The sequence below is a fragment of the Urocampus carinirostris genome, chromosome 8 (genome assembly GCF_059441175.1).
Source record: "Urocampus carinirostris isolate Australia breed hairy pipefish chromosome 8, RoL_Ucar_1.0, whole genome shotgun sequence".
NCBI lineage: Eukaryota > Metazoa > Chordata > Actinopteri > Syngnathiformes > Syngnathidae > Urocampus > Urocampus carinirostris.
In genome coordinates, this window is record NC_142356.1 from 45,610,200 (window position 1) to 45,682,288 (window position 72,089).

Sequence of the window (72,089 nt, forward strand, 5' to 3'; positions counted from 1 at the left end):
CGGAGGGAGCTCATTAAATCGGCGGCCGTTCATTTCCAACGGCTCAATATATTTCCAATGGTAGCTGCATTGCCCCATCAACGCCAACAGAGGGCACTCTTTAAGTCAGCTGCCATTCATTTCGAAACGGCTGGATGTATTTGCAATGGTAGCTGCATTGCCCCATCAACGCCAACAGAGGGCACTCATTAAATAAGCAGCCGTTCATTTCCAACGGATGGATGTATTTCCAATGGTAGCTGCATTGCCCCAAAATACCACTGGAGGGAACACATTAAATGGGCAGGCGTTCATTTCGAAAGGCTGGATGTATTTCCAATGGTAGCTGCATTGCCGCAAAAACGCCACCGAAAGGCACTCTTTTAGTCGGCAGCCATTCATTTCGAACGGCTGGATGTATTTCCAATGGTAGCTGCATTGCCACAAAAATGCCAACTGAGGGGACTCATTAAATCGGTGGCCGTTCATTTTGAATGGCTGGATGATTTCCAATGGTAGCTGCATTGCTGCGAAAACGCCACCGAAGGGAGTTCATTAAATCGGCGGCCGTTCATTTCCACCGGCTCAATGTATTTTTAATGGTAGCTGCATTGCCCCAACAACGCCACCAGAGGGCACTCTTTAAGTAGCTGCCATTCATTTCGAACGGCTGGATGTATTTGCAATGGTTGCTGCATTGCCGCAAAAACGCCACCGGAGGGCACTCATTAAATTGGCAGCCATTCAATTCTAACGGCTGGATGTATTTAAAATGGTTTCTGCATTTCCGCGAAAACGCCACCGGTGGGTCCTCATTAAATCGGCGGCCGTTAATTTCGAACGGCTGGATGTATTACCAATGGTAGCTGCATTGCCGCAAAAACGCCTCCGGAGGACACACATTAAATGGGCGGGCGTGTATTTCCAATGGCTGGATGCATTTCCAATTGTAGCTGCATTGCCGCAAAATGCCACCGGAGGGCACTCATTAAATTGGGGGTTGTTCATTTCGAACGGCGGGATGTACTTCCAATGTTAGCTGCATTGCCGCAAAAACGCCACCTGAGGGCACTCATTAAATTGGCGCGCAATAATTTCCAACGGCTGGATGTATTTCCAATGGTAGCTGCATTGCTAAAAACGCCACCGGAGGGCAGTCATTAAATCGGCGGCCGTTAAATTCCAACGGCTGGATATATTTCCAATGGTAGCTACATTACCAGAAAATACGCCACCGGAGGGCACTCATTAAATCGGCGGCTGTTCATTTCCGACGGCTGGATGTATTTCCAATGAAGCTGTATTGGGGCAAAAATGCTAACGGAGGGCACTCATTAAATCGGTGGCTTATAATTTCCAACGGCTCAATGTATTTCCAATGGTAGCTGCATTGCCACAAAAACGCCAACTGAGGGCACTGATTAAATCGGTGGCCGTTCATTTCGAACGGCTGGATGTATGCTAATGGTAGCTGCATTGCCGCAAAAACGCCACCGGAGGGCACTCATTAAATCGGCGGCCGTTCATTTTGAATGGCTGGATGTCTTTCCAATGGTAGCTGCATTGCCGCAAAAACGCCACCGGAGGGAACTCATTGGTGGCCGTTGTTTGCCCAATTCCGACTCCCGTACAGAATCCCACCTCTCGCGTGAACGCACATTCTGCTCCGCTTCCAACAAAAGCGATCGTATTCTATATAAAACGCTTATTAAAACAATAAAGCGAGCTATTCATAACAATGGGGGTTGTCTAGATAACGCGTTTATTTAAACATTAAAGCGTGATCGTATTCTACAAAATGCGTTTGTTCATGCGGATGAAAAAGTCACCAACGTCAATGGACGCTTCCGACAAATGCAATCGTATTCTATATAATACGCTTTTTAAAAAAATAAAGCGAGCTAATTGTAATAATTGGGAGATCCTAGTCTATATAACGCGTGTATTCAAATAATAAAGTGCGATCGTATTCTACAAAATGCGATTGTTATCGTGGATGAAAAATTCACCAACGTCAATGTACGCTATGATTTCCGCAATCACAACTAATTGTACACAAATAGCATTTATTTGATGTACTATAATAGCCTTATGTAATGTCTTTTTTATTGTGAATGAAACCGTGGTTGCATTGGATCCCGCGGTGTAAACAAATGGTTGTTGTTTTTTTCATTTAAAATTGGACTTCCCTGCCTATACTGTTTGCAAAATAAGACACGCTTTAAACCTTATGTTTTGGGGTTTTGGGATCCAACTACAGAGGAATACCTCCACTTTGCGATGTGTTACTGAATAGGTGTTCGACAGATCTAGTTCGTTTTTATTACTACTATTAATAATAATAATAGTAGTATTATGAGAAACGTCTGAAAGTTTTCAAATTCACTGTGCTGACATATTGATGCCACAGAAGGTTACTCTACAAGTTACAAGTCTGTATCTCCAACAGAGTCTATTTTAGCAAGGTAGTCAGATTTTTGCCTGCCCAAATTCCCCCCGCTAACTCCTGAATAAAAACTCCAAATGACCACAAATTCACTGTGATGACTTATTGATGCCACAGGAGGTTGCTCTTGAAAGTACAAGTCTGTATCTCCAACAGAGTCTATTTTAGCAGGGGAGTCAGATTTTGGTGGGTATGATGCCTGCCCATCCCCCCCCCCCCTGCTAACTCCTGAATTAAAACTCCAAATGACCCCAAATTCACTGTGCTGACTTATTGATGCCACAGAAGGTTACTCTAGAAATTACAAGTCTGTATCTCCAACAGAGTCTATTTTAGCAGGGGAGTCAGATTTTGGTAGGTAAGATGCCTGCCCATCCCCCCCCCCTGCTAACTCCTGAATTAAAACTCAAAATGACCCCAAATTCACTGTGCTGACTTATTGATGCCACAGAAGGTTACTCTAGAACAGGGGTCGGGAACCTATGGCTGGCGAGCCATATATGGCTCTTTCTATGAGTATCTGTGGCTCAGAGACCAATTTGATTGCATGCAAAATTTCTCCATCTTGTTCAAAACCGGAGTTGTCTATCCTATTCAGGTACACGTAGACCAAATCAAAACTAAATCCGAAGGTAACACTTCACAGTATATATAGGGCACGTTTTTCACTACAATTTACAGTCAAAGTGTCACACAAAAAAAAGGGGAAAAAAAACTCGTTTTGGCTGTACAACGCTAAAGAATCCTTTATTTAAAAGTTCACTATACAATCTGTGTTCAGTGTTCAGATACTTTATGATGAATCCACAGAACTGTAAATACGCCAAAACACCGGAAGAGAACTTAGTCATTTGATTGGGTGAGTGGGAGGGATGGGTGGAGCTATGCAAAAAGTACAAGCATTCCCTCCCATCTCTCGCCAAAGGTAAGCACATAAGGCTCCCTATTCTCAGAATGTTGTGACGTTTTTACAAAATAAATGCTTGCATCTGGTTTTGAAACCAATATGTATGAAAAAAAAAGGTCAAAAGGAGTTGAACCGATCTTGAGTAATTGCAAGAAAGAGACAAGTTTAAAGTGGTCTGTTTGTTGAATTTGGGACAGGGGCTCTGGCATTATTCTCTTTTCATAATTTTTATCAAATCATCAAAAATAAATGTGCTGAAGACTAAGCTTTTGTCTGGGGCGCCGGTTTAGCAATTTAGTAAATTTGTCTTATAATATATGGTGTGGCTCTTTCCCAAAATAAAATTAATATTTTTTGCTTTTATGGCTCTTTGAGTCAAAAAGGTTCCCGACCCCTGCTCTAGAAGTTACAAGTTTGTATCTCCAACAGAGTCTATTTTAGCAGGGGAGTCAGATTTTTTTGCCTGCCCAAATCCTACCACCAATGCTAACTCCTGACTAAAAACTCCAAATGACCCCAAATTCACTGTGCTTACTTATTTATGCCACAGAAGGTTACTCTTCAAGTCACAAGTCTGTATCTCAAACAGGATCTATTTTAGCAGGGGAGTCAGATTTTGGCAGGTAAAATGCCTGCCCAATTTCTCCCCCCCCATGCTAACTCCTGAATTAAACCTCGGAATGACCCCAAGTGTGGTGTCGTGTAATACACTTCCTTTCCTGCGGTGTCGCTGTATACTAATGTGCAGCCTTGTACTTGTGCTTGAGAACTACCGAGGAAGAAGTTAAGTAGACACTCTATGAATGTACCGTCCGTGCCTGTCCTGAATCTATTACTACAATCCTACTACATAAACAACATATCGGCGACGAAGATGACTTGGATCAGAATCTCACAACCACTTGCTTTGCTTGAAACCCCAGGTGAGCGTACAATGTTGTACATCACGTGGATTTAGATGTTCGAAAATTAGCTGCTAGCATTGACTGCAAACAACATACCGGACAAACGAAAACGTGCACTACTGCTGCACTGTTCAGGCACAGAAGGTCAGAGAATTTTTCTTTCCCTTCCCGACACTGGCACTTCTTACAAATCCGCCTGTGATGCGCCAGAAAACTTTCTTTGTACCGAAGATGAATGTCGTGGCTGAGAGTAGCAAGTTCCGTCAGCGTGCTCAGAGACCGGGCGAGACGACTGGTCAGTTCATTGCTGCATTGAGGGAATTAATTACAAACTGTGACTTGGCACGTTTGCTGATGATATGATTAGGGATCAATTCATTGATCGAGGATCAGAGAACGCTTGCATTGCAGCAAAAACGCCACCGGAGGGCACTCATTAAATCGGCAGCCATTCATTTCCAACGGCTGGATCTATTTCCAATGGTAGCTGCATAGCAGCATAAACGACCAGTTGGTAGGTGACAGTCCTCTGTCCGCAATATCTGCTAGTTCCTAGTTTAAGTTCAGTAGAGATGCACTTTCCGTTTGAGTAACAAAGCTTAAGTAAGAAACAAGAATTGTGCCTATGTGAGCACTTACAACTACAGGAACAATGTTTGATATTTCAGAGATGTAACAGGCATCTTTGAGTCTGTGCTTAGTTAGGAGTTTGATCGCCTCCTTTCTTTTCACACTCCTTTTTGGGAGAGTTTTAGAACTGACATGCACTTCAGTTTGTTCCTTGTAATACTGTACCAGTTTTCGTGTCCTCTTTTTAATCAGTATTTGCCTTTTTGGCATGTGATTTTTTTTCTGTGTAGTGTAGCACTCCCATATTTAACAGAATTTCAGGGGGGTGTATGTAACGGGTGTAATAATAACTTTTATTTTATTGAAATTCCTGCTAAAATATGTGTATAGTTTTTGGTAAATGTCCTGCAATGCTGAGTCCAACAGTGCCATCTGCTGGTATGGGGTGGGGTTTGGTTTTGGCTTCTAACATGTGACCAGGAGGCGGGGTTCGTTGTTAGTTTAACCAGAGTACTACAAAGGTAAGACATATCTTTTGGTGCTCCACAAAATAAGTTAATTTTAAACATTATAACCCAAAAAGATTGATTGCTTTCATTTATTGTATTTGTCGATACAGAGTCTCGAATCCAATACATTGGCAATACATGCAAACACAAAGGGACACTGAGGACAAGGATGGCGGCAAAACAATAACAATAAATGAGTCAATAGTACTTTATTGACCATTATACTTAGTACACAGCATATCGTTTAGCTCCTCAGTGGCTTTGCTTTGCCATTGGATTTTTGCTTGCATTAGTTTGGTCTAGATCAGGGGATGGTGTCATAAGAGACGGCTCAGCTAAAAAGTCTCTGTAGTGCGAAGTGGAAGGAGAAGAGGACGACGAGGTGAGCGGAGAAGATGAGGTAAAATTTTGGACTATTTGATAAAGTTTCAGGAGCGAGCAGAGAGAGTGGGAAAGGTGAGATGGCACAACATTCATTTGGACAGGTAACTTAAAATTAGTTTTACCTGGTTATATCAGTATCAGAAATTATTTTCCCCCCATTTTATTAACACTCCACTTATTGAAACATAAAGTTTGTTTGTTTGTACATGATTCAGATTGAATCGTTTCTTGTACATGATTCAATTGTTTGTTTGTTTGTACATGATTCAAATTGAATCGTTTCTCCGGCGCCGTCACGAATGGCAGCCACTCCAGCAGCTCCCGTGTTATTTTCGATTGTTCTCAGTTATTTTCGATTGTTCTCAGCTTAGGGATGCTGCTGGAAAAGTGAATTTCCCTTCGGGGATGAATAAAGTATCTATCTATCTATCTATCTATCTATCTATCTAAACGCCACCGGAGGGATCTCATTAAATCGGTGGCCATTCATTTCAAACGGCTGGATGTATTTCCAATGGTAGCTGGCATGCCGCAAAAACGCCACCAGAAGGCACTCATCAAATTGGGCGCCGTTGATTTCCAGAGGCTCGATGTATTTCGAATGGTAGCTGCATTGCCGCAAAACGCCACCGAAGGGCACTCATTAAATCCGCGGTTGTTCATTTCGAACGGCGGGATGTACTTTCAATGGTAGCTGCATTGTAGCAAAAACGCCACCTGAGGGCACTCATTAAATCAGCGGTTGTTCATTTCCAGCGGCTGGATGTAATTCCAATGGTAGCTGCATTGCCGCAAAAACGCCACCGGAGGGCACTCATTAAATCGGCGGTTGTTCATTTCGAACGGCGGGATGTACTTCCAATGGTAGCTGCATTGCCGCAAAAACGCCACCTGAGGGCACTCATTAAATTGGCGGGCATTTATTTCCAACGGCTGGATGTATTTCCAATGGTAGCTGCATTGCCGCAAAAACGCCACCGGAGGGCAGTCATTAAATCGGAGGCCGTTAATTTCCAACGGCTGGTTGAATTTCCAATTGTAGCTGCATTGCCGCAAAAACACCACCGGAGGGTACTCATTAAATTGGTGGCCGTTCATTTCGAATGGCTGGATGTATTTCCAATGTTAGCTGCATTGCCGCGAAAACGCAACCGGAGGGAGCTCATTAAATAGCGGCCGTTCATTTCCAACGGCTCAATGTATTTTCAATGCTACCTGCATTTCCCCAACAACACCACCGGAGGGCACTCTTTAAGTCAGCTGCCATTCATTTCGAATGGCTGGATCTATTTCCAATGGCAGCTGCATTGCCGCAAAAACGTTACCGGAGGGCACTCATTAAATCGGCGGCCGTTCATTTCGAACGGCTGGATCTATTTCCAATGGTAGTTGCATTGCCGCAAAGACGCCACCGGAGGGCATACATTACATGGGCGGGCGTTCATTTCGAAAGATTGGATGTATTTCCAATGGTAGCTGCATTGCCCCAAAAATGCCACCGGAGGTACCTCATTATAGAGGCGGCCGTTCATTTCGAATCGCTGGATGTATTTCCAATGGTAGCTGCATTGCTGCAAAAATGCCACCGGAGGGCACTCATTAAATCGGCTGCCGTTCATTTCCAACGGATGGATGTATTTCCAATGGTAGCTGCATTGCCGCAAAAATGCCACCGGAGGAAACTGATTAAATTGACGGCCGTTCATTTCGAACGGCTGGATGTATTTCCAATGGTATCTGCATTGCTTCAAAAACGCCAACAGAGGGCACTCATAAAATCGACGGCTGTTTATTTCCAACGGCTGGATGTATTTCCAATGGTCGCTGTATTGCCACAAAACGCCACCGGAGGGCACTCATTAAATCGGCGGTTGTTCATTTCGAACGGCGGGATGTACTTCCAATGGTAGCTGCATTGCCGCAAAAACGCCACCTGAGGGCACTCATTAAATTGGCGGTTGTTCATTTCCAACGGCTGGATGTATTTCCAATGGTAGCTGCATTGCCGCAAAAACACCACCGGGGGCACTAATTAAATCGGCGGCAGTTCATTTTGAATGGCTGGATGTATTTCCAATGGTGGCTGAATTGACGCAAAAACGCCACCTGAGGGCACTCATTAAATCGACGGTTGTTCATTTCCAACGGCTCAATGTGTTTCCAATGGTAGCTGCATTGCCGCAAAAACGCCACCGGAGGGTTATCATTAAATCGGTGGGCATTCATTTCCAAATACTGAATGTATTTCCAATGTTAACTGCATTGCCGCAAAAACGCCACTGAGGGCATTCATTAAATTGGCGGCCGTTCATTTCCAACGGCTCAATGTATTTCCAATGGTAGCTGCATTGGCGCAAAAATGCCACCGGAGGGGACTCATTAAATCGGCAGCCTTTCATTTCCAAAGGTTAGATATATTTTCAATGGTAGCCTCATTGCAACAAAAACGCCACCGGAGGCACTATTAAATCGGCAGCCGTTCATTTCGAACGGCTGGATGTATTTCCAATGGTAGCTGCATTGCCGCAACAACGCCACCGGGGGCACTCATTAAATCGGCGGCAGTTCATTTTGAATAGCTGGATGTATTTCCAATGGTGGCTAAATTGCCACGAAAACGTCACCGGAGGGCACTCGTTAAATCGGCAGCCGTTCATTTCGAACGGCTGAATGTATTTCCAATGGTAGCTGCATTGCCGCAAAAACACCACCAGAGAGCACTCATTAAATCGGTGGGCGTTCATTTCCAACGGCTCAATGAATTTCCAATGGTAACTGCATTGCCACAAAAATGCCACCAGGGGGCACTCATTCAATTGGCTGCCGTTCATTCCGAACGGCTGGAGGTATTTCAGTTGGTAGCTGCATTGCCGCATAATGCCACCGGAGGGCACTCATTAAATCGGCGGTTGTTCATTTCGAACGGCGGGATGTACTTCCAATAATAATAATAATAATAATAATTTCCTTGTATTGTCATTCTGTGTAACAATGTACACAGAACGAAATGTCGATTGCACCTGACCCGTTGTAGCGAGCCGATGCAGCCGCAGCCAACAGAGGGCGCCGCCGACCACTTTTTAAGTCTTAGGAATGACTCGGCCGGGGCGCGAACCACCGACCTCCCAGTCTCAAAGCGGGCGCCTTACCATCTAGGCTACTGAGCTGGTATAGCTGCATTGCCGCAAAAACGCCACGGGAGGGCACTCATTAAATCGGCGGGCGTTCATTTCAAGCGGCGGGATGTACTTCCAATGGTAGCTGCATTGCCGCAAAAACGCCACCGGAGGGCACTCATTAAATCGGTGGCCGTTAATTTCCAACGGCTCAATGTATTTCCAATGGTAGCTGCATTGCCGCAAAAACGCAAATTGAGGGCACTCATTAAATTGGTGGCCGTTCATTTCGAATGGCTGGATGTATTTCCATGGTAGCTGCATTGCCGCAAAGACACCACCGAGGGCACTCATTAAATAGGCAGGCGTTCATTTCCAACAATTCAATGTATTTCCGATGGTATCTGCATTGCCGCAAAAACGCCACCGGAGGGAACTCATTAAATCGGCGGCCGGTCATTTCCAACGACTCAATGTATTTCCAACGGTAGCTGCATTGCCGCAAAGACGCCACCTGAGGGCACTCATTAAATCGGTCGCCGTTCTTTTCGAACGGCTCAATGTGTTTCCAAACGTAGCTGCATTGCCGCAAAAACGCCACCTAAGGGCACTCATTAAATCGGCGGTTGTTCATTTCCAACGGCAGGATGTATTTCCAATGGTAGCTGCATTGCCGCAAAAACGCCAATGGAGGGCAGTCATTAAATCGGCAGCCGTTCTTTTCCAACGGCTCAATGTATTTCCAATGGTTGCTGCATTGCCCCAAAAACGCCAACTGAGGGAACTCATTAAATCGGCAGACGTTCATTTCGAATGGCTGGATGTATTTCAGATGGTAGCTACATTGCCGCAAAAACGCCACCTGAGGGAGCTCATAAGTCGGCAGACGTTCATTTCCTACGGCTCAATGTATTTTCAATGGTAGCTGCATTGCCTCAAAAACGCCATCGGAGGGCACTCATTAAATAGGCGGCTGTTCGGTTTCAAACGGCTGGATGTATTTCCAATGGTAGCTGCATTGCTGCAAAAATGCCACCGGAGAGCACTCATTAAATCAGTGGGCGTTCATTTCCAACAGTTCAATGTATTTCCAATGGTAGCTGCATTGCCACAAAAACTTCACCGGGGGGCACTCATTCAATTGGCTGCCGTTCATTTCGAACGGCTGGAGGTATATCAGTTGGTAGCTTCATTGCCGCAAAATGCCACCGGAGGGCACTCATTAAATCGGCGGTTGTTCATTTCGAACGGCGGGATGTACTTCCAATGGTAGCTGCATTGCCGCAAAAACGCCACCTGAGGGCACTCATTAAATTGTCGGTTGTTCATTTCCAGCGGCTGGATGTATTTCCAATGGTAGCTGCATTGCCGCAAAAACGCAACGGAGGGCATTTATTTAATTGGCTGTCATTGATTTCCAACGGCTCAATGTGTTTCCAATGATAGCTGCATTGCCGCAACAAGGCCACCGGGGGGCACTCATTAAATCGGCGGCCGTTCATTTCCAACGGCTCAATGTATTTCCAATGGTAGCTGCATTGCCACAAAAACGCCACCGGAGGGCACTTATTAAATCGGCCGCCCTTCATTTCCAAAGGCTCGATATATTTCCAATGGTAGCTGCATTGCAACAAAAACACCACCGGAGGCACTATTAAATCGGCAGCCGTTCATTTCAAACGGCTGGATGTATTTCCAATGGTAGCTGCATTGCCGCAAAAACGCCAATGGAGGGCAGTCATTAAATCGGCAGCCGTTCATTTCCAACGGCTCAATGTATTTCCAATGGTAGCTGCATTGCCCCAAAAACGCCAACTGAGGGAACTCATTAAATCGGCAGACGTTCATTTCGAATGGCTGGATGTATTTCAGATGGTAGCTACATTGCCGCAAAAACGCCACCTGAGGGAGCTCATAAGTCGGCAGACGTTCATTTCCTACGGGTCAATGTATTTTCAATGGTAGCTGCATTGCCTCAAAAACGCCATCGGAGGGCACTCATTAAATAGGCGGCTGTTCGGTTTCAAACGGCTAGATGTATTTCCAATGGTAGCTGCATTGCTGCAAAAATGCCACCGAGAGCACTCATTAAATCAGTGGGCGTTCATTTCCAACGGTTCAATGTATTTCCAACGGTAGCTGCATTGCCACAAAAACTTCACCGGGGGGCACTCATTCAATTGGCTGCCGTTCATTTCGAACGGCTGGAGGTATATCAGTTGGTAGCTGCATTGCCGCAAAATGCCACCGGAGGGCATTTATTTAATTGGCTGTCATTGATTTCCAACGGCTCAATGTGTTTCCAATGATAGCTGCATTGCCGCAACAAGGCCACCGGGGGGCACTCATTAAATCGGCGGCCGTTCATTTCCAACGGCTCAATGTATTTCCAATGGTAGCTGCATTGCCACAAAAACGCCACCGGAGGGCACTTATTAAATCGGCCGCCTTTCATTTCCAAAGGCTCGATATATATCCAATGGTAGCTGCATTGCAACAAAAACACCACCGGAGGCACTATTAAATCGGCAGCCGTTCATTTCAAACGGCTGGATGTATTTCCAATGGTAGCTGCATTGCCGCAAAAACGCCACCGGGGGCTCTCATTAAATCGGCGGCAGTTCATTTTCAATGGCTGGATGTGTTTCCAATGGTAGCTGCATTGCCTCAAAAACGCCACCGGAGGGTTCTCATTAAATCGGTGGGCATTCATTTCCAAAAGCTGAATGTATTTCCGATGTTAGCTGCATTGCCGCAAAAACGCCACCGAGGGCATCTATTAAATTGGCGGCCGTTCATTTCCAACTACTCAATGTATTTCCAATGGTAGCTGCATTGCCGCAAAAATGCCACCGGAGGGCACTGATTAAATCGGCCGCCTTTCATTTCCAAAGGTTAGATATATTTCCAATGGTAGCAGCATTGCCCCAACAACGCCACCGGAGGGCACTCTTTAGGTCAGCGGCTATTCATTTCGAGCGGCTGGATGTATTTCCAATGGTAGCTGCATTGCCGCAAAAACACCACCGGAGATTAATCATTAAATCGGCAGCCGTTCATTTCGAACGGCTGAATGTATTTCAAATGGTAGATGCATTGCCGCAAAGACGCCACCTGAGGGCACTCATTAAATCGGTCGCCGTTCTTTTCGAACGGCTCAATGTGTTTCCAAACGTAGCTGCATTGCCGCAAAAACGCCACCTAAGGGCACTCATTAAATCGGCGGTTGTTCATTTCCAACGGCAGGATGTATTTCCAATGGTAGCTGCATTGCCGCAAAAACGCCAATGGAGGGCAGTCATTAAATCGGCAGCCGTTCTTTTCCAACGGCTCAATGTATTTCCAATGGTTGCTGCATTGCCCCAAAAACGCCAACTGAGGGAACTCATTAAATCGGCAGACGTTCATTTCGAATGGCTGGATGTATTTCAGATGGTAGCTACATTGCCGCAAAAACGCCACCTGAGGGAGCTCATAAGTCGGCAGACGTTCATTTCCTACGGCTCAATGTATTTTCAATGGTAGCTGCATTGCCTCAAAAACGCCATCGGAGGGCACTCATTAAATAGGCGGCTGTTCGGTTTCAAACGGCTGGATGTATTTCCAATGGTAGCTGCATTGCTGCAAAAATGCCACCGGAGAGCACTCATTAAATCAGTGGGCGTTCATTTCCAACAGTTCAATGTATTTCCAATGGTAGCTGCATTGCCACAAAAACTTCACCGGGGGGCACTCATTCAATTGGCTGCCGTTCATTTCGAACGGCTGGAGGTATATCAGTTGGTAGCTTCATTGCCGCAAAATGCCACCGGAGGGCACTCATTAAATCGGCGGTTGTTCATTTCGAACGGCGGGATGTACTTCCAATGGTAGCTGCATTGCCGCAAAAACGCCACCTGAGGGCACTCATTAAATTGTCGGTTGTTCATTTCCAGCGGCTGGATGTATTTCCAATGGTAGCTGCATTGCCGCAAAAACGCAACGGAGGGCATTTATTTAATTGGCTGTCATTGATTTCCAACGGCTCAATGTGTTTCCAATGATAGCTGCATTGCCGCAACAAGGCCACCGGGGGGCACTCATTAAATCGGCGGCCGTTCATTTCCAACGGCTCAATGTATTTCCAATGGTAGCTGCATTGCCACAAAAACGCCACCGGAGGGCACTTATTAAATCGGCCGCCTTTCATTTCCAAAGGCTCGATATATATCCAATGGTAGCTGCATTGCAACAAAAACACCACCGGAGGCACTATTAAATCGGCAGCCGTTCATTTCAAACGGCTGGATGTATTTCCAATGGTAGCTGCATTGCCGCAAAAACGCCACCGGGGGCTCTCATTAAATCGGCGGCAGTTCATTTTCAATGGCTGGATGTGTTTCCAATGGTAGCTGCATTGCCTCAAAAACGCCACCGGAGGGTTCTCATTAAATCGGTGGGCATTCATTTCCAAAAGCTGAATGTATTTCCGATGTTAGCTGCATTGCCGCAAAAACGCCACCGAGGGCATCTATTAAATTGGCGGCCGTTCATTTCCAACTACTCAATGTATTTCCAATGGTAGCTGCATTGCCGCAAAAATGCCACCGGAGGGCACTGATTAAATCGGCCGCCTTTCATTTCCAAAGGTTAGATATATTTCCAATGGTAGCAGCATTGCCCCAACAACGCCACCGGAGGGCACTCTTTAGGTCAGCGGCTATTCATTTCGAGCGGCTGGATGTATTTCCAATGGTAGCTGCATTGCCGCAAAAACACCACCGGAGATTAATCATTAAATCGGCAGCCGTTCATTTCGAACGGCTGAATGTATTTCAAATGGTAGATGCATTGCCGCAAAGACGCCACCTGAGGGCACTCATTAAATCGGTCGCCGTTCTTTTCGAACGGCTCAATGTGTTTCCAAACGTAGCTGCATTGCCGCAAAAACGCCACCTAAGGGCACTCATTAAATCGGCGGTTGTTCATTTCCAACGGCAGGATGTATTTCCAATGGTAGCTGCATTGCCGCAAAAACGCCAATGGAGGGCAGTCATTAAATCGGCAGCCGTTCATTTCCAACGGCTCAATGTATTTCCAATGGTTGCTGCATTGCCCCAAAAACGCCAACTGAGGGAACTCATTAAATCGGCAGACGTTCATTTCGAATGGCTGGATGTATTTCAGATGGTAGCTACATTGCCGCAAAAACGCCACCTGAGGGAGCTCATAAGTCGGCAGACGTTCATTTTCTACGGCTCAATGTATTTTCAATGGTAGCTGCATTGCCTCAAAAACGCCATCGGAGGGCACTCATTAAATAGGCGGCTGTTCGGTTTCAAACGGCTGGATGTATTTCCAATGGTAGCTGCATTGCTGCAAAAATGCCACCGGAGAGCACTCATTAAATCAGTGGGCGTTCATTTCCAACAGTTCAATGTATTTCCAATGGTAGCTGCATTGCCACAAAAACTTCACCGGGGGGCACTCATTCAATTGGCTGCCGTTCATTTCGAACGGCTGGAGGTATATCAGTTGGTAGCTTCATTGCCGCAAAATGCCACCGGAGGGCACTCATTAAATCGGCGGTTGTTCATTTCGAACGGCGGGATGTACTTCCAATGGTAGCTGCATTGCCGCAAAAACGCCACCTGAGGGCACTCATTAAATTGTCGGTTGTTCATTTCCAGCGGCTGGATGTATTTCCAATGGTAGCTGCATTGCCGCAAAAACGCAACGGAGGGCATTTATTTAATTGGCTGTCATTGATTTCCAACGGCTCAATGTGTTTCCAATGATAGCTGCATTGCCGCAACAAGGCCACCGGGGGGCACTCATTAAATCGGCGGCCGTTCATTTCCAACGGCTCAATGTATTTCCAATGGTAGCTGCATTGCCACAAAAACGCCACCGGAGGGCACTTATTAAATCGGCCGCCCTTCATTTCCAAAGGCTCGATATATTTCCAATGGTAGCTGCATTGCAACAAAAACACCACCGGAGGCACTATTAAATCGGCAGCCGTTCATTTCAAACGGCTGGATGTATTTCCAATGGTAGCTGCATTGCCGCAAAAACGCCAATGGAGGGCAGTCATTAAATCGGCAGCCGTTCATTTCCAACGGCTCAATGTATTTCCAATGGTAGCTGCATTGCCCCAAAAACGCCAACTGAGGGAACTCATTAAATCGGCAGACGTTCATTTCGAATGGCTGGATGTATTTCAGATGGTAGCTACATTGCCGCAAAAACGCCACCTGAGGGAGCTCATAAGTCGGCAGACGTTCATTTCCTACGGGTCAATGTATTTTCAATGGTAGCTGCATTGCCTCAAAAACGCAATCGGAGGGCACTCATTAAATAGGCGGCTGTTCGGTTTCAAACGGCTAGATGTATTTCCAATGGTAGCTGCATTGCTGCAAAAATGCCACCGAGAGCACTCATTAAATCAGTGGGCGTTCATTTCCAACGGTTCAATGTATTTCCAATGGTAGCTGCATTGCCACAAAAACTTCACCGGGGGGCACTCATTCAATTGGCTGCCGTTCATTTCGAACGGCTGGAGGTATATCAGTTGGTAGCTGCATTGCCGCAAAATGCCACCGGAGGGCATTTATTTAATTGGCTGTCATTGATTTCCAACGGCTCAATGTGTTTCCAATGATAGCTGCATTGCCGCAACAAGGCCACCGGGGGACACTCATTAAATCGGCGGCCGTTCATTTCCAACGGCTCAATGTATTTCCAATGGTAGCTGCATTGCCACAAAAACGCCACCGGAGGGCACTTATTAAATCGGCCGCCTTTCATTTCCAAAGGCTCGATATATATCCAATGGTAGCTGCATTGCAACAAAAACACCACCGGAGGCACTATTAAATCGGCAGCCGTTCATTTCAAACGGCTGGATGTATTTCCAATGGTAGCTGCATTGCCGCAAAAACGCCACCGGGGGCTCTCATTAAATCGGCGGCAGTTCATTTTCAATGGCTGGATGTGTTTCCAATGGTAGCTGCATTGCCTCAAAAACGCCACCGGAGGGTTCTCATTAAATCGGTGGGCATTCATTTCCAAAAGCTGAATGTATTTCCGATGTTAGCTCCATTGCCGCAAAAACGCCACCGAGGGCATCTATTAAATTGGCGGCCGTTCATTTCCAACAGCTCAATGTATTTCCAATGGTAGCTGCATTGCCGCAAAAATGCCACCGGAGGGCACTGATTAAATCGGCCGCCTTTCATTTCCAAAGGTTAGATGTATTTCCAATGGTAGCAGCATTGCCCCAACAACGCCACCGGAGGGCACTCTTTAGGTCAGCGGCTATTCATTTCGAGCGGCTGGATGTATTTCCAATGGTAGCTGCATTGCCGCAAAAACACCACCGGAGATTAATCATTAAATCGGCAGCCGTTCATTTCGAACGGCTGAATGTATTTCAAATGGTAGCTGCATTAGCGCAAAAACGCCACCAGAGAGCACTCATTAAATCGGTGGGTGTTCATTTCCAACGGCTCAATGTATTTCCAATGGTAGCTGCATTGCCACAAAAATGCCACCAGGGGGCTCTCATTCAATTGGCTGCCGTTCATTTCGAACGGCTGGAGGTATTTCAGTTGGTAGCTGCATTGCCGCTTAATGCCACCGGAGGGCACTCATTAAATCGGCGGTTGTTCATTTCGAACGGCGGGATGTACTTCCAATGGTAGCTGCATTGCCGCAAAAACGCCACCGGAGGGCACTCATTAAATCGGCGGGCGTTCATTTCAAGCGGCGGGATGTACTTCCAATGGTAGCTGCATTGCCGCAAAAACTTCACCGGAGGGCACTCATTAAATCGGTGGCCGTTAATTTCCAACGGCTCATTGTATTTCCAATGGTAGCTGCATTGCCGCAAAAACGCAAACTGAGGGCACTCATTAAATTGGCGGCCGTTCATTTCGAATGGCTGGATGTATTTCCAATGGTAGCTGCATTGCCGCAAAGACGCCACCTGAGGGCACTCATTAAATCGGTCGCCATTCTTTTCGAACGGCTCAATGTGTTTCCAATGGTAGCTGCATTGCCGCAACAACGCCACCGGGGGCACTCATTAAATCGGCGGCCGTTTATTTTGAATGGCTGGATGTATTTCCAATGGTGGCTGAATTGCCGCAAAAACGCCACCAGGGGCACTCATTAAATAGGCAGGCGTTCATTTCCAACAATTCAATGTATTTCCAAACGTATCTGCATTGCCGCAAAAACGCCACCGGAGGGAACTCATTAAATCGGCGGCCGGTCATTTTGAATGGCTGGATGTATTTCAGATGGTAGCTACATTGCCGCAAAAACGCCACCTGAGGGAGCTAATAAGTCGGCAGACGTTCATTTCCTACGGCTCAATGTATTTTCAATGGTAGCTGCATCGCCGCAAAAACGCCATCGGAGGGCACTCATTAAATAGGCGGCTGTTCGGTTTCAAACGGCTGGATGTATTTCCAATGGTAGCTGCATTGCTGCAAAAATGCCACCGGAGAGCACTCATTAAATCAGTGGGCGTTCATTTCCAACGGTTCAATGTATTTCCAATGGTAGCTGCATTGCCACAAAAACTTCACCGGGGGGCACTCATTCAATTGGCTGCCGTTCATTTCGAACGGCTGGAGGTATATCAGTTGTTAGCTGCATTGCCGCAAAATGCCACCGGAGGGCACTCTTAAATCGGCGGTTGTTCATTTCGAACGGCGGGATGTACTTACAATGGTAGCTGCATTGCCGCAAAAACGCCACCTGAGGGCACTCATTAAATTGGCGGTTGTTCATTTCCAACGGCTGGATGTATTTCCAATGGTAGCTGCATTGCCGCAAAAACGCCACCTGAGGGTACTCATTAAATCGACGGTTGTTCATTTCCGACGGCTGGATGTATTTCCAATGGTAGATGAATTGCCGCAAAAACGCAACCGGAGGGCACTCATTAAATTGGCGGCCGTTCATTTCGAAAGGCTGGATGTATTTCCAATGGTAGCTGCATTGCAGCAAAAACGCAACGGAGGGCATTTATTTAATTGGCTGTCATTGATTTCCAACGGCTCAATGTGTTTCCAATGATAGCTGCATTGCCGCAACAAGGCCACCGGGGGGCACTCATTAAATCGGCGGCCGTTCATTTCCAACGGCTCAATGTATTTCCAATGGTAGCTGCATTGCCGCAAAAACGCCACCGGAGGGCACTCATTAAATCGGCCGCCTTTCATTTCCAAAGGCTCGATATATTTTCAATGGTAGCTGCATTGCAACAAAAACACCACCGGAGGCACTATTAAATCGGCAGTCGTTCATTTCAAACGGCTGGATGTATTTCCAATGGTAGCTGCATGGCCGCAAAAACGCCACCGGGGGCACTCATTAAATCGGCGGCAGTTCATTTTGAATGGCTGGATGTGTTTCCAATGGTAGCTGCATTGCCTCAAAAACGCCACCGGAGGGTTCTCATTAAATCGGTGGGCATTCATTTCCAAAAGCTGAATGTATTTCCAATGTTAGCTGCATTGCCGCAAAAACGCCAACGAGGGCATCTATTAAATTGGCGGCCGTTCATTTCCAACGGCTCACTGTATTTCCAATGGTAGCTGCATTGCCGCAAAAATGCCACCGGAGGGCACTGATTAAATCGGCCGCCTTTCATTTCCAAAGGTTAGATATATTTCCAATGGTAGCAGCATTGCCCCAACAACGCCACCGGAGGGCACTCTTTAGGTCAGCGGCTATTCATTTCGAGCGGCTGGATGTATTTCCAATGGTAGCTGCATTGCCGCAAAAACACCACCGGAGATTAATCATTAAATCGGCAGCCGTTCCTTTCGAACGGCTGAATGTATTTCCAATAGTAGCTGCATTAGCGCAAAAACGCCACCAGAGAGCACTCATTAAATCGGTGGGCGTTCATTTCCAACGGCTCAATGTATTTCCAATGGTAGCTGCATTGCCACAAAAATGCCACCAGGGGGCTCTCATTCAATTGGCTGCCGTTCATTTCGAACGGCTGGAGGTATTTCAGTTGTTAGCTGCATTGCCGCTTAATGCCACCGGAGGGCACTCATTAAATCGGCGGTTGTTCATTTCGAACGGCGGGATTTACTTCCAATGGTAGCCGCATTGCCGCAAAAACGCCACCAGAGAGCACTCATTAAATCGGTGGGCGTTCATTTCCAACGGCTCAATGTATTTCCAATGGTAGCTGCATTGCCCCAAAAACGCCAACTAAGGGGACCCATTAAATCGGTAGACGTTCATTTCGAATGGCTGGATGTATTTCAGATGGTAGCTACATTGCCGCAAAAACGCTACCTGAGGGAGCTCATAAGTCGGCAGACGTTCATTTCCTACGGCTCAATGTATTTTCAATGGCAGCTGCATTGCCGCAAAAACGCCATCGGAGGGCACTCATTAAATAGGCGGCTGTTCGGTTTCAAACGGCTGGATGTATTTCCAATGGTAGCTGCATTGCTGCAAAAATGCCACCGGAGAGCACTCATTAAATGAGTGGGCGTTCATTTCCAACGGTTCAATGTATTTCCAATGGTAGCTGCATTGCCACAAAAACTTCACTGGGGGCACTCATTCAATTGGCTGCCGTTCATTTCGAACGGCTGGAGGTATATCAGTTGGTAGCTGCATTGCCGCAAAATGCCACCGGAGGGCACTCATTAAATCGGCGGTTGTTCATTTCGAACGGCGGGATGTACTTCCAATGGTAGCTGCATTGCCGCAAAAACGCCACCTGAGGGCACTCATTAAATTGGCGGTTGTTCATTTCCAACGGCTGGATGTATTTCCAATGGTAGCTGCATTGCCGCAAAAACGCCACCTGAGGGTACTCATTAAATCGACGGTTGTTCATTTCCGACGGCTGGATGTATTTCCAATGGTAGCTGAATTGCCGCAAAAACGCAACGGAGGGCATTTATTTAATTGGCTGTCATTGATTTCCAACGGCTCAATGTGCTTCCAATGATAGCTGCATTGCCGCAACAAGGCCACCGGGGGGCACTCATTAAATCGGCGGCCGTTCATTTCCAACGGCTCAATGTATTTCCAATGGTAGCTGCATTGCCGCAAAAACGCCACCTGAGGGCACTCATTAAATCGGTCGCCATTCTTTTCGAACGGCTCAATGTGTTTCCAATGGTAGCTGCATTGCCGCAACAACGCCACCGGGGGCACTCATTAAATCGGCGGCCGTTTATTTTGAATGGCTGGATGTATTTCCAATGGTGGCTGAATTGCCGCAAAAACGCCACCAGGGGCACTCATTAAATAGGCAGGCGTTCATTTCCAACAATTCAATGTATTTCCAAACGTATCTGCATTGCCGCAAAAACGCCACCGGAGGGAACTCATTAAATCGGCGGCCGGTCATTTTGAATGGCTGGATGTATTTCAGATGGTAGCTACATTGCCGCAAAAACGCCACCTGAGGGAGCTAATAAGTCGGCAGACGTTCATTTCCTACGGCTCAATGTATTTTCAATGGTAGCTGCATCGCCGCAAAAACGCCATCGGAGGGCACTCATTAAATAGGCGGCTGTTCGGTTTCAAACGGCTGGATGTATTTCCAATGGTAGCTGCATTGCTGCAAAAATGCCACCGGAGAGCACTCATTAAATCAGTGGGCGTTCATTTCCAACGGTTCAATGTATTTCCAATGGTAGCTGCATTGCCACAAAAACTTCACCGGGGGGCACTCATTCAATTGGCTGCCGTTCATTTCGAACGGCTGGAGGTATATCAGTTGTTAGCTGCATTGCCGCAAAATGCCACCGGAGGGCACTCTTAAATCGGCGGTTGTTCATTTCGAACGGCGGGATGTACTTACAATGGTAGCTGCATTGCCGCAAAAACGCCACCTGAGGGCACTCATTAAATTGGCGGTTGTTCATTTCCAACGGCTGGATGTATTTCCAATGGTAGCTGCATTGCCGCAAAAACGCCACCTGAGGGTACTCATTAAATCGACGGTTGTTCATTTCCGACGGCTGGATGTATTTCCAATGGTAGATGAATTGCCGCAAAAACGCAACCGGAGGGCACTCATTAAATTGGCGGCCGTTCATTTCGAAAGGCTGGATGTATTTCCAATGGTAGCTGCATTGCAGCAAAAACGCAACGGAGGGCATTTATTTAATTGGCTGTCATTGATTTCCAACGGCTCAATGTGTTTCCAATGATAGCTGCATTGCCGCAACAAGGCCACCGGGGGGCACTCATTAAATCGGCGGCCGTTCATTTCCAACGGCTCAATGTATTTCCAATGGTAGCTGCATTGCCGCAAAAACGCCACCGGAGGGCACTCATTAAATCGGCCGCCTTTCATTTCCAAAGGCTCGATATATTTTCAATGGTAGCTGCATTGCAACAAAAACACCACCGGAGGCACTATTAAATCGGCAGTCGTTCATTTCAAACGGCTGGATGTATTTCCAATGGTAGCTGCATGGCCGCAAAAACGCCACCGGGGGCACTCATTAAATCGGCGGCAGTTCATTTTGAATGGCTGGATGTGTTTCCAATGGTAGCTGCATTGCCTCAAAAACGCCACCGGAGGGTTCTCATTAAATCGGTGGGCATTCATTTCCAAAAGCTGAATGTATTTCCAATGTTAGCTGCATTGCCGCAAAAACGCCAACGAGGGCATCTATTAAATTGGCGGCCGTTCATTTCCAACGGCTCACTGTATTTCCAATGGTAGCTGCATTGCCGCAAAAATGCCACCGGAGGGCACTGATTAAATCGGCCGCCTTTCATTTCCAAAGGTTAGATATATTTCCAATGGTAGCAGCATTGCCCCAACAACGCCACCGGAGGGCACTCTTTAGGTCAGCGGCTATTCATTTCGAGCGGCTGGATGTATTTCCAATGGTAGCTGCATTGCCGCAAAAACACCACCGGAGATTAATCATTAAATCGGCAGCCGTTCCTTTCGAACGGCTGAATGTATTTCCAATAGTAGCTGCATTAGCGCAAAAACGCCACCAGAGAGCACTCATTAAATCGGTGGGCGTTCATTTCCAACGGCTCAATGTATTTCCAATGGTAGCTGCATTGCCACAAAAATGCCACCAGGGGGCTCTCATTCAATTGGCTGCCGTTCATTTCGAACGGCTGGAGGTATTTCAGTTGTTAGCTGCATTGCCGCTTAATGCCACCGGAGGGCACTCATTAAATCGGCGGTTGTTCATTTCGAACGGCGGGATTTACTTCCAATGGTAGCCGCATTGCCGCAAAAACGCCACCAGAGAGCACTCATTAAATCGGTGGGCGTTCATTTCCAACGGCTCAATGTATTTCCAATGGTAGCTGCATTGCCCCAAAAACGCCAACTAAGGGGACCCATTAAATCGGTAGACGTTCATTTCGAATGGCTGGATGTATTTCAGATGGTAGCTACATTGCCGCAAAAACGCTACCTGAGGGAGCTCATAAGTCGGCAGACGTTCATTTCCTACGGCTCAATGTATTTTCAATGGCAGCTGCATTGCCGCAAAAACGCCATCGGAGGGCACTCATTAAATAGGCGGCTGTTCGGTTTCAAACGGCTGGATGTATTTCCAATGGTAGCTGCATTGCTGCAAAAATGCCACCGGAGAGCACTCATTAAATGAGTGGGCGTTCATTTCCAACGGTTCAATGTATTTCCAATGGTAGCTGCATTGCCACAAAAACTTCACTGGGGGCACTCATTCAATTGGCTGCCGTTCATTTCGAACGGCTGGAGGTATATCAGTTGGTAGCTGCATTGCCGCAAAATGCCACCGGAGGGCACTCATTAAATCGGCGGTTGTTCATTTCGAACGGCGGGATGTACTTCCAATGGTAGCTGCATTGCCGCAAAAACGCCACCTGAGGGCACTCATTAAATTGGCGGTTGTTCATTTCCAACGGCTGGATGTATTTCCAATGGTAGCTGCATTGCCGCAAAAACGCCACCTGAGGGTACTCATTAAATCGACGGTTGTTCATTTCCGACGGCTGGATGTATTTCCAATGGTAGCTGAATTGCCGCAAAAACGCAACGGAGGGCATTTATTTAATTGGCTGTCATTGATTTCCAACGGCTCAATGTGCTTCCAATGATAGCTGCATTGCCGCAACAAGGCCACCGGGGGGCACTCATTAAATCGGCGGCCGTTCATTTCCAACGGCTCAATGTATTTCCAATGGTAGCTGCATTGCCGCAAAAACGCCACCGGAGGGCACTCATTAAATCGGCCGCCTTTCATTTCCAAAGGCTCGATATATTTCCAATGGTAGCTGCATTGCAACAAAAACACCACCGGAGGCACTATTAAATCGGCAGCCGTTCATTTCAAACGGCTGGATGTATTTCCAATGGTAGCTGCATTGCCACAAAAACGCCACCGGGGGCACTAATAAAAATCGGCGGCAGTTCATTTTGAATGGCTGGATGTGTTTCCAATGGTAGCTGCATTGCCGCAAAAACGCCACCGGAGCGTTCTCATTAAATCGGTGGGCATTCATTTCCAAAAGCTGAATGTATTTCCAATGTTAGCTGCATTGCCGCAAAAACGCCAACGAGGGCATCTATTAAATTGGCGGCCGTTCATTTCCAACGGCTCAATGTATTTCCAATGGTAGCTGCATTGCCGCAAAAATGCCACCGGAGGGCACTGATTAAATCGGCCGCCTTTCATTTCCAAAGGTTAGATATATTTCCAATGGTAGCAGCATTGCCCCAACAACGCCACCGGAGGGCACTCTTTAGGTCAGCGGCTATTCATTTCGAGCGGCTGGATGTATTTCCAATGGTAGCTGCATTGCCGCAAAAACACCACCGGAGATTAATCATTAAATCGGCAAACGTTCCTTTCGAACGGCTGAATGTATTTCCAATAGTAGCTGCATTAGCGCAAAAACGCCACCAGCGAGCACTCATTAAATCGGTGGGCGTTCATTTCCAACAGCTCAATGTATTTCCAATGGTAGCTGCTTTGCCACAAAAATGCCACCAGGGGCCTCTCATTCAATTGGCTGCCGTTCATTTCGAACGGCTGGAGGTATTTCAGTTGGTAGCTGCATTGCCGCTTATTGCCACCGGAGGGCACTCATTAAATCGGCGGTTGTTCATTTCGAACGGCGTGATGTACTTCCAGTGCTAGCTGCATTGCCGCAAAAACGCCACCGGAGGGCACTCATTAAATCGGCGGGCGTTCATTTCAAGCGGCGGGATGTACTTCCAATGGTAGCTGCATTGCCGCAAAAACTTCACCGGAGGGCACTCATTAAATCGGTGGCCGTTAATTTCCAACGGCTCAATGTATTTCCAATGGTAGCTGCATTGCCGCAAAAACGCAAACTGAGGGCACTCATTAAATCGATCGCCATTCTTTTCGAACGGCTCAATGTGTTTCCAATGGTAGCTGCATTGCCGCAACAACGCCACCGGGGGGCACTCATTAAATCGGCGGCCGTTTATTTTGAATGGCTGGATGTATTTCCAATGGTGGCTGAATTGCCGCAAAAACGCCACTGAGGGCACTCATTAAATAGGCAGGCGTTCATTTCCAACAATTCAATGTATTTCCAATGGTATCTGCATTGCCGCAAAAACGCCACCGGAGGGAACTCATTAAATCGGCGGCCGGTCATTTCCAACGACTCAATGTATTTCCAATGGTAGCTGCATTGCCACAAAAACGCCACCGGGGGGCACTCATTCAATTGGCTGCCGTTCATTTCGAACGGCTGGATGTATTTCAGTTGGTAGCTGCATTGCCGCAAAATGCCACCGGAGGGCACTCATTAAATTGGAGGTTGTTCATTTCCAATGGCTGGATGTATTTCCAATGGTAGCTGCATTGCCGCAAAAACGCCACCAGAGAGCAGTCATTAAATCGGTGGGCGTTCATTTCCAACGGCTCAATGTATTTCCAATGGTAACTGCATTGCCACAAAAATGCCACCAGGGGGCACTCATTCAATTGGCTGCCGTTCATTCCGAACGGCTGGAGGTATTTCAGTTGGTAGCTGCATTGCCGCATAATGCCACCGGAGGGCACTCATTAAATCGGCGGTTGTTCATTTCGAACGGCTGGATGTACTTCCAATCGTAGCTGCATTGCCGCAAAAACGCCACCGGAGGGCACTCATTAAATCGGCGGGCGTTCATTTCAAGCGGCGGGATGTACTTCCAATGGTAGCTGCATTGCCGCAAAAACGCCACCGGAGGGCACTCATTAAATCGGTGGCCGTTGATTTCCGACGGCTCAATGTATTTCCAAGGGTAGCTGCATTGCCGCAAAAACGCAAACTGAGGGCACTCATTAAATTGGTGGCCGTTCATTTCGAATGGCTGGATGTATTTCCATGGTAGCTGCATTGCCGCAAAGACGCCACCTGAGGGCACTCATTAAATCGGTCGCCTTTCTTTTCGAACGGCTCAATGTGTTTCCAATGGTAGCTGCATTGCCACAAAAATGCCACCAGGGGGCTCTCATTCAATTGGCTGCCGTTCATTTAAACGGCTGGAGGTATTTCAGTTGGTAGCTGCATTGCCGCTTAATGCCACCGGAGGGCACTCATTAAATCGGCGGTTGTTCATTTCGAACGGCGGGATGTACTTCCAATGGTAGCTGCATTGCCGCAAAAACGCCACCGGAGGGCACTCATTAAATCGGCGGGCGTTCATTTCAAGCGGCGGGATGTACTTCCAATGGTAGCTGCATTGCCGCAAAAACTTCACCGGAGGGCACTCATTAAATCGGTGGCCGGTAATTTCCAACGGCTCAATGTATTTCCAATGGTAGCTGCATTGCTGCAAAAACGCAAACTGAGGGCACTCATTAAATTGGCGGCCGTTCATTTCGAATGGCTGGATGTATTTCCAATGGTAGCTGCATTGCCGCAAAGACGCCACCGGGGGACACTCATTAAATTGGCGGCCGTTTATTTTGAATGGCTGGATGTATTTCCAATGGTGGCTGAATTGCCGCAAAAACGCCACTGAGGGCACTCATTAAATAGGCAGGCGTTCATTTCCAACAATTCAATGTATTTCCAATGGTATCTGCATTGCCGCAAAAACGCCACCGGAGGGAACTCATTAAATCGGCGGCCGGTCATTTCCAACGACTCAATGTATTTCCAATGGTAGCTGCATTGCCACAAAAACGCCACCGGGGGGCACTCATTCAATTGGCTGCCGTTCATTTCGAACGGCTGGATGTATTTCAGTTGGTAGCTGCATTGCCGCAAAATGCCACCGGAGGGCACTCATTAAATTGGAGGTTGTTCATTTCCAATGGCTGGATGTATTTCCAATGGTAGCTGCATTGCCGCAAAAACGCCACCAGAGAGCAGTCATTAAATCGGTGGGCGTTCATTTCCAACGGCTCAATGTATTTCCAATGGTAACTGCATTGCCACAAAAATGCCACCAGGGGGCACTCATTCAATTGGCTGCCGTTCATTCCGAACGGCTGGAGGTATTTCAGTTGGTAGCTGCATTGCCGCATAATGCCACCGGAGGGCACTCATTAAATCGGCGGTTGTTCATTTCGAACGGCGGGATGTACTTCCAATGGTAGCTGCATTGCCGCAAAAACGCCACCGGAGGGCACTCATTAAATCGGCGGGCGTTCATTTCAAGCGGCGGGATGTACTTCCAATGGTAGCTGCATTGCCGCAAAAACGCCACCGGAGGGCACTCATTAAATCGGTGGCCGTTGATTTCCAACGGCTCAATGTATTTCCAAGGGTAGCTGCATTGCCGCAAAAACGCAAACTGAGGGCACTCATTAAATTGGTGGCCGTTCATTTCGAATGGCTGGATGTATTTCCATGGTAGCTGCATTGCCGCAAAGACGCCACCTGAGGGCACTCATTAAATCGGTCGCCTTTCTTTTCGAACGGCTCAATGTGTTTCCAATGGTAGCTGCATTGCCACAAAAATGCCATCAGGGGGCTCTCATTCAATTGGCTGCCGTTCATTTAAACGGCTGGAGGTATTTCAGTTGGTAGCTGCATTGCCGCTTAATGCCACCGGAGGGCACTCATTAAATCGGCGGTTGTTCATTTCGAACGGCGGGATGTACTTCCAATGGTAGCTGCATTGCCGCCAAAACGCCACCGGAGGGAGCTCATTAAATCGGCGGGCGTTCATTTCAAGCGGCGGGATGTACTTCCAATGGTAGCTGCATTGCCGCAAAAACTTCACCGGAGGGCACTCATTAAATCGGTGGCCGGTAATTTCCAACGGCTCAATGTATTTCCAATGGTAGCTGCATTGCTGCAAAAACTCAAACTGAGGGCACTCATTAAATTGGCGGCCGTTCATTTCGAATGGCTGGATGTATTTCCAATGGTAGCTGCATTGCCGCAAAGACGCCACCTCAGGGCACTCATTAAATCGGTCGCCGTTCTTTTCGAACGGCTCAATGTGTTTCCAATGGTAGCTGCATTGCAGCAACAACGCCACCGGGGGGCACTCATTAAATCGGCGGCCGTTTATTTTGAATGGCTGGATGTATTTCCAATGGTGGCATAATTGCCGCAAAAACGCCACCGAGGGCACTCATTCAATTGGCTGCCGTTCATTCCGAACGGCTGGAGGTATTTCAGTTGGTAGCTGCATTGCCGCATAATGCCACCGGAGGGCACTCATTAAATCGGCGGTTGTTCATTTCGAACGGCTGGATGTACTTCCAATCGTAGCTGCATTGCCGCAAAAACGCCACCGGAGGGCACTCATTAAATCGGCGGGCGTTCATCTCAAGCGGCGGGATGTACTTCCAATGGTAGCTGCATTGCCGCAAAAACGCCACCGGAGGGCACTCATTAAATCGGTGGCCGTTGATTTCCGACGGCTCAATGTATTTCCAAGGGTAGCTGCATTGCCGCAAAAACGCAAACTGAGGGCACTCATTAAATTGGTGGCCGTTCATTTCGAATGGCTGGATGTATTTCCATGGTAGCTGCATTGCCGCAAAGACGCCACCTGAGGGCACTCATTAAATCGGTCGCCTTTCTTTTCGAACGGCTCAATGTGTTTCCAATGGTAGCTGCATTGCCACAAAAATGCCACCAGGGGGCTCTCATTCAATTGGCTGCCGTTCATTTAAACGGCTGGAGGTATTTCAGTTGGTAGCTGCATTGCCGCTTAATGCCACCGGAGGGCACTCATTAAATCGGCGGTTGTTCATTTCGAACGGCGGGATGTACTTCCAATGGTAGCTGCATTGCCGCAAAAACACCACCGGAGGGCACTCATTAAATCGGCGGGCGTTCATTTCAAGCGGCGGGATGTACTTCCAATGGTAGCTGCATTGCCGCAAAAACTTCACCGGAGGGCACTCATTAAATCGGTGGCCGGTAATTTCCAACGGCTCAATGTATTTCCAATGGTAGCTGCATTGCTGCAAAAACGCAAACTGAGGGCACTCATTAAATTGGCGGCCGTTCATTTCGAATGGCTGGATGGATTTCCAATGCTAGCTGCATTGCCGCAAAAACGCCACCGGAGGGCACTCATAAATCGGTGGCCGTTCATTTCCAACGGCTGAATGTATTTCCAATGTTAGCTGCATTGCCGCAAAAACGCCACCAAGGGCATTTCTAAATTGGCAGCCGTTCATTTCCAACGGCTCAATGTGTTTCCAACGGTAGCTGCATTGCCGCAAAAAACGCCACCGAGGGGCACTCATTAAATTGGCGGCCGTTCATTTTGAATGGCTGGATATATTTCCTATGGTGGCTGAATTGCTGCAAAAACGCCACCGAGGGCACTCATTGAATTGGCAGGCGTTCATTTCCAACAATTCAATGTATTCCCAATCGTAGCAGCATTGCCGCAAAAACGCCACCGGAGGGAACTCATTAAATTGGCGGCCGTTCATTTCCAACGGCTCAATGTATTTTCAATGGTAGCTGCATTTCCCCAACAACGCCACTGGAGGGCACTCTTTAAGTCAGCGGCCATTCATTTCGAACGGCTGGATGTATTTCCAATGGTAGCTGCATTGCCCCAACAACGCCACCGGAGGGCACTCTTTAAGTCAGCGGCCATTCATTTCGAACAGCTGGATGTATTTCCAATGGTAGATGCATTGCGGCAAAAACGCCACCGAAGGGCATTCATTAAATCGGCAGCCGTTCATTTCGATTGGCTGGATGTATTTTCAATGGTAGCTGCATTGCCGCAAAAACGCCACCGGAGGGTTCTCATTAAATCGGTGGGCCTTCATTTCCAACGGCTGAATGTATTTCCAATGTTAGCTGCATTCCCGCAAAAACGCCACCGAGGGCATTCATTAAATTGGCGGCCGTTCATTTCCAACGGCTCAATGTTTTTCCAATGGTAGCTGCATTGCCGCAAAAACGCCACCAGAGGGCACTCATTAAATCGGCCGCCTTTCATTTCCAAAGGTTCGATGTATTTCCAATGGTAGCTGCATTGCCGCTAAAACGCCACCGGGGGGCAGTCATTAAATCGGCGGCCCTTCATTTTGAATGGCTCGATGTATTTCCAATGCTGGCTGAATTGCCGCAAAAACGCCACCGGAGGGCACTCATTGAATTGGCAGGCGTTCATTTCCAACAATTCAATGTATTTCCGATGGGTAGCTGCATTGCCGCAAAAACGCCACCGGAGGGAACTCATTAAATCGGTGGCCGTTCATTTCCAACGGCTCAATGTATTTTCAATGGTAGCTGCATTGCCCCAACAACGCCACTGGTAGGCACTCTTTAAGTCAGCGGCCATTCATTTCGAACGGCTGGATGTATTTCCAATGGTAGCTGCATTGCCGCAAAAACGCCACCGGAGGGCATTCGTTAAATCGGCAGCCGTTCATTTCGAACGGCTGGATGTATTACCAATGCTAGCTTCATTGCCGCTGTAGGAGAAAATGTAGGTTAGATAATCTTTTAAGTCTTCTTTCGTGATTGAATTAAGTACATCGGAAACCAGCCACGAGGGGGAGCCTTTTATTTCGTCATCCCAAAAGAACTCAGAGAACTCCAGACATAACAATGCTTTTATAGCTTCAGTTTGAGTACAACCCATAAGCGGCCCTAGTCCTCAGTAATCAACAAGGAAGATGCTGTCGTACCCTTATTAGGACATGTTGTTCGCCTCAGTTTGCTCAGAGAGTCCTTGAAGAAGGGCCTTGCAGGTCTCATGCCCTTTTAGGGAAACTCAACTGTCTTGCCAAGGATCTTCTCGAATGATGTCAACATTCCCTCACTACTGTAAGCAATGTAAGCAAGTCTTTCTACATTTCTAAATGTATGCAACTCTATTCTACAAATGCAAGTCTATTTTCCACAACACCGCAAAAATGCCACCGGAGGGCACTCATTAAATCGGCGGCTGTTCATTTCCAACGGCTGGATGTATTTCCAATGGTAGCTGCATTGCCGCAAAAATGCCACCGGAGGGCACTCATTAAATCGGTGGCCGTTAATTTCCAACGGCTCAATGTCTTTCCAATGGTAGATGCATTGCCACAAAAACGCCAACTGAGGGGACACATTAAATCGGTTGCCGTTCATTTCCAACGGCTGGATGTATTTCCAATGGTAGTTGCATTGCCGCAAAAACGCCACCTGGGCGCTGTTCATTTCGAACGGCTTGATGTATTTCCAATGGTAGCTGCATTGCTGCAAAAACGCCACCGGAGGGTACTCATTAAATCGGCGGCTGTTCATTTCCAATGGGCGGATGTATTTCCAATGGTAGCTGCCTTGCTGCAAAAACGCCATCGAGGGCATTCATTAAATAGGCGGCCGTTCATTTCCAACTTCTCATTGTATTTCCAATGGTAGCTGCATTGCTGCAAACACGCAACCGGAGACACTCATTAAATCGGCTGCCGTTCATTTCCAACGGCTCGATGTAGTTCCAATGGGTGCTGCATTGCCCCAAAAACGCCACTGGAGGGAACTCGTTAAATTGGCGACCGTTCATTTCCAATGACTCATTGTATTTCCAATGGTAGCTGCATTGCTGCAAAAACGCAACCGGAGACACTCATTAAATCGGCTGCTGTTCATTTCCAACAGCTTGATGTATTTGTTAGCCCATTTGTAGCAATGACAATAAAGGTATGTTCTATTCTATTCTATTCTATTTCCAATGGTAGTTGCATTGCCGCAAAAAGCGACCGGAGGGATCTCATTAAATCGGCGGCCGTTCATTTCCAACGGCTCGATGTATTTCCAATGCTAAGTGCATTGCTGCAAGAATGCCACCGGAGGGCACTCATTAAATCGGCGGCTGTTCATTTCGAACAGCTGGATGTATTGTAGCTGCATTGCCGCAAAAACGCCACCGGAGGGCACTCATTAAATCAGCGGCCGTTCATTTCGAATGGCTGGATGTATTTCCAACGGTAGCTGCATTGCCGCAAAAATGCCACTGGAGGGCACACCTTTTAATCGGCGGCCGTTCATTTCCAACGGCTGGATGTAGTTCCAATGGTAGTTGCATTGCCGCAAATACGCCACCTGGGCGCTCATTAAATCTGCGGCTGTTCATTTCGAACGGCTTGATGTATTTCCAATGGTAGCTGCATTGCTGCAAAAACGCCACCGGAGGGTACTCATTAAATCGGCGGCTGTTCATTTCCAATGGGCGGATGTATTTCCAATGGTAGCTGCCTTGCTGCAAAAACGCCATCGAGGGCATTCATTAAATAGGCGGCCGTTCATTTCCAACTGCTCATTGTATTTCCAATGGTAGCTGCATTGCTGCAAAAACGCAACCGGAGACACTCATTAAATCGGCTGCCGTTCATTTCCAACGGCTCGATGTAGTTCCAATGGGTGCTGCATTGCCCCAAAAACGCTACTGGAGGGAACTCATTAAATTGGTGACCGTTCATTTCCAATGATTCATTGTATTTCCAATGGTAGCTGCATTGCTGCAAAAACGCAAGCGGAGACATTCATTAAATCGGCTGCCGTTCATTTCCAACAGCTTGATGTATTTCCAATGGTTGTTGCATTGCCGCAAAAAGCGACCGGAGGGATCTCATTAAATCGGCGGCTATTCATTTCCAACGGCTCGATGTATTTCCAATGCTAAGTGCATTGCTGCAAGAATGCCACCGGAGGGCACTCATTAAATCGGCGGCTGTTCATTTCGAACAGCTTGACGTATTTCCAATGGTGGCTTCATTGCCCCAAAAACGCCACCGGAGGGATTTCATTAAATCGGCGGACGTTCATTTCCAACAGCTCATTGTATTTCCATTGGTAGCTGCATTTCCTCAAAAACGCCACCGAGGGCACACATTTATTCGGCGGCCGTTCATTTCCAACGGCACGAAGTATTTCCAATGGTAGTTGCATTGCCCCAAAGACGCCACCGGAGGGCATTCATTAAATCGGTGGCTGTTCATATCCAACGGCTCATTGTATTTCCAATGGTAGCTGCATTGCCGCAAAAACGCCACCGGAGACAGTCATTAAATCGGCTTCCGTTCATTTTCAACGGCTGGATGTATTTCCAATGGTAGCTGCATTGCCGCAAAAACGCCCCCGGAGGGAACTCATTAAATCGGCAGCTGTTCATTTCGAACAGCTTGACGTATTTCCAATGGTGACTTAATTGCCGCAAAAACGCCACCGGTGGGCACTCATTAAATCGGCGGCCGTTCATTTCCAACGGCTCGATGTATTTCCAATGGTAAGTGCATTGCCGCATGAACGCCACCGGAGGGCACTCATTAAATCGGGGGCTGTTCATTTCGAACAGCTCGATGTATTTCCAATGGTAGCTAAATTGCCGCAAGAACGCCACCGGAGGGAACTCATTAAATCGGCGGCTGTTCATTTCGAACAGCTTGACATATTTCCAATGGTGGCTTCATTGCCCCCAAAACGCCACCGGAGAGCACTCATTAAATCGGCGGCGGTTCATTTCCAACGGCACGAAGTATTTCCAATGGTAGTTGCATTCTCCCAAAAACGCCACCGGAGGGCACTCATTAAATCGGTGGCTGTTCATATCCAACGGCTCATTGTATTTCCAATGGTAGCTGCATTGCCGCAAAAACGCCACTGGAGACAGTCATTAAATCGGCTTCCGTTCATTTTCAACGGCTGGATGTATTTCCAATGGTAGCTGCATTGCCGAAAAAACGCCACCGGAGGGCACTCATTAAGTAGGCGGCAGTTGTTGTGCCCAAATCCGACTCCTGTGCAAATTCCTCCCCCCCTTCGCGTGAACGCGCATTCTGCTGCGCTTCCAACAAAAGCGATCGTATTCTATATAAAACGCTTATTAAAACAATAAAGCGAGCTAATTATAACAATTGGGAGATCCTTGTCAATATAACGCGTTTATTTAAACAATAAAGCGCTATTGTATTCTACAAATTGCGTCCGTCAACGCGGATGCAAAAGTTACAATTGTAAATGTACACTTCCGACAAAAGCGATCGTATTCTATATAATACGCTATTTTAAAAAATAAAGTGAGCTAATCATAACAATTGGGAGATCCTAGTCTATATAACGTGTTTATTCAAACAATAAAGTGCGATCGTATTCTACAAAATGCGTTTGTTAACGCAGATGAAAAATTCACCAACGTCAATGTACGCCAGACCTGGGCACTCCGGTCCTGGAGGGCCATATGTTCTGCATGATTTTTGAGGTTTCTCTGATCCAATACAGGGGATTCCAATCACCAGTATCGTTAACGAGCACTTGCTAGCTTGCTAACGAGGTTATAATTTGTATCACCTGAGTTAAAGAAGAGCAAACTTCAAAATCTGGCAGGACGTATGCCCCTCCAGGACCGGAGTGCCCAGGTCTGATATACGCTCACATTTAGGCCAATCCCCTAAAATAGTTTAAAAAAACTGTAGGAGCTAAGAATCACACTATCACAGCAAAGACACTCCGCAATCATTTTGTCTCGGGCTTAAAATGACACAAAGATTTCCCTTTCCATTTCTGAGTTCCGTCCAAAATGTTCCCTTTTTTTTTTGTCCAAGCAATTTGTACTGAAAAAATATTTGACCAAAAAGACCAACATTTAGCACTTTTGAGGTAAAATATTTTATTTAAGTTTATAAGTGCTCCATATGTGTATGTAGATAGATGGATAGACTGGCTGGCTGGCTGGCTGGCTGGCTGGCTGCTAGACAGACAGATAGAAAGACAGACAGATAGAAAGACAGATGGACAGACGGACGGACGGATGGACAGGCACATAGATTGACAGACATATACAAAGATTGACGGACAGACAGACACAAAATAGCCCTTCTAGAGGGACGTGTCCCCGAGCTAGAGCAGTTTAAAAGGAAAATGTTAGGTGCCGCGGACACCACTGCTAGCGTGGGTTGTAGCGAACCTGCTAGTCCGGTTAGCATTAGCCCTAAACGGCATGCTAATCGAGGTTAGCCAATCCAGTCACATAATAAGTTCAGCCCCCTAGCTAGTCCCACTCCACCCCGGTCTACTGGAGCCCGCACCCTAGTTATAGGTGACTCCATCACCCGTAACATAAAGATTAGCACCCCAGCCACGATTATGTGTATATCTGGGGCCAGAGCACCCGACATTGAGGCTAATTTGAGGGAGCTGACATGCAAATCTAGACACCAGGACAGGGCTAGCTACACTGATATAGTCATTCACGTCGGCTCTAATGATACTAAAATGAGGCAATCTGAGATTACAAAGGAAAATATTGCTAGGACCTGTAATCTCGCCAGAAAGATGACTCTGCATCTGTAATTGTCTCTGGCCCCTTGCCTGCGAGAGGCAATGATGAGAGGTTTAGCAGACTAGTCTCACTAAACCGGTGGCTGGCAAGTTTCTGTAGTCAGCAGGGATTTAGGTATGTGGATAACTGGCCTGCTTTCTGGGGCCGACCTGACCTGCTTAGGAGAAACGGCCTTCACCCTAACTGGGAAGGTGCTCTCACTCTTTCTAAAAATATATTACTGTTTAAGCCTTCCATGACAGGGTACACTAGTGCAGGCCAGGTCACAGGTGATGAACCTGAGTGAACCTGTGATCACGGGTGTGGAGTCTGTATTGCTAGGGCTAACTAGCGCTATGCTAGATTCACATAGTTTTTGTAGTTTAGAGCGTTCCATTGCCTGAACCACACACCCTGAACTGTACTGTGTTCAATAGCATCTTCTTCTGTGCTTCTTACCTCTGATTTTCCCTTGTTAGGTGAGGAGGGAGAAGAAATAACATTATTTTCTACCACTAGTCATCCTGCTACTCCACCTGTCAACAATATTCCTGTGGTATGGAATTCGGGCCGCATCTGCCGCCATGCAAAGCACAAGACGCAGGACTGGCAGTATAATCCTGTGGAGGTTACCACCAAGGTAACCATAAGGTTCAAAACTCGGGAAAGTGCTCAGCTCAGTCCACAGTGCTGAAGCTTGGCCTTCTGAATATTAGATCACTAGCCTCCAAAGCTTTACTTGTCAACGACCTTATTAATGAAAACAATCATAAACTTATTGGCCCTTGTGAGACCTGGTTAAAACCAAATGAGTTTGTAGTGTTAAATGAGGCTTCTCCCTCTAACTTTGTCGGAAAGTAAGTTGAAATTTACTCCTGGTACCCCTACTGTTATTAAAACGTTTTAAGCACTTGTTATGAGGTCTTTTATGTCAACACCAATTTATGTAGTTGTTGTGTATCGCCCACCCTGACCATACTTAAATTTTTTGGATGAATTTTCGGAACTGTTAGTAACTTATGCGGACAATGTTGTAATTATTGGTGATTTTAATGTTCACATAAAATCAAATTCACTTGCAAATTCTTTTAAGTCACTGATTGATACATTTGGTTTCAATCAAATAGTTGATGTGCCCACTCATAAAGATGGGAACACTCTAGATCTTGTTCTGACCCGGGGCGTAGTAGCCTCAAATGTTACAGTGTTACCTTATCCTAATGCCATCTCTGATCACGATCTTGTTAAGTGAGAGGTGCTGTTCAATGTTTACAGTAATAAGGAAAATTTAGGTTTTAGCAGTCGCAATATCCGCCCTGCAATGGGATTAACTTTAAAAGAACTATTACCTACGGTAACTGCAGCCTTCCCTTCGTACACTGGGTCTGTTGACTCACTCACAAACAACTTTAATACTGCTTTGGTTAATGTTCTTGTTTCTGTGGCGCCCCTAAGGCATACATTTCGACCTAAGAAGCATACACCTTGGTTTACTGAAGAAACCAGGTCACTCAAACAAGGTTGCAGGAAACTTAAACGAAATTGACGCACTACAAAGCTGGAGGTCTTCCGACTGGCCTGGTGTGACAGCTTGCTGAAATATAAAGTAGCTCTTGCCTCAGCTAAAGCATCGTTTTTCTCTAAGATTATCGTTATACATAAAAGTAATCTGAAATTTTTGTTTGTCACAATTGCGAAACCTTCCAGACAACAACTTAACCCAAATAGCTCTACTTATTCTGCTGATGACTTTATGGAATGTTTTAATAGAAATATTCAACTCATTAGGAATGAAATTTTAAATGTACGCTCTACAACCTCGTCCTACCTCAAAAATGTGGAGGTGTTAAGAAAGGAATGTGTCGGCGGTTGTTTAGAAACATTCTCCAGTTTCAATGATTTGTCCTTTGATAGTCTAACACAGATGGTTAGTAGGGCCAAACAAACTACTTGCCTGCTTGATCCGTTTCCAGTTTCATTGGTGAAGGATCTGTTTGGGATCTTAGGACCATCAGTTTAAAATATTATTAATATATCGCTATCCTTGGGTATTATTCCTTTAGCTTTCAAGTCTGCCGTCATTAAACCCTTGCTTAAGCAACCTAACCTTGATCCAGAAAGCCTAGGTAATTATAGGCCAGTGTCAAATCTGCCATTTTTACTTGAAAAGGTCGTTGCACAGCAGCTAAATGACTTCGTGTCAGAAAATACCCTCTTTTGAACTGGCCAGTCAGCATTTAGGGCAAATCACTCTTCTGAGACAGCCCTGGCTAAAGTAACCAATGATCTCCTTTTAGCAATATATTCCGGTGCCTCATCAATGTTACTGCTACTGGATCTCAGTGCTGCTTTTGATACTGTCGACCACAACATATTGCTTGTTCGTCTGGAATGCATTGGTATCTCAGGAACTGTACTCTGGTGTTTTAGGTCCGACCTGTCAGACAGGATGCAACGTGTTAACTAAGGCAATCTGACCTCTAAACACTCTGATGTCCCCTGTGGAACACCACTTGGTGACATTATCTGCAAGTATAATCTTAGTTTCCATTTCTATGCAGATGGCACTCAACTGTATGTGCCACTGGAGACAACTGGACAGTTAAATTTTCAAAATCTGGAGGCTTGCCTTACTGAGATTCAAAGATGGATGTCACTTATTTTTTTGCGCCTTAACCGAGAAAAAAACTGAAATGTCGATTATTGGTCCAGCTCACTGTTGTGAGTTTTTTTTTCAAACACTGCCCTGAACCTAGACAAATGTAATATCACCCATAGTGACTCGGGTCAAAAATCTAGGTGTTATATTTGATCCTAATCCGTCGTTTCAGTCACACGTGAAAAATATTACTAGAATAGTTTTCTACCACCTCCGTAATATTGCGAAGATTCGTTTGATGCTGTCCAAATCAGATGCAGAGGTTTTAATTCATGCGTTTATTACTTCTCGGCTTGATGACTGTAATGCAGGGGTCGGGAACCTTTTTGACTCAAAGAGCCATAAAAGCAAAAAATATTAATTTTATTTTGGGAAAGAGCCACGCCATATATTATGAGACAAATGTACTAAATTGCTAAACCCGCACCCCAGACAAAAGCTTAGTCTTCAGCACATTTATTTTTGATGATTTGATAAAAATTATGAAAAGAGAATAATGCCAGAGCCCCTGTCCCAAAATCAACAAACATACCACTTGTCTCTTTCTTGCAATTACTCAAGATCGGTTAAACTCCTTTTGACCCTTTTTTTCATATATATTGGTTTCAAAACCAGATGCAAGCAGTTATTGTGTAAAAACGTCACAACATTCTGCAAATAGGGAGCCTGATGAGCTCACTTTTGGCGCAGACAGCGTAGGGCGAGAGATGGGAGGGAGTGCTTGCACTTTTTGCATAGCTCCACCCATCCCTCCCACTCACCCAATCAAATGATTAAGTTCTCTTCCGGTGTTTTAGAGTATTTACAGTTCTGTGGATTCATCATAAGGTATCTGAACACTGAACACAGATTATATAGTGAACTTTTATATAAAGGATTCTTTAGCGTTGTAAAACCAAAACGAGTTTTTTTTCCCCCTTTTTTTGTGTGTTACTTGACTGTAAATTGTAGTGAAAAACGTGCCCTATATATACTGCAAAGTAATATCCTGTTATTTAGCTTTGGTTTGGCTTTGCGTGTATCAGAATAGGATAGACAACTCAAGTTTTAAGCAAGATGGAGAAATTTTGCATGCAATCAAATTTGTCTCTGAGCCACAGATACTCATAGAAAGAGCCATATATGGCTCGTGAGCCATAGGTTGCCGACCCCTGCTGTAATGTATTGCTTTCTGGTCTCCCCATGTCTAGGTTCAGAATGCGGCAGCTAGACTTTTGACTAAGACGAAAAAGTTTGAGCATATTACTCCTGTATTGGCCAACTTACACTGGCTCCCAGTCCACTTAAGATGTGACTTTAAGGTTCTCTTATTAACATACAAATGTTTGCATGGACTTGCACCCTCTTATCTGATTTGATTTCCCCCTATGTTCCTGCACGGAGTCTCCTCTCGGAAAATGCCGGTTTACTTGTGACTCCGAGAGCCAAGAAGTCTGCAGGCTTGAGAGCGTTCTCCATCCGGGCCTCGGTGCTATTGAATGCCCTGCCTCCGGAGATAAGATCTGCAACCTCAATGGAAGTTTTTAAATCAAGGCTTAAGACACACTTCTTTTCCAAAGCTTATGATTGATGCCCACCTCATATTCTGTACTGTCCTGTCTTTTTCCGACTGCCTGGCTGGTGGTGATACGAAGGAGAAGGACGATTTGAGATGAGTCAGTGGACCAGCGTTTGACCTGAAGCATGTCAACGCCTGCATTGACCAGCTGGCAGAGATGGGAAGCTGCGTCGTGGCCGTCATAGACTTTCTGGACTAATTTACAGGCTGGGGGCGTCGTTGCTGTCATGCACTTTCCGGACAAATTTTCAACATGTTACCTAGTGTTTACTATGTTTGTGTACTGTAATGCTAAATCTAATTCACCCTGGTCATCCTGAAAGGGGGATTACCACTTGTGAGGTCCCATCTCAAGGTTTCTCTTTTTCCTCACGCTGAGGTTTTGAGTTGTTCCTTGCCCGCATGTTGGTTTAAGATCAGGTAATTAGTTTTGATTGCTTCAGCAAGGCACGATTACATTGCCAAGTGCTGTAAGCACAGGGCAATGTAGTTGTGCTTGCAACTATTATAATCCTCCGAGATATTATTATTATATCTATCTTCTTCCGCCGACTTTTAACGGGGAACTCCTCCCAGAGCTTTTAGAATACCCCATCGATTCATATATCAAAAATTTCGGCCCGACCGGGACTCTTGTTGTGTGTCTATTCACAGCGATAGGAGTCCCCATCCGGAATAATGGGTTTTGAAATTCTCCCATCCGTAATACATGGGCCCATTCATTTCTATGGGTAGTCATGGAAACGAGGGCTTTTCCAGACGGTAGTCATAGTAAGCAGGGACTGTCCAGGGTGGCCCGACCCAAATTTCCTTTAACCATGGGTAAATGGTGAATTCCAAAGAGTGGATGCTAGCGAGAGGATGCTAACTATGTGCGCCGCTAGCAAAGTGTTGGGCTGGCATAGCCAGCCACAACATTAGCGCAAGCTAGCTGTAAACACTGTTGGTGATCAGTTGCCAGCCCAAGTATTAGCGATGAGAGGTTGATGCTATGCTTACTAATGCTAGCAGTAAAAACTGTTGGTGACAAGTTGGGCTGGCTAAGCCAGCCCAAGTATTCGCTCAAGCTAGCTGTAAACACTGCCAGCAATGGGTTAGGCTGGCACAGCCAGCCCAAGTATTAGCGCAAGCTAGCTGTAAACACTGTCGGCAATGCTAACTTCTTCATAGTAAAATTTTTGGGTAATTTTGGCTACATTTTAACGACTTCATATTTACAACTTATGCTAATGGCCTCATGTTAATGAGTTATGCTAACAGGTACATTTTAAAAAGTGATGCTAACGGCTAAATGCTAACTTTTTCATGCTAAAATTTTTTGGTAAAGGCAATATTTTAATGACTTCATATTTACAAATTATGCCAATGGTCTCATGTTCACTGCAAAAATTGAAAGTATGGACTAGTGTAATTTACTTGAATTCAGTGTATTTATCTGATCACAATTTTTTGGGACTTATTTACTTATTCAGGCTGAAGATAGTTAAGATACTATCACTTGTTTCAAGAAAATTAATATTGTGCCAACTAACTTATATTATTCAAGTAATTGTAAGCAAATGTATCTTAAATTGTCGAAGAGATAGCCTAGAGGCATATTAACAACTCAGCTTAAGGATATTTTTTACTTGTTTCAAGACTCACATCAACTTGTTTTAAGAATGGAACCCAACTCATTGAGATAATGTAAGAATTGATTTTATGAATCATCATATGTATTCATTTACTCAGGTACAATTCAGTGTCGCAGTGTGAATGGTTGTTTGTCTGTTTGTGTTAGCCATGTGATGAGGTGGCGACTCAACCAGGGTGTACCCTGCCTTACGCCCGAGGTAAATGGGATAGGCTCCAGCCCTCCCACCCGTGACCCCGAAAGGGACAAAGCGGTAGAAGATGGGTGGATGGATGGACAATTTAGTGTTCAATATTAAACCTTTTACTCTTGGTACGATGTTTTAAGAATAGACATTAGCCAGTTAAGGTAGCAGGTGTAGCCTTAACTATAAAGCAATGTGGGAAACAATGTCTAGTCTGTAAATGTCACTAAACTTAAACATGATTTTATCAATTTAGTCGACCATTAACAATAACAAAGCATGAACTTTTCTCAAAACACTGTGGGGAATACCTCAACTACTTTAAGTTATAGCTATGGTTACATGTTTGGTAGACGCCTTCATCCAACATGACATACCCATCAAAACACCAATATAATGTTAAAAAAAAAATAATCAGGAGATTTGTGTAAGAGGTCCTTAAGTTTGATTGGCTTGTAGGCACAACAGCACTCATGCAGTTTCCATCTTAATCCCCAGCTCTGCATTTCACCACATGGTTTGTTCACATATTTACATTGTATCCGCTTGGCAGGGGCTAAACACACACAAATATCTTGCCAATCACATGCACAAAGTGGCAACATAGAACGAACATGTTAAAATTGCATAGAATCACATTTAATTCTGCGTCCAAAGTCCGGAGCCAGCTAGGCCTTGCTCATACAGATAGCCCCCACAAACCTCAGTCCAAATATCAAATATATTTAGTGTTTGTCAAAATGTAAACTCATGCATAAATGAGCACAATTTCTGCCGTTCATAATGTGTCATTTTAAACACTCGAATTCAAGAGCACACCAGTTAAGTCATATTTTCTAAAAACGTATATCTTTTCATTAAATGGTGCAAAGTGGTATGCAGTGTAATCAGCTAATTTCTCCAAATCTATGAACTCTGTTGCCAGGGCAGCATTTGGTACAGCGATTTCATAAGACAATAAATCTCGAATGAAATCCAATGTATCATATATTTGATATTCGCAACAAAATAAAGATGAATCTACAACAAAAATATTATTTATCAAACCTAAAAGTAAGAAGCGTGTCTTTTGAATCCGTGATGATGAAAGTATTATTATTTAGTTATTGCGGTTAATGGGGACCAAAACCACCCCCAAAAAATGAAAATCCGCGAAGTAGCGACGCCCCTTCCAAAATGCTTGAAAAAATAAAAATAAAATAATGTATATATTTTTTTATTATTTTATTTTATTATTATTTTTTAGACCTGCAAAGCTCTGAACCTGCGAACGTGGAACCACGAAGTAGCGACGCCCCTTCAAAAATGCTTTAAAAAAAAATATATATATATATATACATATATATATATATATATATATATATATATATATATATATATATATATATATATATATATATATATATGTATATATATAGATATATAGATATATATATATAGATATACACGGGGGGACAGACATCTCACTCGCTCATTCACACCTAGGGACAATTTGGACTGGCCAATTCACCTGAAATGCATGTTTTTGGAATGTGGGAGGAAACCGGAGTGCCCGGAGGAAACCCACGCAAGCAGTGGGAGAATATACAAACTCTGCACAGGAAGTCTGGAGCTGGATTTGAACCCACGCAGGAGGTTCCCATGACTTGCCGCGCATATATATATATATATATATATATATATATATATATATATATATATATGTATACCGTATTTTCCGCACTATAAGGCACGATGTGTTAAGAATAGACATTTAAGCCTTTATTTTTTTTTAAAGCTGACCATGCGCCTTATAATACAGTGCGCCTTATTTATTGATCAATATTAGTTCGCAAAGTCTTGCAACTAACTTGCAGCCGCCAACTAGTTTTCCCCCGAACATCAAGTAGTCCGCGGTGTATGCTGAGATTTATTTACCGGCGTTTCATTGGCTAACCAATGTGTCAATCGTCATTTGAATCGATCACTATTGGCCAAAGTTATTCGGAGGTCAAGGGGCGGATCCTTTTTATCATTTACAGGCTAGCATTGGCTTAAACGGCAAAACAAAGCCTGCAATTGGCCAAAAAAGATGCGTCAATCATCAGTTGAATCGATCACTATTGGCTAAAGTTATTCGGAGGTCAAGAGGCGGATCCTTTTTATCATTTACAGGCTGGCATTGGCTTTCACGGCTGAACAAAGCCTGCATTTGGCCGAAAAAGATGAATTTGTATAGCACGTGGCTGACGGCATACAGAAAGCATTTTTTACTATACTGTATTTGTAAATATTTTATTCTGGATTTACTACATTCACGGATATAAGAGGACCACGGCTGCACATTATCATGAACACAACGACTTCGGTGAGCTACTCCGGCTATATATCTTGTTTCAGACTGAACTAGATTTTTCTGTGATAAGCGGTGCAGATAATGGATGGAATAGAGTGTCTATTTTTAAATTAAACTCAATTCCAAGTGTTTATTGTCATATGCACAGTAAAGTTGCGAGTGAAAAAGAAAATATAAACTAGGGAATGGTTGGCATTTCTTGAATCCCAAGACTTTAACCTTCTGAATGATGGAACGATGCATTTGAGTGACATCGTACGGACACAGCATCCGCACGTGTTCTCGACACGTATTTGCGTCTTTGCAAGCTTTGGGAATATTAAGGGGGTAATAAGTTGGACTGAACTATCTGACTGTTTTGTCCACGTTCCCATTGTAGCGCCTTATAATCGGGTGCGTCTTATGTATCTCAAAAATAGGACCAAAAACTATTTTTTCGGGGTGCACCCTATAACCCGGTGCGCCTTATAGTGCGGAAAATACGGTATATATAAATACAGTGCATCCGGAAAGTATGCACAACGCTTCACTTTTTCCACATTTTGTTATGTTACAGCCTCATTCCAAATTGTATTAATTTAATCTCTTATCTAAAAATTCTACACAAAACTTTTTTTTAAAACTTTTTTTGAATTTTTTAAAAATAGAAATCTCAGAAATCACATTTACATAAGTATTCACAGCCTTTGCCATGAAGCTCAAAATTGAGCTCAGGTGCATCTTTTTTCGACTGATCATCCTTGAGATCTTTCTACAGCTTAATTGGAGTCCACCTGCAGTAAATTCAGTTGATTGGACATGATTTGGAAAGGCACACACCTGTCTATATAAGGTCCCACAGTTGAGTGTGCATGTCAGAGCACAAACACCAAGCATGAAGTCAAAAGAACTGTCTGTAGACCTGCGAGACAGGATTGTCCTGAGGCACAAATCTGGGGAGGGATACAAAAAAAATTCTGATGCTTTGAAGGTCCCAATGAGCACAGTGGCCTCCATTTTTTGTAAATGAAAGACATTTGGAACCACCAGGACTCTTCCTAGAGCTGGCCGGCCTTTCTAAACTGAGCGATCGGGGAAGAAGGGCCTTAGTCAGGGAGGTGACCAAGAACCCGATGGTCACTCTGTCAGAGCTCCAGCGTTCCTCTGTGGAGAGAGGAGAGCCTTCCAGATGGACAACCATCTCTGCAGCAATCCACCAATCAGGCCTGTATGGTAGAGTTGCCAGACGAAAGCCACTCTTTAGTAAAAGAAACATGGAAGCCCGTCTGGAATTTGCCAAAAAGCACCTGAATGACTCTCGGACCATGGGAAACAAAATTGTCTGGTCTGATGAGACAAAGATTGAACTCTTTGGTGTGAATGCCAGGCGCCATGTTTGGAGGAAACCAGGCACCGCTCATCACCAGGCCAATACCATCCCTACAGTGAAGCATGGTGGTGGCAGCATCATGCTGTGGGGATGTTTTTCAGCAGCAGGAACTGGCAGACTAGTCAGGGTAGAAGGAAAAATGAATGCATATAGAGATATTCTGGATGAAAACCTGCTCCAGAGCGCTCTTGACCTCAGGCTGGGGCGAAGGTTCATTTTTCAGCAGGACAACGACCCAAAGCACACAGCCAAGATCTCAAAAGATTGGCTTCAGAACCACTCCGTGAATGTCCTGGAGTGGCCCAGCCAGAGTCCAGACTTGAATCCGATCGAACATCTCTGGAGAGATCTGATAATGGCTGTGCACAAACGTCTCCCATCCAACCTGACTGAGCTTGAGACTGTATTTGCTGCCAAAGGTGGATCAACAAAGTATTAAGCAAAGGCTGTGAATACTTATGTAAATATGATTTCTTAGTTTTTCTATTTTTAATAAATTCAAAAAAAAACTTTTTCACATTGTCATAATGGAGTATTTTGTGTAGAATTTTGAGATAAGAGATTAAATTAATACAATTTGGAATGAGGCTGTAACATAACAAAATGTGGAAAAAGTGAAGCACTGTGAATACTTTCCGGATGCACTGTACATATATGCTTTATATATATAAAGCACGGTGGGGCAGTGGTTAGCGCATGTGCGGCACAGTTCAAGTCATGGGAACCTCCTGCGTGGGTTCAAATCCAGCTCCAGACTTCCTGTGCGGAGTTTGTATGTTCTCCCCCTGCTTGCGTGGGTTTCCTCTGGGGACTCCGTTTTCCTCCCACATTCCAAAAACATGCATTTCATGTGAATTGGTCCAAATTGTCCCTAGGTGTGAAAAGAGCGAGTGAGATGTCTGTCCCCGTGTGCCCTGCGATTGGCTGGCAACCAGTTCAGGGTGACCCCTGCCCACTGCCCGGAGATGGCTGGGATGGGCTCCAGCCCCCCCGCGACCCTAATGAGGATAAGCGGTACGGCTAATGAGATGAGATGAGATATATATATATATATATATATATATATATATATATATATATATATATATACAAATATAATTTGTATTATTTTTTTAGACCCGCGAAGCTCTGAACCCGCGAACGTCAAACCGCGAGTAGTAGTAAGTAAGTAGCGAGGTCCCACTGTACTCTAATCAAATCGAGTTTGGTTGTGTTGATGGTGTCGTCGTCGTTAAGTCACTCAAGGCGCATAAGGTAATCCATAGTAGCGCCAGACTCGCTCGTGGGAGGCTCCGTAGTTCTCCGAAGGAGAGGGGGCTGCAACTGTCCTGTGCCGCCAGGCCTGACGGGGTGCGACCCAAGCAAACCAAGCAGACGAAGCCTCTAAAGTCCTTAGTACGTTCGGACAGGGCGGTGCATGATTTATGGAAGCCCCTTGGGCAGATAGCACAGGTGATTGGGGTGTGGTCGGAGTGAATGGTTCGAAAGCACCACTGGCATTTGGACTGGAGGCCAGGATTGCTCTCGAAGTCGCCCGCCCTAAGAAGAACAGAGAGAGGAGAGTAGAAGAGAGAGAAAGAGAGGGACAGATAGAAAGAGAGAAAGACAGACAGAGTAAAACGCAAAAAGGGGGAAAAGAGAGTGAGAGAGGTGGGGAGAGAGTAGGAAAGAGAGGGATAGAGAAAATGAGAGACAAGAGTGTAAAGGGGGAAGAGAGAAAAGGAGAGACAAAGAAGGAGAGAGGACCAAGAAAGAAAGAAAGAGCGAGTCTGAGTGGACTGAGTTGGATTCGTAAGGCTCCCCCTGGAGAGAGCCCTTCGCAGGACACCACGGGAAGGTTCCTAGTCTTTGTCCTCTGTTGATGGTGTTGCACACGTTAGGTGCTAGTTTCCGCCTTTTTCGCGCTGGAGAATTTTATATCAAAACAATAGGGATGCCATTTTCAATGCAAGTGACTGACCCGTACAGTGTTCTAACTAAAACTGGATAGTCTTTACTTCGAAACACAAATGTAATATTTATAAATGAGAACACTATATTTTTCCCCTGAGATAGTTCATAGATTTTGTTTAATAATTGTATATTGCGTTCCTTTATATGGTTCCGCCCATTTATTCAGACCTACTTGGACTCGCTTATACAACCCCAACGTTCGACGAACTCTTATTTTGACTTCGAGAGAAGTGAAAACACTTTTACAATTAAAAGGTTTGTATTGTCTTAACATTTAACAAGAAACAATGTGATTAAAAATAAAATATTATACTTAACGGTATTTATGCAAAGTTAACGGTTTAAATCAATGATCGTTTTGTAAGGGGTTAGCTCGAGTTTTAAGCTAACCCCTTAAAAAACGGTCGTTGATTTAAACCGTTAACTATGGAATTGAGCTAACCCCTTACAAAATGGTCGTTGATTTAAACTGTTAACTATAATATATAACGTTAAAACTAGTCCACATTACGACAAGAGCCTGTACTAATCTAAGCGACCAGGATTACATGTTACACAGTTTCTCTCTTTGTTCAGCATGAATATAAATTCATATACAGTATCCAGACATGCATATTCTGATTTTGCAAAACATCAGGACTCCATGCAAAACGCAGGGGGCTACACCAGCAAGGGGAAAAAAAGAGACGCCTTGAGTTTGGCATCACAGAGAAAGAAGATGAGGGGGATTTTGACTGCAGCACTTTCACTGTCATTGTCTCCCCAATCTGAAGTAGCACCATCAGCAGCCCAGAAAGTGAAGGGGACCCCCAAGTCATAACCAGCACTCCAGCAAAACAAGCTGATGCTTAGTTTCCGCCTTTTTCGCGCTGGATAATTCCATATCAAAAAAATAGGGATGCCATTTACAATGCAAGTGGCTGACCCGTACAGTGTCCTAACTAAAACTGGATAGTCTTTACTTCGAAACACAAATTTACTATTTATAAATGAGAACACTATATTTTTTCCCTGAGATAGTTCATAGATTTTGTTTAATAATTGTATATTGCGTTCCTTTATATGGTTCCGCCCATTTATTCGGAAATACTTGGACTCGCTCACACTACCTCAACGTTCGACGAACTCCATTCGGTATTTTGACTTGGAGAGAAGTGAAAATACTTTTACAATTAAAAGGTTTGTATTGTCTTAACATTTAACAAGAAACAATGTGATTAAAAGTAAAATATGATTCTTAACGGTATTTATGCGTAGTTAACGGTTTAAATCAATGACCATTTTGTAAGGGGTGAGCTCAAGTTTTAAGCTAACCCCTTAATAAACGGTCGTTGATTTAAACCGTTAACTATGGAATTGAGCTAACCCCTTACAAAATGGTCGTTGATTTAAACTGTTAACTATAATATATAACGTTAAAACTAGTCAACATTACGACAAGAGCCCTGTACTAATCTAAGCGACCAGGATTACATGTTACACAGTTTCTCTCTTTGTTCAGCATGAACATAAATTCATATACAGTATCCACACATGCATATCCTGCTTTTGCAAAACATCAGGACTCCACGCAAAACGCAAGGGGCTACACCGGCAAGGGGAAAAAAAGAGACGCCTTGAGTTTGGCGCCACAGAGAAAAGATGAGGGGGATTTTGACTCCAGCATTTTCACTTTCATTGTCTCCCCAAGCTGCAGTAGCACCATCAGCAGCCCAGAAAGTGAAGGGGACCCCCAAGTCATAACCAGCACTCCAGCAAAACAAGCTGATGCTCTCTGTAATTTTATAAAACAAAATGTAGCATTCACAATGGAGTAGACCCATTCATTGAAATTACACAAAATACAAGATAAATCAGCACTGCACATAGTTCTACTTCTTTTAGGAGGGCACAGACAACATCTCCAGCTTTTATTGAAATTTTCAACTGGTGGGCTGAACAGAAACAAGAAAAAGCAGAAAAGGACAAGGCCAGGCACCACAAAACTCTCATAAATACTATTGTTTTACAGGGGGGTGAAAATGTTGACCTTGTAATGTTTGCCTTTTCCTGTTTCTAATCAAGTAATATTAATGAATGTCTTCATTAGCTGTAGTGGACATTTTGTCTTTGTTCCAGTAGAAACAATAGCATGAATAACATTAGCAAGAAGCAAATAATTTTGACCTCAACTGTGTTGTGATATTTTCTTTTACCTTTTTAGAATGTAGGCAGGACAGCCGCATGGCCATATCGCAATACCAAACAGAACAGAGCTGATGTGGCACAACTTCTTGACCTTGAGTTTGAGGGGAAGAGGGCCTTCATTGATTCGGACACAATAAGGGAACAAGACAGACCGGCAAAAATATTGAAGGCATATCCATGCTTTCGAGATATTGATCATGTAAGTATGATCACAATTCACACTTTGATTCAGTTGAACAGTGAAATTGTTCTTTTGAACATTGGGTGCATACTGCTTTGATACATTAAATAGCTGTTTCAGACCCCATTTCCATGCAGGAAAACCTTTCATGTATTTTCTCTGAAAAATGAAAATGAGCAATCTGGTTTTATTTCTGCATGTAGACAGGGAAAACAGCATTTATGCATTGTGGTGTGATTTTTCCTTCTTTAGAATATCTGATAGTCCATCTGTTTCGCATGTTATTTGCAACACACCTGTCTATTAGCGTTTTATCATCAGTGTGAATAGAATTATTTTCACAAATGGAGGAGGGGAAGGGGAACATAGTTTTTCAGAATACCTCTCTACATATAATTGTTGTTTTCAAGTGATGCTTTAACTACTATGTGTTGGATATTTCCATACAACACTTCTTTGTGTCTTCCCCACCAAAGGTTCTTGATGAACTAAGACGAATAATAGACAACAACAACTCCAACTACGTGCAAGAGCTGAGGGAGCGGTGGCTCGAATTCAAATCTAGATTATGCCTCTATGGGGTTTACAAGAGGGCAATGAAACCTCCAATGTCACTTTCAGCTGGTAAGAACAGCCAACATAATACCAATAGAATCTGTATCCTTGTTTGTTTCTGTATACTGAGAGACAAATATTTGATTTGATTTTTTTTTTTTTTAGAAGAGCAAGCAATAAACCTCTTGACCATGCTGCTCATTCATGTTCTTCTGGTAAGTCACAAACTTTTACATAAGTGCATACTAAACTTTCTCAAATATGGCTGCTCCTTTTGTTGGTCCTCTATTCTGTTCATACTAAATTGTCATGTTTAGTCGGGGAATGGAGGGATGTGATTGCTGTCCTACTGATGTTGTGTTTTTCTGTTAAGCCCACAGAGGACCCCGAGACGTTCCTGAACAGAAGGCCACTCACCACACCACTCCTTTTGGTGGATGAAAATCTCGACTCCTTTCTCTGCCTTGGAACCGAAGCAATCCCATCACCCAAAAGGTACCTAGGGGATGCAGTATTCTACATAATTGCATACTATTATGTATTAAATATGACCTACCCTAAATGTGTGGCCTCTGTTCTTTCCCTTCTACAAACTGAGGTCCTGGGGGACTCAATCCATGACAAAGATGCCACACCAGCTTTCAAACGAGCAAGAAGTGATTGGATGGCCTTTTTTGCATAACTTTGTATAATGCTGCCTCCCCTCGGGAACACACCCACACACCCATCCATGGACGTACTTTGAGAACTTTTTCTGTTATAAACATTTGTGACCCCTTACGCTTTGGCCTCTCAGTCTCCCTGTAAGTGTGTGTTTTAATTGCCTTGTTTTGAGTTTAAGCATTGATTTAAAAAAAACAACCCAACTGATGTTCTTAAAATTAGACAAAAAAGAATGTTTGCAGTTCTCTTTTAGAAATTGGTAACTTGCACTCTATATTCTGTAGGCAAAAAAATGTGTTGTCTGTTTGGCAGTTCACTGATACATGTGTAAGTGATAACTTTGATTTAGATTCAGATTCAGATCTACTTTATTGTCATTCTAGTACACGTGTATACAGAACGAAATGTCGATGCATCTGACCCCCACAGATTTACAGTTCGCCAACAAACGTTTCAAGATCTTGTCAAGAAAATGAGTATTTTTGTTACTGGTATGTCAATTGTGTTTTGTGATAATGACAAAGGTTTGTGGTTTGCCAATAAAATGGTAATTTTCACATTAAAACTATTTTTGCATTTGTATAGTATATCGAAACGTAGAGAATTTCTTGAAACAAGACTTCCTCGCCTAAGATTTTTATTACTTATTACAAGCAAATGTATCTTGTTTTTGACCCATTTTCTAATTTATTTTCAACTTAATACAAGAATATTGATCTTGTTGTAACCTTCATGCTAACTACTTTTGAGCAATCCTGGCTTAAACCCAGTTTGTTTCTAAACAATAATTCTCCAAAACAAGCACAAATATCTTAAAATGAGACAAAAAAAAAACTTGACAAGTACACTTAATAGTATTACTGCATATAATAACATTTTTAGGTATCTTATTTTCTTTTTTTTTTTTTCTTGTTTCAAGAAAACTTTATGAGTCGGATTTTCTTGCTGCACTGGCAGATAATTTTGCTTGAAACAAGTAAATTTCCTGCAATAGTGGCTAGATTTTCTTGTTTTTTTAGAGGCAGTTTTTGCAGTGTTGACGAGTTATGTTAATGGGTAACTGCTAAAGAGTGATTCTAACGGCTAAATGCTAACTTCATGCAAAAAGATTTTGGTAATGGCAATATTGTAACGAATTAATATTTAAAAATTATGCCAATGGCCTCATTTGATGAGTTATGTTAACGGATACATGCTAAAAAGTGATGCTAAAGGCTAAATGCTAACTTCTTCATGCTGCAAAATTATTCTAATGCTAACATGCTAACGACTCAGCAAATTGAATGGGCTCAATGCATTCCGGATGGGCCAATTAAAATCGAACGGCCCATTCTATTTGAACATGTATATTTCAAAAGTTTTTAAAGTGTAATAACAGTGTTATTACTATGGTTTTTACCATGAATGTGTTTTTTAGACCTCCACAAGGCATATCCTTGTTGCTAACGGTTGTGGGCCCATCTCAAATGAACTTGCCAGTACCGGTGTGGGGGGGCAGAGTCCCCCCACATAACCAAGTAAAAAATAACAGAAACATCTCTCTGAGCTAAAAACTTTATGCTAACTCATAATGCTAACAACCGGGGTTATATATACATACCGGGATCATCTTCCAGATCAATCACAACTCTTACAATTGCCGCGGGAATTGTCTAGTTGTGTAATTGTAATCCTGTGCAGTCCTTGTCATGATTGCCGAAGTGAAGACACCTGTGGCAATCGTTTGGCACGCCGGAGCGCGCTCTCTAATTTGCCGACGTTCACTTCTTAACCAGTCAGCGTCCAGACAAGGACGTCCGATTGTACTCCTGTGTTCCTGTGTGTTTCGCCAGATTAGCAAGTACCAAAGACTACTCTCCTGTTTTGATTCCTGCCTTCGGTTCCGACCTGTTTCTGCCCCATGTTTACGAGCTACTCTCCTGCCCTGGCCATCGACCTCCCCGCTAAGACGTATTGATTCTGCGTACCTGTCACGGGACTGCCGTCCGTCCAATCGCTGCGAGCCTTCAGCTCCCGCTAAGAGAAGTGCGACTTCCGCATCACGAAGCGACCTGCTCCCCACAATCAACGATCACTGGATCGTGGGTGCCAGCTTACATCTCTTTTCAAATAAAACTTAGAAACTAACGCAATTGGGTTCCCGTCTCCGTTCCTGGTTCCTGACAGTCCTTTGAGACATTTTTGTGATTAAGGGCTTTATAAATGAATCTGACTTGACTCGACAAGGCTTAAAACACACTTATATTATAAATTATAAGAATGACCTATATACCATTTTGACAGTATCTGTGTACTGTTTGTTAATGCTACATCCATTGCAACCCGGTCAACCTTTTTATTTTAAATTTTTATTCTTCATTATATATTGTACTTTTCTTTTTTTAAATAAAAAAAAATTAACGTGACAATTTGTTAATGCAACATCCATTACAGCCTCGTCATTCTGGAAGGGGGATTACCTCATTTGCGGTACCTTCTCAAGGTTTCTTCATTTTCCTCATGCTGAGATATTTGAGTTTTTCCTTGCCCTAATGGATGTTTAAATCAGATGGTGCAATGATAGTCTGTATTTTGCAATAGTCTGATCTCTGCAGCCCTTTGAGACTACTTATGATTAAGGGATATACAAAAAACATTACTTGGCCAGCCATCTCCGGGCAGTGGGCAGGAGACACCCTGAACTGGTTGCCAGCCAATCACAGGGCACACAGGGACAGACAACTCATTCGCTCATTCACACCTAGGGACAATTTGGACCGGCCAATTCACCTGAAATGCATGTTTGGGTGTAAATTACTGTTCGATTACATTCCCAACAAATACAAAGACTGAATGGTTTAAGTTGTATTACATTCCCAAAAAATGAAGACGAAGTGGTTTTGGTAAATCGAAATGACGGTTAAACCCGGAGCAGTCGAGGCGACGTAGGTACACCCCCATTTCATGTTTTCCCTTTATTTTTTAGATTTGTTGGGTTGGTGATCGTTTATATGTGATTTATTGATCGAATCATATGACAGATGTATCGCAAAATAGTCAGTAGAACAACGCAGACACATCTGGGTCATGCTCAGACCTGAGTCTCATAGGAGCAGTGTCATTTGGGTGCCCTAAGCACAAATGCTTTATGGTGCCCCCCATCACCACCACACAAAAAAATTGAAATTGAAGTTCTCAGTGCAATTTTTTTATTCACAAAACACTGCAACAAACACGAGAATTAAATGAGAAATGTTCCTTGTGTTTCTTTTGGATTAATAGGGTGAGGACGTTTTCATTTGTTATTTTTAAAATATTGTTTTAACATGCTTTGTATGTGATTTGTGTTAGTAATTTAGTGCTGTTAAAATAACGCCCAACTATCTGAGTTTGAGAGCTTTGTTTAGAAAAATGTGATTACCAAACTGTTTAATCTTTTTTTAAATTTCTGTTTTGTTTTTACAATTCGGTTGTATTCTTGCTTTAAAAAAAAAAATCTAATACGCAGAATAGTTTTCATATTATAGGGCGGTCGCGTGAGACCCGCATCTAAGAGGCCAGTGCGCCGGAGCGGTCACATCTAATAGGCCATATGAGCCAGTGTTATGCCGAGAAATGCATCCTTGCCGAGATTTGCATCCTCTCGCTACCATATCCATTTTTACCTCGTTTTATCTCACTTTTATATCACTTTTCGGGAATGTAGTGGCGAATATATAACCAAAACCTCTTTGTCTTGCATTTGTTGGGAATGTAATACAACTTAAAGCATTCCGTCTTTGTGTTTGTTGTGAATGTAATCGAACGGTAATGCACACCGTATACAATACACTTTTGAGCAGGTAACATGTTTATTTTGCCTTTTTCTATTCAAATCGCTTGTATTTAAACTGTTATGCCCTCTATTATGAAGCTTATTTCAGCATAATAAGCTTTACTGTAGAGTGCATAACAGTTCTCAAAAGTGACTCAAAAGTACCAGGGTTGCTGGGGTGCTCGAACCCCCCCCAACTATCTTTTAGTAGTGGGCAGAGAAAACTATGAACTGATGGCTAGCCAAATTGCATGTCACAGAATCAAGAAACTCACTCACTCATTTACATCTAGGGACAATTTGGACCGGCGAACTAACTATGCATGCATGTCTTTGGAATATGGGAAACCAGAGTGCCTAGGGAGAATATGCAAACCCCGCGGCACCTGGACTTGAACCCTAAATCTCCGCACTGTGGGTTGTACGCTAACCGCCCACTTGCTGTGCCGCCTCTAAAAAAAAAAAAACTGCGCTGATTAAACATTCCACTTGTCATGGTCGCCTTGGCGACCGGTCTGCCCCGCCCCCTGGGCCCAGCTGAAGCAGTTCAACTAATCGAGTGTCTGCTATTTAAGGCTGGATTGTGGGCTTTGCGGGTGCGGGCTCATTACATATACACACTCCCGGTCTGTTATGCCTTGTCCTGTTTTAGTTTAAAACATTGTCCGTTCTGTTATGCCTTGTCCTGTTTAGTTGGGTTGGAAGAATCAACTGTTTTTTTCGTCATGTCCCAGAGTTTTGGACAACTTTTATTTTGTTAAATAAAACTTTTGGATCGTTACGCAATTGAGTTCTCCCTTCCTGCCTCCTGCCTCCGTTCTGGTCCGATCATTCCTTCCACTCCACTCCGTCTCGTGACAGAATGAGCCCGCCAACATTTGAACTCAGCGAACGATCCCTGCGCGATTTGGGGAGAGCTGGAGGACGCCGTTTGGCAAGCAGAGGTAACCTTCCCTGCCCGTTCGAACCACGGCCCGCCCGTCGTGGCCATTGCTGTGCCTCGAATGGGGTCCCGGGAAGAATTGACGCCTGCCTGTTCGACTCTCATGCCTGCCTGCCCGACTCCCGTGCCGATTGCCTGCTATTCCGTCTCCCCTGCGTGCCAGTCCGACTCCGACTCCGCGGCCTGCCAGTCCGACTCCGACTCCGTGGCCTGCCAGTCCGACTCCGACTCCGCGGCCTGCCAGTCCAACTCCGACTCCGCGGCCTGCCAGTCCGACTCCGACTCCGCGGCCTGCCAGTCCGACTCCGACGCCTGCCAGTCCGACTCCGACTCTGCCGCCTGCCAGTCCGACTCCGACTCTGCCGCCTGCCAGTCCGACTCCGACTCTGCCGCCTGCCAGTCCGACTCCGACTCTGCTGCCTGCCAGTCCGACTCCGACTCTGCTGCCTGCCAGTCCGACTCCGTCTCTGCTGCCTGCCAGTCCGACTCCGACTCCGCGGCCTGCCTGCCTGTTCGACTCTCCGGTCTGCCTGCCTGTTCGACTCTCCGGCCTGCCTGCCTGTTCGACTCCCTTGTTTGTCTGTCTGTTTTCGCCTGTCCAGTTTGCCCGCCGGACCCCCCCTGCCGAGCGCCGATTCCGATCCGCCCGACGCAGATGGCGCCTGCCTCTCCCCGTTCCTGCGTGTTCGGAGGAGGGAGCGGGGTTGCCCCAATCGTGAGCGTCGAACCATTCCGGGGCGCGAGGTAGTAATTTTTTTTTTCTTTTTGGGACCTCGGGAGCTGTCCCTTAAAGGGGGGGCTCTGTCATGGTCGCCTTGGCGACCGGTCTGCCCCGCCCCCTGGGCCCAGCTGAAGCAGTTCAACTAATCGAGTGTCTGCTATTTAAGGCTTGATTGTGGGCTTTGCGGGTGCGGGCTCATTACATATACACACTCCTGGTCTGTTATGCCTTGTCCTGTTTTAGTTTAAAACATTGTCCGTTCTGTTATGCCTTGTCCTGTTTAGTTGAGTTGGAAGAATCAACTGTTTTTTTCGTCATGTCCCAGAGTTTTGCACAACTTTTATTTTGTTAAATAAAACTTTTGGATCGTTACGCAATTGAGTTCTCCCTTCCTGCCTCCTGGTCCGATCATTCCTTCCACTCCACTCCGTCTCGTGACACCACTGGTCCTGTCCCCTAGATGTTGCTGTCATGTGTAGTGCAGACAGAAATGAGTCCCAGGAAGACTACAAACTACGTAGAAGGAATGGGAGCAAAAAAACACCTATTTTCTTTCAGCATTTCTCAAGGAAAGTCAAAAAGTAGGGAATATATATATTAGACATATTTTTTGTACCACTCGTTTGGTGAGTGAGTCCCTTAAGCACACCATTGCATCATTTCCTGAGATTCGGCCTGCAACCTCAGTGGAACTGTTTAAATCTAGTTTTAAACACACAATTCTATTCTCTAGTTTATGAATGACCTTTTTATCCTGTTGACAACTTCAGTGTATTATTTGTTATTGCAACATCCATTGCGGCCTGGTCATCCTGGAAGGGGGATTACCTCATGTGCAGTATCTTCTCAAGGTTTCTTTATTTTTGAGTTTTTCCTTGCCCTCATGTAGGTTTTAGATCAGGGGATGGTGTCGTAATAGTCTGGTTTGCAATAATCGGTGGTCTGTGCAGCTCTTTGAGACTCCTTATCATCATAGATCAAGGGTTATACAAACAAACATGACTTGAGTTGACTATGTTCTGTCTTGGGTAAGTACAGCCTGAGCGCGCCCGTCCATCTCTCTCCAGACCAACAGGTGTTTCCACCAAGCAGTAAATATTACACACTGTCCCTTTAAAATATTTCAAAAAGGTAATCACCTTTTGGCTGACAAAGCATTGACTTTTCTGTACTTTCGGGTTGAGTGCCATCTTGTGGGATTTTTCCCGTACTGCAGGTCTGATTGTAAATACATTGAGCCTTTGAAATGGATGGGCGTCTTAACGAGTGCCCTCCGGTGGCGTTTTTGCGGTACTGCCGCTCACAGAAACACTTTAAGACAATGGAGTTGAATGTGTCTCAAGTTTTTTCACACTGTCCCTTTAAGTTCTGACTAAACGTGACTGTTTTCAACGGTTCCGAGGGCTGCAATTAAAAATGCTTAGAGTCAATTTACGTAAAATTACTTCTTTTTATTTACAGATTGTCCCTTTATGTCCGAGGCAAGCAGGGGCATTTCTGAGGCACTGCAACCTGAAATTTGAAAAAACGCTTTGAGCCAAAGTCATTAAATGGGTTTCACGTTTTTCCACTCACTGTGCCTTTAATTTTTGACAAAACTTGGCTGTTTCAACTGTTCTGCAGGCAGTAATAAAAACAAAACCCTATGAGTCAATTTAAATAAAAATACTTTTTTCAATTCAAACATTGTCTCTTTATGGCTGACAAAGCATTGACTTTTCTGATACAAATTCTCCCATACAAATGAATTGGCACCTATTTAACAGTGTTGCACTTTTGGGTTGAGTGCCATCTTGTGGGATTTTTGCCGTACTGCAGCTCCCGTTGTAAATACATTGAGCCGTTGGAAAAGAATGGGCGCCTATTTAACGAGGGCCTTCCGGTGGCGATATTGCGGTGCTGCAGCTCACATTAGAAAAATGCTTTGAGACAATGGAGTTGAATGTGTCTCAAGTTTTTTCACACACTGTCCCTTTAAATTCTGACAAAACTTGGCTGCTTTTAAGGGTTCTGTGGGCACAAATTAAATACAATTTGAGTCAATATAATTTCATGGGACTCAGGTTTGTTCACACGGTGTCCCTTTATGGATAACACCCTTGTGCCCGCCAATAGTGGATGTTCCCGGCTTGTGTTTGGGAACTTGTCGGCCGAACTCCGGAGCTTGTGTTTGCGGACTTGTGCCCGCCACTAGTGAATGTAGACCTGGCTTGTGTTTGGGGACGAGTGGGCCGAGCACCGGGTCTTGAGTTTGGGGACTGGTGCCCGCCACCAGTGGATGTTTTCCCGGCTTGTGTTTGGGGACTAGTGGGCCGAACCCCGGGCTGGTGTTTGAGGACTTGTGCCTGCCACCAGTGGATGTTTTATTATGCAATTCTCAGCCTGAAACGCTCACAGAAACAATCATTTAATAATGACAATAACTTTGTAACCATACATACTAGAATCATAAATCTTGCTTTCCCGGGTTAGAAAACTTGTGAATTGTATATATTTAGTGCAGGAATGGTGGAAAATTTCTACTCTTTTAGTTATGCAAACTTTTAAAAAAGTGTGTCTGGCATCCTAAATACCGCTTTATTATGCGTTTCTCAGCTTGAAACTTCGAAAATAACATCATTTAATAATGACAACAACTTTGTAACCATACATGCCACAATCATAAAACTTGCTTTCCTGGGTAGGAAAACCTGAAAATGGTATATATTTAGTGCAGGAATGGTGGAAAATTTTAACTTTTTTAGTTATGCAAACTTTTAAAAAAGTGTTACTGGCATCCGAAATACCTCTTTATAATGCGTTTTTCAGCTTGAAACTCCAAAAATAACATCATTTAACAATGACGATAACTTTGTAACCGTACAAGCTAGAATCATTGAACTTGCTTTCCCGGGTTGGAAAACTTGTGAATTTTATATATTCTGTGCAGGAATGGTGTAAAAAGTTCAACTTTTTAATTATGCAAATTTAAAAAAATGTGACTGGCAAACTAAATACTGCTTTATTATGCGTTTCTCAGCCTAAAATGTTTTAAAATATCATCATTTAATAATGACGATAACTTTGTAAACGTTGTGACTTTTTTTCAAAATCCCCCGATAGAAATGAATTGGCACGTTAACGGTGTTGTACTTTCGGGTTGAGTGCCATCTTGTGGGATTTTTCCCGTACTGCAGGTCCTATTGAAAACACATTGTGCCTTTGGAAATGAATGGGTGTCTATTTAACGAGTTTCCTCCGGTGGCGTTTTTGCGGTACTGCAGCTCACAGAAACACTTTAAGAAAATTGAGTTGAATGTTTCTCAAGTTTTTTCGGACTGTCCCTTTAAGTTCCGACTAAACTTGACTGTTTTCAACGGATCTGAGGGCTGCAATTAAAAATGCTCAGAGTCAATTTACGTAAAATTACTTCTTTTTATATACACATTGTCCCTTTATGTCGAGGCAAGCAGGGGCATTTCTGAGGCACTGCAACCTGAAATTTGAAAAAACGCTTTGAGCCAAAGTCATTAAATGGGTTTCACGTTTTTTCACTCACTGTGCCTTTAATTTTTGACAAAACGTGGCTGTTTCAACTGTTCTTCATGCAATAGTAAAAACAAAACCTTATGATTCAATGTAAATAAAAAGCCTTTTTTTCAATTTAAACACTGTCTCTTTATGGCTGACAAAGCATTGACTTTTCTGATACAAATGCTCCCATACATATGAATTGGCACCTATTTGACGGTGTTGCACTTTTGAGTTGAGTGCCATCTTGTGGGATTTTTGCCGTACTGCAGCTCCCGTTGTAAATACATTGAGCCATTGGAAATGAATGGGCGCCTATTTAACGAGGGCCCTCCGGGTGCGATATTGTGGTACTGCAGCTCACATTAGAAAAATGCTTTGAGACAATGGAGTTGAATGTGTCTCAAGTTTTTTCACACACTGTCCCTTTACATTCTGTCAAAACTTGGCTGCTTTTAAGGGTTCTGTGGGCACAAATTAAATACAATTTGAGTCAATATAATTTCATGGGACTCAGGTTTGTTCACACGGTGTCCCTTTATGGATAACACTCTTGTGCCCGCCAATAGTGGATGTTCCCGGCTTGTGTTTGGGAACTTGTCGGCCGAACTCCGGGGCTTGTGTTTGGGGACTTGTGCCCGCCACTAGTGGATGTAGACCTGGCTTGTGTTTGGGGACAAGTGGGCCGAGCACCGGGTCTTGAGTTTGGGGACTGGTGCCCGCCACGAGTGGATGTTTTCCCGGCTTGTGTTTGGGGACTAGTGGGCCGAACCCCAGGCTGGTGTTTGCCCGCCACTTGTGGATGTTTTATTATGCATTTCTCAGCCTGAAACGCTCAAAGAAACAATAATTTAATAATGACAATAACTTTGTAACCATACATACTAAAATCATAAATCTTGCTTTCCCGGAAAACTTGTGAATTGTATGTATTTAGTGCAGGGATGGTGGAAAATTTCAACTCTTTTCCTTATGCAAACTTTTAAAAAAGTGTGTCTGGCATCCTAAATACCGCTTTATTATGCGTTTCTCAGCTTGAAATTTCGAAAATAACATCATTTAATAATGACAACAACTTTGTAACCATACATGCCAGAATCATAAAACTTGCTTTCCTGGGTAGGAAAACCTGAAAATGGTATATATTTAGTGCAGGAAATTTTTTGGTTTGAACAAATTTATTGACACTAAAAACAGAAAACAATCATGACAATCTCAACAGCAATTAAGCACATTCACAATATTATATTCCAATATTACGTTTTTAACAGCAAACACAAAGTGAGGTTTGAACAAACCTTCTCGAAAATCAAACATATTCACAATTTCATTATACAACATCTTTGTTAGTGTCAATAGATCCGTCCAGGCCAAAGTCGATTGTCCTCGGTCTGAACAAATCCACTGACACCAACAGCAGCAAAACAGAGCCATCAAGCATATTCACAATTTAGTGCAGGAATGGTGGAAAATTTTAACTTTTTTCGTTATGCAAACTTTTAATAATGTGTGACTGGCATCCTAAATACCTCTTTATAATGCGTTTTTCAGCTTGAATTTCCAAAAATGACATCATTTATAATGACAATAACTTTGTAACCGTACAAGCTAGAATCATTGAACTTGCTTTCCCGGGTTGGAAAACTTGTGAATTTTATATATTCTGTGCAGGAATGGTGTAAAAAGTTCAACTTTTTAGTTATGCAACTTTTAAAAAAATGTGACTGGCAAACTAAATACTGCTTTATTATGCGTTTCTCAGCCTAAAATGTTTTAAAATATCATCATTTAATAATGACGATAAATTTGTAACCGTTGTGACTTTTTTTCAAAATCCCCCGATAGAAATGAATTGGCACCTTAACGGTGTTGTACTTTCGGGTTGATTGCCATCTTGTGGGATTTTTCCCGTACTGCAGGTCCTATTGTAAATACATTGTGCCTTTGGAAATGAATGGGTGTCTATTTAACGAGTTCCCTCCGGTGGCGTTTTTGCGGTACTGCAGCTCACAGAAACACTTTAAGAAAATTGAGTTGAATGTTTCTCAAGTTTTTTTGGACTGTCCCTTTAAGTTCTGATTAAACTTGACTGTTTTCAACGGATCTGAGGGCTATAATTAAAAATGCTCAGAGTCAATTTACGTAAAATTACTTCTTTTTATATAAACATTGTCCCTTTATGTCGAGGCAAGCAGGGGCATTTCTGAGGCACTGCAACCTGAAATTTGAAAAAACGCTTTGAGCCAAAGTCATTAAATGGGTTTCACGTTTTTTCACTCACTGTGCCTTTAATTTTTGACAAAACGTGGCTGTTTCAACTGTTCTTCATGCAATAGTAAAAACAAAACCTTATGATTCAATGTAAATAAAAATACTTTTTTTTAAAATTTAAACACTGTCTCTTTATGGCTGACAAAGCATTGACTTTTCTGATACAAATGCTCCGATACATATGAATTGGCACCTATTTGACGGTGTTGTCTTTTTGAGTTGAGTGCCATCTTGTGGGATTTTTGCCGTACTGCAGCTCCCGTTGTAAATACATTGAGCCATTGGAAATGAATGGGCGCCTATTTAACGAGGGCCCTCCGGTGGCGATATTGTGGTACTGCAGCTCACATTAGAAAAATGCTTTGAGACAATGGAGTTGAATGTGTCTCAAGTTTTTTCACACTCTGTCCCTTTAAATTCTGTCAAAACTTGGCTGCTTTTAAGGGTTCTGTGGGCACAAATTAAATACAATTTGAGTCATTATAATTAATATAACTTTTTGAGTTATGCAAGTTTTCATACAAGTGTGACTTGCAAGCTGAAAAGCTCTCTTTTAAGCTTATCTGCGCCTGAAACGTCCGAAAAAGCAATCATTTAATAATGACAATAACTTTTGAACCATGCATGCTAGAATCATAATTCTTGCTTTCCTGGGTTGGAAATCTTCTGAATTTTCTATATTTAGTGCAGATTTGGTGAAAAAAGCTCAACTTTTCGAGTTATGCAAGTTTTCATACAAGTGTGACTTGCAGGCTGAAAAGCTCTCTTTTAAGCTTATCTGCGCCTGAAACGTCCGAAAAAGCAATAATTTAATAATGACAATAACTTTTGAACCATGCATGCTAGAATCATAATTCTTGCGTTCCTGGGTTGGAAATCTTCAGAATTTTCTGTATTTAGTGCAGATTTGGTGAAAAAAGCTCAACTTTTTGAGTTATGCAAGTTTTCATACAAGTGTGACTTGCAGGCTGAAAAGCTCTCTTTTAAGCTTATCTGCGCCTGAAACGTCCGAAAAAGCAATCATTTAATAATGACAATAACTTTTGAACCATGCATGCTGGAATCATAAATCTTGCTTTCCTGGGTTGGAAATCTTCTGATTTTTTTATATTTATTACAGATTTGGTGAAAAAAGCTCAACTTTTTGAGTTATGTTAGTTTTCCTACAAGTGTGACTTGCAGGCTGAAAAGCTCTCTTTTAAGCTTATCTGTGTCTGAAACGTCCGAAAAAGCAATCATTTAATAATGACAATAACCTTTGAACCATGCATGCTAGAATCATAATTCTTGCTTTCCTGGGTTGGAAATCTTCTGAATTTTCTATATTTAGTGCAGATTTTGTGAAAAAAGCTCAACTTTTTGAGTTATGTAAGTTTTCATACAAGTGCGACTTGCTGGCTGAAAAGCCCATTTTTAAGCTTATCTGCGCCTGAAACGTCCGAAATAGCAATCATTTAATAATGACAATAACTTTTGAACCATGCATGCTAGAATCATAATTCTTGCTTTCCTGGGTTGGAAATCTTCTGAATTTTCCATATTTAGTGCAGATTTCGTGAAAAAAGCTCAACTTTTTGAGTTATGCAAGTTTTCATACAAGTGTGACTTGCAGGCTGAAAAGCTCTCTTTTAAGCTTATCAGCGCCTGAAACGTCCGATAAAGCAATCATTTGATAACGACAATAACTTTTGAACCATGCATGCTAAAATCATAATTCTTGCTTTCCTGGGTTAGAAATCTTCTGAATTTTCTATATTTAGTGCAGATTTGGTGAAAAAAACTCAACTTTTTGAGTTATGCAAGTTTTCATACAAGTGTGACTTGCAGACTGAAAAGTTCTCTTTTACGCGTATCTGGACCTGTAACGTCCAAAAAAGCAATCATTTAATAATGACAATAACTTTTGAACCATGCATGCTAGAATCATGATTCTTGCTTTCCTGGGTTGGAAATCATCTGAATTTTCTATATTTAGTGCAGATTCGGTGAAAAAAGCTCAACTTTTTGAGTTATGCAAGTTTTCATACAAGTGTGACTTGCAGGCTGAAAAGCTCTATTTTACGCGTATCTGCGCCTCAAACGTCCGAAAAAGCATTATTATTATTTTTATTATTATTATTTAATAATGACAATAACTTTTGAACCATGCATGCTAGAATCATAATTCTTGCTTTCCTGGGTTGGAAATGTTCTGAATTTTCTATATTTAGTGCAGATTTGGTGAAAAAAGCTCAACTTTTTGAATTATGTAAGTTTTCATACAAGTGTGACTTGCAGGCTGAAAAGCTCTCTTTTACACGTATCTGCGCCTGAAACGTCCGAAAAAGCAATCATTTAATAATGACAATAACTTTTGAACCATGCATGCTAGAATCATATTTCTTGCTTTCCTGGGTTGGAAATCTTCTGAATTTTCTATATTTAGTGCAGATTTGGTGAAAAAGCTCAACTTTTTGAGTTATGCAAGTTTTCATACAAGTGTGACTTGCAGTCTGAAAAGCTCTCTTTTAAGCTTATCTGCGCCTGAAACGTCCGAAAAAGCAATCATTTAATAATGACAATAACTTTTGAACCATGCATGCTAGAATCATAATTCTTGCTTTCCTGGGTTGGAAATCATCTGAATTTTCTATATTTAGTGCAGATTTGGTAAAAAAAGCTCAACTTTTTGAGTTATGCAAGTTTTCATACAAGTGTGACTTGCAGGCTGAAAAGCTCTCTTTTAAGCTTATCAGCGCCTGAAACGTCCGATAAAGCAATCATTTGATAATGACAATAACTTTTGAACCATGCATGCTAGAATCATAATTCTTGCTTTCCTGGGTTGGAAATACTCTGAATTTTCTATATTTAGTGCAGATTCGGTGAAAAAAGCTCAACTTTTTGAGTTATGCAAGTTTTCATACAAGTGTGACTTGCAGGCTGAAAAGCTCTCTTTTACGCGTATCTGCGCCTGAAACGTCCGAAAAAGCATTATTATTATTTTTTATATTATTATTTAATAATGACAATAACTTTTGAACCATGCATGCTAGAATCATAATTCTTGCTTTCCTGGGTTGGAAATGTTCTGAATTTTCTATATTTAGTGCAGATTTGGTGAAAAAAGCTCAACTTTTTGAATTATGTAAGTTTTCATACAAGTGTGACTTGCAGGCTGAAAAGCTTTCTTTTACACGTATCTGCACCTGAAACGTCCGAAAAAGCAATCATTTAATAATGACAATAACTTTTGAACCATGCATGCTAGAATCATATTTCTTGCTTTCCTGGGTTGGAAATCTTCTGAATTTTCTATATTTAGTGCAGATTTGGTGAAAAAGCTCAACTTTTTGAGTTATGCAAGTTTTCATACAAGTGTGACTTGCAGTCTGAAAAGCTCTCTTTTAAGCTTATCTGCGCCTGAAACGTCCGAAAAAGCAATCATTTAATAATGACAATAACTTTTGAACCATGCATGCTAGAATCATAATTCTTGCTTTCCTGGGTTGGAAATCATCTGAATTTTCTATATTTAGTGCAGATTTGGTGAAAAAAGCTCAACTTTTTGAGTTATGCAAGTTTTTATACAAGTGCGACTTGCAGGCTGAAAAGCTCTCTTTTAAGCTTATCTGCGCCTGAAACGTCCGAAATAGCAATCATTTAATAATGACAATAACTTTTGAACCATGCATGCTAGAATCATAATTCTTGCTTCCTGGGTTGGAAATCTTCTGAATTTTCCATATTTAGTGCAGATTTCGTGAAAAAAAGCTCAACTTTTTGAGTTATGCAAGTTTTCATACGAGTGTGACTTGCAGGCTCAAAAGCTCTCTTTTACGCGTATCTGCGCCTGAAACGTCCGAAAAAGCAATCATTTAATAATGACAATAACTTTTGAACCATGCATGCTAGAATCATGATTCTTAATTTCCTGGGTTGGAAATCTTCTGAATTTTCCATATTTAGTGCAGATTTCGTGAAAAAAGCTCAACTTTTTGAGTTATGCAAGTTTTCATACAAGTGAGACTTGCAGGCTGAAAAGCTCTCTTTTAAGCTTATCAGCGCCTGAAACGTCCGATAAAGCAATCATTTGATAACGACAATAACTTTTGAACCATGCATGCTAAAATCATAATTCTTGCTTTCCTGGGTTGGAAATCTTCTGAATTTTCTATATTTAGTGCAGATTTGGTGAAAAAAGCTCAACTTTTTGAGTTATGCAAGTTTTCATACAAGTGTGACTTGCAGACTGAAAAGTTCTCTTTTACGCGTATCTGCACCTGTAACGTCCAAAAAAGCAATCATTTAATAATGACAATAACTTTTGAACCATGCATGCTAGAATCATAATTCTTGCTTTCCTGGGTTGGAAATCATCTGAATTTTCTATATTTAGTGCAGATCGGTGAAAAAAGCTCAACTTTATGAGTTATGCAAGTTTTCATACAAGTGTGACTTGCAGGCTGAAAAGCTCTCTTTTACGCGTATCTGCGCCTGAAACGTCCGAAAAAGCATTATTATTATTATTATTATTATTTAATAATGACAATAACTTTTGAACCATGCATGCTAGAATCATAATTCTTGCTTTCCTGGGTTGGAAATGTTCTGAATTTTCTATATTTAGTGCAGATTTGGTGAAAAAAGCTCAACTTTTTGAATTATGTAAGTTTTCATACAAGTGTGACTTGCAGGCTGAAAAGCTCTCTTTTACACGTATCTGCGCCTGAAACGTCCGAAAAAGCAATCATTTAATAATGACAATAACTTTTAAACCATGCATGCTAGAATCATATTTCTTGCTTTCCTGGGTTGGAAATCTTCTGAATTTTCTATATTTAGTGCAGATTTGGTGAAAAAGCTCAACTTTTTGAGTTATGCAAGTTTTCATACAAGTGTGACTTGCAGTCTGAAAAGCTCTCTTTTAAGCTTATCTGCGCCTGAAACGTCCGAAAAAGCAATCATTTAATAATGACAATAACTTTTGAACCATGCATGCTAGAATCATAATTCTTGCTTTCCTGGGTTGGAAATCTTCTGAATTTTCTATATTTATTGCAGATTTGGTGAAAAAAGCGCAACTTTTTGAGTTATGCAAGTTTTCATACAAGTGTGACTTGCAGGCTGAAAAGCTCTCTTTTAAGCTTATCTGCGCCTGAAACGTCCGAAAAAGCAATAATTTAATAATGACAATAACTTTTGAACCATGCATGCTAGAATCATGATTCTTGCTTTCCTGGGTTGGAAATCTTCTGAATTTTCTATATTTAGGGCAGATTTGGTGAAAAAAGCTCAACTTTTTGAGTTATGCAAGTTTTCATACAAGTGTGACTTGCAGGCTCAAAAGCTCTCTTTTACGCGTATCTGCGCCTGAAACGTCCGAAAAAGCAATCATTTAATAATGACAATAACTTTTGAACCATGCATGCTAGAATCATGATTCTTGCTTTCCTGGGTTGGAAATCTTCTGAATTTTCTATATTTAGTGCAGATTTGGTGAAAAAAGCTCAACTTTTTGAGTTATGCAAGTTTTCATACAAGTGTGACTTGCAGGCTCAAAAGCTCTCTTTTACGCGTATCTGCGCCTGAAACGTCCGAAAAAGCAATCATTTAATAATGACAATAACTTTTGAACCATGCATGCTACAATCATGATTCTTGCTTTCCTGGGTTGGAAATCTTCTGAATTTTCTATATTTAGTGCAGATTTGGTGAAAAAAGCTCAACTTTTTGAGTTATGCAAGTTTTCATACAAGTGTGACTTGCAGGCTCAAAAGCTCTCTTTTACGCGTATCTGCGCCTGAAACGTCCGAAAAAGCAATCATTTAATAATGACAATAAATTTTGAACCATGCATGCTAGAATCATGATTCTTGCTTTCCTGGGTTGGAAATCTTCTGAATTTTCTATATTTAGTGCAGATTTGGTGAAAAAAGCTCAACTTTTTGAGTTATGCAAGTTTTCATACAAGTGTGACTTGCAGGCTCAAAAGCTCTCTTTTACGCGTATCTGCGCCTGAAACGTCCGAAAAAGCAATCATTTAATAATGACAATAACTTTTGAACCATGCATGCTAGAATCATGATTCTTGCTTTCCTGGGTTGGAAATCTTCTGAATTTTCTATATTTAGTGCAGATTTGGTGAAAAAAGCTCAACTTTTTGAGTTATGCAAGTTTTCATACAAGTGTGACTTGCAGGCTGAAAAGCTCTCTTTTACGCGTATCTGCGCCTGAAACGTCCGAAAAAGCATTATTATTATTATTATTATTATTTAATAATGACAATAACTTTTGAACCATGCATGCTAGAATCATAATTCTTGCTTTCCTGGGTTGGAAATGTTCTGAATTTTCTATATTTAGTGCAGATTTGGTGAAAAAAGCTCAACTTTTTGAATTATGTAAGTTTTCATACAAGTGTGACTTGCAGGCTCAAAAGCTCTGTTTTACACGTATCTGCGCCTGAAACGTCCGAAAAAGCAATCATTTAATAATGACAATAACTTTTGAACCATGCATGCTAGAATCATAATTCTTGCTTTCCTGGGTTGGAAATCATCTGAATTTTCTATATTTAGTCCAGATTCGGTGAAAAAAGCTCAACTTTTTGAGTTATGCAAGTTTTCATACAAGTGCGACTTGCAGGCTGAAAAGCTCTCTTTTAAGCTTATCTGCGCCTGAAACGTCCGAAATAGCAATCATTTAATAATGACAATAACTTTTGAACCATGCATGCTAGAATCATAATTCTTGCTTTCCTGGGTTGGAAATCTTCTGAATTTTCCATATTTAGTGCAGATTTCGTGAAAAAAAGCTCAACTTTTTGAGTTATGCAAGTTTTCATACAAGTGTGACTTGCAGGCTCAAAAGCTCTCTTTTACGCGTATCTGCGCCTGAAACGTCCGAAAAAGCAATCATTTAATAATGACAATAACTTTTGAACCAAGCATGCTAGAATCATGATTCTTGCTTTCCTGGGTTGGAAATCTTCTGAATTTTCTATATTTAGTGCAGATTTGGTGAAAAAAGCTCAACTTTTTGAGTTATGCAAGTTTTCATACAGTGTGACTTGCAGGCTCAAAAGCTCTGTTTTACGCGTATCTGCGCCTGAAACGTCCGAAAAAGCAATCATTTAAAAATGACAATAACTTTTGAACCATGCATGCTAGAATCATAATTCTTGCTTTCCTGGGTTGGAAATCATCTGAATTTTCTATATTTAGTGCAGATTTGGTGAAAAAAGCTCAACTTTTTGAGTTATGCAAGTTTTCATACAAGTGTTTCTTGCAGGCTGAAAAGCTCTCTTTTAAGCTTATCTGCGCCTGAAACGTCCGAAATAGCAATCATTTAATAATGACAATAACTTTTGAACCATGCATGCTAGAATCATAATTCTTGCTTTCCTGGGTTGGAAATCTTCTGAATTTTCCATATTCAGTGCAGATTTCGTGAAAAAAAGCTCAACTTTTTGAGTTATGCAAGTTTTCATACAAGTGTGACTTGCAGGCTGAAAAGCTCTCTTTTAAGCTTATCAGCGCCTGAAACGTCCGATAAAGCAATCATTTAATAACGACAATAACTTTTGAACCATGCATGCTAAAATCATAATTCTTGCTTTCCTGGGTTGGAAATCTTCTGAATTTTCTATATTTAGTGCAGATTTGGTGAAAAAAGCTCAACTTTTTGAGTTATGCAAGTTTTCATACAAGTGTGACTTGCAGACTGAAAAGTTCTCTTTTACGCGTATCTGCACCTGTAACGTCCAAAAAAGCAATCATTTAATAATGACAATAACTTTTGAACCATGCATGCTAGAATCATAATTCTTGCTTTCCTGGGTTGGAAATCATCTGAATTTTCTATATTTTGCAGATTCGGTGAAAAAAGCTCAACTTTTTGAGTTATGCAAGTTTTCATACAAGTGTGACTTGCAGGCTGAAAAGCTCTCTTTTACGCGTATCTGCGCCTGAAACGTCCGAAAAAGCATTATTATTATTATTATTATTATTATTTAATAATGACAACAACTTTTGAACCATGCATGCTAGAATCATAATTCTTGCTTTCCTGGGTTGGAAATCTTCTGAATTTTCTATATTTAGTACAGATTTGGTGAAAAAAGCTCAACTTTTTGAGTTATGCAAGTTTTCATACAAGTGTGACTTGCAGGCTGAAAAGCTCTCTTTTAAGCTTATCAGCGCCTGAAACGTCCGATAAAGCAATCATTTAATAACGACAATAACTTTTGAACCATGCATGCTAAAATCATAATTCTTGCTTTCCTGGGTTGGAAATCTTCTGAATTTTCTATATTTAGTGCAGATTTGGTGAAAAAAGCTCAACTTTTTGAGTTATGCAAGTTTTCATACAAGTGTGACTTGCAGACTGAAAAGTTCTCTTTTACGCGTATCTGCACCTGTAACGTCCAAAAAAGCAATCATTTAATAATGACAATAACTTTTGAACCATGCATGCTAGAATCATAATTCTTGCTTTCCTGGGTTGGAAATCATCTGAATTTTCTATATTTTGCAGATTCGGTGAAAAAAGCTCAACTTTTTGAGTTATGCAAGTTTTCATACAAGTGTGACTTGCAGGCTGAAAAGCTCTCTTTTACGCGTATCTGCGCCTGAAACGTCCGAAAAAGCATTATTATTATTATTATTATTATTTAATAATGACAACAACTTTTGAACCATGCATGCTAGAATCATAATTCTTGTTTTCCTGGGTTGGAAATCTTCTGAATTTTCTATATTTAGTACAGATTTAGTGAAAAAAGCTCAACTTTTTGAGTTATGCAAGTTTTCATACAAGTGTGACTTGCAGGCTGAAAAGCTCTCTTTTAAGCTTATCTGCGTCTGAAACGTCCGAAAAAGCAATCATTTAATAATGACAATAACTTTTGAACCATGCATGCTAGAAGCATAATTCTTGCTGTCCTGGGTTGGAAATCTTCTGAATTTTCTATATTTAGTGCAGATTTGGTGAAAAAAGCTCAACTTTTTGAGTTATGCAAGTTTTCATACAAGTGTGACTTGCAGGCTCAAAAGCTCTCTTTTACGCGTATCTGCGCCTGAAACGTCCGAAAAAGCAATCATTTAATAATGACAATAACTTTTGAACCATGCATGCTAGAATCATGATTCTTGCTTTCCTGGGTTGGAAATCTTCTGAATTTTCTATATTTAGTGCAGATTTGGTGAAAAAAGCTCAACTTTTTGAGTTATGCAAGTTTTCATACAAGTGTGACTTGCAGGCTCAAAAGCTCTCTTTTACGCGTATTTGCGCCTGAAACGTCCGAAAAAGCAATCATTTAATAATGACAATAACTTTTGAACCATGCATGCTAGAATCATGATTCTTGCTTTCCTGGGTTGGAAATCTTCTGAATTTTCTATATTTAGTGCAGATTTGGTGAAAAAAGCTCAACTTTTTCAGTTATGCAAGTTTTCATACAAGTGTGACTTGCAGGCTGAAAAGCTCTCTTTTAAGCTTATCTGCGCCTGAAACGTCCAAAAAAGCAATCATTTAATAATGACAATAACTTTTGAACCATGCATGCTAGAATCATGATTCTTGCTTTCCTGGGTTGGAAATCTTCTGAATTTTCTATATTAAGTGCAGATTTGGTGAAAAAAGCTCAACTTTTTGAGTTATGCAAGTTTTCATACAAGTGTGACTTGCAGGCTGAAAAGCTCTCTTTTAAGCTTATCAGCGCCTGAAACGTCCGATAAAGCAATCATTTAATAACGACAATACCTTTTGAACCATGCATGCTAAAATCATAATTCTTGCTTTCCTGGGTTGGAAATCTTCTGAATTTTCTATATTTAGTGCAGATTTGGTGAAAAAAGCTCAACTTTTTGAGTTATGCAAGTTTTCATACAAGTGTGACTTGCAGGCTGAAAAGTTCTCTTTTACGCCTATCTGCACCTGTAACGTCCAAAAAAGCAATCATTTAATAATGACAATAACTTTTGAACCATGCATGCTAGAATCATAATTCTTGCTTTCCTGGGTTGGAAATCTTCTGAATTTTCTATATTTAGTGCAGATTTGGTGAAAAAAGCTCAACTTTTTGAGTTATGTAAGTTTTCATACAAGTGTGACTTGCAGGCTGAAAAGCTCTTTTTTACGCGTATCTGCGCCTGAAACGTCCGAAAAAGCAATCATTTAATAATGACAATAACTTTTGAACCATGCATGCTAGAATCATAATTCTTGCTTTCCTGGGTTGGAAATCTTCTGAATTTTCTATATTTAGTGCAGATTTGGTGAAAAAGCTCAACTTTTTGAGTTATGCAAGTTTTCATACAAGTGTGACTTGCAGGCTGAAAAGCTCTCTTTTAAGCTTATCTGCGCCTGAAACGTCCGAAAAAGCAATCATTTAATAATGACAATAACTTTTGAACCATGCATGCTAGAATCATAATTCCTGCTTTCCAGGGTTGGAAATCTTCTGAATGTTCTATATTTAGTGCAGATTTGGTGAAAAAAGCTCAACTTTTTGAGTTATGCAAGTTTTCATACAAGTGTGACTTGCAGGCTGAAAAGCTCTCTTTTAAGCTTATCTGCGTCTGAAACGTCCGAAAAAGCAATCATTTAATAATGACAATAACTTTTGAACCATGCATGCTAGAAGCATAAGTCTTGCTTTCCTGGGTTGGAAATCTTCTGAATTTTCTATATTTAGTGCAGATTCGGTGATAAAAGCTCAACTTTTTTAGTTATGCAAGTTTTTATACAAGTGTGACTTGCAGGCTGAAAAGCTCTCTTTTAAGCTTATCTGCGCCTGAAACGTCCGAAAAAGCAATCATTTAATAATGACAATAACTTTTGAACCATGCATGCTAGAATCATAATTCTTGCTTTCCTGGGTTGGAAATCTTCTGAATTTTCTATATTTAGTGCAGATTTGGTGAAAAAAGCTCAACCTTTTGAGTTATGCAAGTTTTCATACATGTGTGACTTGCAGGCTGAAAAGCTCTCTTTTAAGCTTATCTGCGCCTGAAACGTCCAAAAAAGCAATCATTTAATAATGACAATAACTTTTGAACCATGCATGCTAGAATCATGA

At 43.0% G+C, this 72,089-nt stretch overlaps 1 protein-coding gene and 1 pseudogene across 2 annotated transcripts; both read left to right on the forward strand.

Moving 5' to 3' along the window:
• The first annotated feature begins 4,095 nt into the window (after positions 1 to 4,095).
• On the forward strand, positions 4,096 to 50,091 carry LOC148362011 (uncharacterized). 2 transcript variants are annotated; one of them, XM_088342883.1, is made up of 7 exons: positions 4,096 to 4,255; positions 34,992 to 35,152; positions 48,407 to 48,589; positions 49,048 to 49,195; positions 49,292 to 49,341; positions 49,500 to 49,621; positions 49,725 to 50,091. In XM_088342883.1, exons 1-7 carry the CDS (start codon positions 4,132 to 4,134, stop codon positions 49,816 to 49,818), a joined length of 882 nt encoding a protein of 293 aa, XP_088199009.1. In that variant the 5' UTR covers positions 4,096 to 4,131; the 3' UTR covers positions 49,819 to 50,091. The 2 variants fall into 2 exon arrangements, with proteins under 2 accessions (XP_088199009.1, XP_088199010.1); XM_088342884.1 differs by having other exon boundaries at positions 49,295 to 49,341.
• LOC148362012 (uncharacterized) lies at positions 35,323 to 39,389 on the forward strand (annotated as a pseudogene).
• Positions 50,092 to 72,089: the final 21,998 nt, after the last annotated feature.

Coding starts and splice junctions, on each gene's coding strand:
- LOC148362011 (XM_088342883.1), top strand. CDS start 4,132: ATGAATGTACCGTCCGTGCCTGTCCTGAATCTATTACTACAATCCTAC. Junction 35,153..48,406: donor CTGTGGAGGTTACCACCAAG/GTAACCATAAGG, acceptor TTACCTTTTTAG/AATGTAGGCAGGACAGCCGC. Junction 49,622..49,724: donor GCAATCCCATCACCCAAAAG/GTACCTAGGGGA, acceptor CTACAAACTGAG/GTCCTGGGGGACTCAATCCA.